The 72089-nt window shown below is 35.5% G+C and overlaps 1 pseudogene; it reads right to left on the bottom strand.

The window, feature by feature from the left end:
- Positions 1 to 38939: 38939 nt before the first annotated feature.
- Positions 38940 to 39406, bottom strand: LOC122739977 (annotated as a pseudogene).
- Between the last annotated feature and the right edge of the window lie 32683 nt (positions 39407 to 72089).

Genomic DNA, 72089 nt, shown 5'->3' with positions numbered 1-72089 from the left:
GTAAAAATTGCTAATAGAGAACAGATACCTGAGATAAAAGTACAAGAGATCACCTAGATATCCTGGATGAACTTAAGTCCATAGTCAATCAACAAGCCTCTATTAATCACCGCATATATGCTAGATAAAATAAATCCTAGGGTCTGGAAGGGATTTTTACCTGTGATTAACTACCCATTCTCAATGATCTTTTAAAGACTGGAGAATTAAAGAGCTATTGAACTATAAGAAAAGGGCAAATGTATATGTGTGTGTGTGTGTGTGTGTATATTTATATATATATATATATATATATATATATATATATGTATACACACACATCCAGATTTAGATCTAGATCTAGATCTAGATATACATGGAATAGAAACTCCACATAATAGGCTAGTGAGCTTGATGTTAGCTTCTGGGAAATATTGAGAGAAGGTACTTATGGAGAAGTTTAGTACCATCTTTAAAAGGAAAGAATGACCACAAAGTCACCAGAACTACATTATGAGTTGATGCCTTTATCAACAACAGGCTAGGACAATCTCCCTTTATTTACTTATGTTTATAAAACATCTTATATCAAACTGGTAAAGAGGGGAATGATTTTGCTATTATTTACTCAGATTTTAGCAAATCATATGATAATGTCTCTATTCTTGAACGGATGCTGAGATGGGGGATATGTTAGAATAATTAAGTGGTTCAAAATTAGTTGAATGATGATCCTTTAACAATCAATTCTTAAGACTTATATGACCATTTCAGAGGAGATCTCTACCATATTTCCCCAGACATCTATCTGTATTGAGTATTATGTTGATTAAAAAAACTTGATTAGCGACTTGGATAAAATCATAGATGAAATTCTTATTTAAATATGTAAACAACAAAGGGAGATAAGAGACAATTTAATAAGTATTCAAAGACAATTTCGAGGCCAGAACTTTGAATTGAAAAAAAAGTGAAACATAATAAGGAAGAATTAAAAGTTTTATATACATATTCAAAAGAACAAGTACTCAAATGGAAGTTGGGAGAGTGACCACATGTTTAATAGGAGTAAGTAGTAGTAAGTAGTTTAATAGGAGTAAGTAGTAGTAAGTAGTTTAATAGGAGTAAGTAGTAGTAAGTAGTTTAATAGGAGTAAGTAGTAGTAAGTAGTTTAATAGGAGTAAGTAGTAGTAAGTAGTTTAATAGGAGTAAGTAGTAGTAAGTAGTTTAATAGGAGTAAGTAGTAGTAAGTAGTTTAATAGGAGTAAGTAGTAGTAAGTAGTTTAATAGGAGTAAGTAGTAGTAAGTAGTTTAATAGGAGTAAGTAGTAGTAAGTAGTTTAATAGGAGTAAGTAGTAAGATTTGGCAGCTGCTATAAAAGCTTAAGTAATCTTAAGTGAAATTAACTAAGGTGTAGCAGCTAGAAAGAAACACTCACAATGATGGGAAGTCCAAAGTTTTCTACAGAGCTCTTTTTTGTTGGAAAACTTGAACTTGTTTAAAATATGATCTTTATATTGAGCCCAAAGTTATCTCCATGTAACTCTAACTCAAGGGTACAAATTTAGCAAAAGGTACTATCTATATTATCCCTGGCCTCCCTCTGAAGAAAGCTGATATAATCTTAGCTCATATTAATAGATACAACTTCCAAGAACAAAGAGTTGATAGTCTCCTCCATCCCCTCCCCCTGGCTCCCCAATAGGCTCTGATCAATCTCTACCTGGATTATTATCATTATTGCTAAGTTCTGCATTTTAGGAGAAAAATATTAATCATGTGGAACTAGTAAGGTAAAGGGCCTTAAGGTAATGATATATGAGACATAAAACAATTTAAGGTTGTTTTCTTCCTGGAGTAGAGGTGACTTAACAGGAAATATGAACTCTTATCTTCAAGTATTTAAAGGGTTGTCATAAGTAAAAGGGAAAAAAAATTATCTACTTGGAACTGCAAATAATGAATAAAAGTTGCAAAAAGTTAAGATTTATATTTTTAAAATGTATTTTATTTTTTATTAAATATTTCCAAATTATATGTAAACTTTTTTAACATTAATTTTAACTTTTAAGTAATACATTTTCTCTGTCTTCTATCCCTACCCCTTCCTTGAAAAGGCAAACATTTTTATATTGATTACATATGTAACATCATGAAAAACATATTTTCATTTTAATGATATTATACAAGAAAACAGAAAAAAAGAGAAAGTAGAAAAAAGTTTTCTTTGATCTGAATTCAGAGTTCATAATTTATTTCTCTGGAGGTAGATAAGAGTTTTCATCATGGGTCCTTTGGAATTGTCTTGAAACATTGTTTTGATTAAAGTAGCTAAGTCACAATTGATAATCCTTACAATATTAGCCTTTCCACCACCTGTTTTTCAGGGTTTTTTTTTGGGGGGGGCAGGGCAATGAGAGTTAAGTGACTTGCCCAGGGTCACACAGATAGTAAGTTCCAAGTGTCTGAGCCAAGATTTGAACTCAAGTCCTCCTTAATCCAGGGGCAGTGCTTTATCCAATGTGCCATATAGCTGCCCCCTACAATATTACTCTTCCAGTACACAGTATTCTTTTGCTTCTGTTCACATCATTTTATATCAGTTCATATAAGTCTTCCCAGAGTTTTCTAAAGCCATTTCTTGTAGCACAATAGTATTCCATCACAATCATATGCTAAAACTGGTTTACCCATTCCTTACTTTATGGGCATCCCCTAGATTTCCAAATGTTTTGCCACCACAAAGAGAACTGCTATGAATAATTTTTGTACAAATAGATCCTTTCTTTTTTAAGAACATCTCTTTCAGATTCAGACCTAGGAGTGATATTGGTGGCTCAAATGATACGGGAAGTTTTCTACCTTTTGGTGCATAGTTACAAATTCTTTTCCAGAATTGCTGGGCTAATCCACAACTCCACCAACTATGCATTAGCATCCCCATTTTCTCCACCCCCCAACATTTATATTTTTTATTTTCTTTCATGTTAGCCAATATGCTAGCTATGAGGCAATTTCTAAATTATTTTAATAGGCCTTTCTCTACTCAGAACTGATTTAGAGCATTTTATATGGCTATTGATAGCTTTTATTTCTTCTTCTAAAAACTGCTTGTTAATGTCCCTTGACCATTTATCAACTGGGGAATGACTTTAATTTTGTAAATGTAACACAGTTCAATATACATTTAAGAAATGAGGTCTTTATAAGAGAAAGTTGTAAAAATTGTCCCAAGTTTCCAGTTTTCTTTCCAATTGTGGATGCATTAGTTTTATCTGTGCAAAAGCCTTTAATTTCCTGTAATCAAAATTATCCATTTTACTTGCCCATTTTTTCCTCTCCAAATGTTATTTGATTTTGAAAATAATTTTCAGCACTGCTAGGATTCCTTTGTTGGTTTGTTGTTCAATTCACACCTTTTTTTTTTTTTTTTCACTTGTGGCTGTTTTGACTTTAATGGCAATAAGCTCAGAAAAGACATCAATTAAAATTCTCTAATTAATTGATTTTGGTATAACAAGAAGTGATTGAAATTTAGTTTTTTTGTTGTTTTTGTTATTGTTTTTTACAGACAAGATAGAAGATGAAATTATATTGATCTTACCTATGGACCACCATTCCTAGCGAGATATTGGGAAATAATAACCCTTTCAAATATTTTAAAAATATTTTGTTTGCATTCTCCTCATTTGACTCATTTTATCAGTACCTCTATCCTGCTGATTGGAAGATGGAGCTATGGACTTCTTTCTCTATCTCCATTTAAGGAGGGAGTCCAGGTCTGTCATTTCTTCATTTTTGTCTAGCTCCTCTCTTTCGGACTTCTCTAATATATTTCCATTTCTGTTATTCTCCTACTTACTTTCAGCCTCCTTTTGTGTATTATATTCCCTTGGGGGCAGAGACTGTTTTTAACATTTTCATCCCAAACACTTAAAACAGTGCCTGCCTGGTACTGGAATTTTTTTTTGACTGTCTCAAGAGTGTTTGATTATAAGATGCACGTTTAAAGAAATGCATTTAAAAAGATGTCATAGTAGAGAAGAAAATAGCAATTGACTTCAGTCTATTTGCCAAGAAAAGGTCAATTTTGGTCATAAAGGGTCAGACGAAAGCAAAAAAAAAAAAAAAAACCTGAGCAATAACAGAAAATTACAATGGTGTATAGAGTATCTCGGACAATGTAAAATATTTAAATTCATTGCCCTCAGTAATTTACTGTAGATCCTTTGAATTAAAAGTAATCTCCATATTGTAGACTTAGAATTGTTAACAGATTTATATATAAAACACAGGGTATTTAAAGGAATGTGCTTCTTAGGCCAATTATTAATTTAGAATATGGACCTATCTTATTGTCTTTTAACATTCCTCTTATTTTAAGGTTCAGAAAACAAAAGTGTTGTATTTTCCACCAGTCAGCTTGATGTCCACCTAATGTGGTAGGAAAATTTTAAAGGCCTGAACATTTTCTTGAGGTTTGAATAAGCTAGCCATTTTTCAGTGCATGGAATTTTAGACATGAAGGGATTTTAGATCCCACCATGTCAAGAGAAAGAAACTGATTAACTTTGATTTTTTGTCTCCTAGAGTTGAAAATTGGAAAGAATTGTCTCTTGTTAACAAAGAGGTAAGGATTTGGAGTCACAGGACTGGGGTGCAAATATTAGTTCTTTCAATTACTGCCTGTGTCCTTAGGCATTTTGCCCTCTGAGTCTTACTTATCTTCTGTGTAAAATGATCAGGTGAGACTTTCCATCTAATGTCCCTTCCAGATATAAGTTTATGATCCTAAAATATTTCACATATTCTAGGTATCTATGCATAAGATAGGTATCAAGTGAAAGAATGGCCACATTTCTGTTATTTGTAGATCCACCCCTTAGGGAATCATAAAACTACAGAATTCAGTGATAGAAGCAGCAGCAGGAGCAAAGTTTGGATCCAATTCCCACCTGAATGAGAATCCTCTCTGAAACATACCTGCAAAATGTGATTGGTTAGGTCAGAGGATAGGAACAGGCAGTTTTCTGATGAAGAAATGCAAGCTATCTATTGCCATATGAAAAGAATGCTCTAAATCACTATTGATTAGAGAATTTCAAATTAAAACAACTCTGAGGTACCACCTCACAGCTATCAGATTAGCTAATATGACAAAAAGAAAAATAATAAATGTTGGAGAAGCTGTGAAAAAATAGGAACACTAATGCATTGTTGGTGGAGCTGTGAATTGATACAACCATTCTGGAGAACAATTTGGAACTATGCCCAATGGGTTATGGGACTGTTCATACCCTTTGACCCAGTGGTACCACTGCTAGGTTTATATTCCAAAGAGATCATAGAAGAGGGAAAAGAACCCACATATACAAAAATATTAATAGCAGCTCTCTTTGTATTGGCAAAGAATTTGAAATTGAGAGAATGCCCATCAATTGGGAAATGGCTAAAAAAGTTGTGGTATATGAATGTAATGGAATACTATTATGCTGTAAGAAATGATGAGCAGAAGGAGTTCAGAGAAACCTGGATGGACTTACATAAACTGATGCTGACTGAGTGGAGCAGAAGCAGGAAAACATTGTACACAGCAACAGCAACTTTGTGTGATGATCAGCTGTGATGGACTTGGCTCTTTTTAGCAGCGCAATGATCCAAAACAATATCGAAGAACTCATGATAGAAATGTTCTCAACGTCCAGAAAAAAGAACTGTGGATTGTAAATGCAGATTGAACCATACTGTTTCTAGTTTGGGGCTGGGTTTATTTTCCTTCTTTTTTGAGGTTTTTACCTTATGCTCTGATTCTTCTTTCACAACATGACTAATGTGAAAATATGTTTAATGTGATTGTAAATATATAACCTATATCAGATTCCTTTCTGTATTGGGGAGCAAGCAGGAAAGGGAGGATGGAAGAAAAATTTGGAACTAAAAATCCTATGAAAACAAATGTTGAAAACTATCCTTATATGTAACTGGAAAATAATAAAATACTTTTATTAAAAATGATTGCATTTTTTGAAAGACTTGTAGCAAGGCAGAAGGAAATATTTCTATTTCTTCTTCTTCTTTTTTTTTTGGTAAGGCAATTGGGGTTAAGTGACTTGCCCAGGGTCATACACCCAGTAAGTGTCAAATGTCTGAGGTCGGATTTGAACTCAGGTCCTCCTGAATCCAGGGTTGGTGCTCTAACCACTGCGCAACCTAGCTGCCCCAGAAATATTTCTTAAACTAGCTTAATACACATTGTGGTATGTCTTATTGTGAGGGAATTGATTAGTCATATAATAAGCATTTATTTAGTCATTATAATACCTGACCCTGGGCTAACTATTGGGGATTATAAGAAAGATGAAAACCAAGGTTGCTGTCCTCCAGAATTTCTGTTCATATCTTAATGAGGGAAATAATATATGAAACACTATATACTTCCATTCTTTTTCACTGGATGCACCTCATGTCTGGAATGTTAGTCCTCCTTTCCTCATCTGGCTTCCTTGGTTTTATTCAGTACCAAGCTCAAATTTCACCTTCTACTGAAGGCTTCCCCCATACTCTTTCTCTTCAAGACATCCCTCTGAGATTATCTTCCCTTTACAGTGTATATATTTTACATGTACAATGTTTGCATGCAATATCCTCCATTGGAATATGCAGTCCTTTAGGACAGAGATATTGTTTTCCCTTTTTTCTTTGGGTTATCAGAGCCATACACAGTATCAAGTACACAAAAATTGCTTAATTGATACTTGTTGGCTTACTGGCAATATATGTGTAAAGTATGTCAGGCAGAAGGTACCATCAAGATGTGGAAATATGGTTATTTGGAAATTCATCATGAAAATCTGATTTAAGCTGTGTATTGAAAAATTCAGGGAAGCTAAGAGGCTGAGATAAAGAGGGAAACCTTTCAGATAAAAGAGATAACCAGTACTAAGGCACAGAGTTGGGGGACTGAGTTTTGTGTATTACAAACAATAATCCAGTGATTTAGGAGCAGCTAGGTGGTGCAGTGGATAGAGCACTGGCCCTGGATGCAGGAGGACCTGAGTTCAAATTCAGCTTCAAACACTTGACACTTAATAGCTGTGTGATCCTGGGCAAGTCACTTAACCCCAATTGCCTTGCCAAAATAAATAAATAAATAAGATAGATAGATAGATAAATGAATGAATGAATAGGTAAATAAATAAATAAATAAACAAACAAATAAGTAAATAAATAAATAAGAAAAAGAGAAAAAAGAAGTATGTTTAATGTGATTGTATATATATAACCTATATCAGATTATTTTCTGTCTTGAAGAGGCATGAGGCAAGGGAGGAAAGGGAGGGAGGGAGAAAAAAATTGGAACTAGAAATCTTACAAAAGCAAATGTTGAGGGTTCAGCTAGGTGGCATAGTGGATAAAGCACCAGCCCTGCATTCAGGAGGACCTGAGTTCAAATTTGACCTCAGACACTTGACACTTTATAGCTGTGTGACCCTGGGCAAGTTCACTTAACCCTCATTGCCACCCCCCAAAAAAGCAAATGTTTAAAACTATCTTTATAAGGTAATAGAAGAAATAAAATACTTTTATGATTTTAAAAAAGAGAGAATGAGAATGAGAAATCAAATAGGCAGGAGGTAAGCCAGAAGAAAAGAGTGTCATGAAAACTTAAAGAGAATAAAGAAAAAGAAGAGGGTAATTGACAATGCTAGGCAACTAGGTTCTGCAGTAGATACAGAACTGGGTCTGGAGTACTCATCTACAAAATTTCCTCCACTTCAGTATATGCCAAGAAAACCCCAAATGGTGTCACAAAGAGTCAGACAAACCAAAATGCTTCATCAGCAATGCCAATGGCTAACAGAGACGATGCAGATTGAAAAGATAGCCTTTAGATTTGACAATTAAGATATCATTATTAATTTAGAAGAAAACAGTTTTCCTTGAATGATAAAGCTAGAAATCAGATTGTAAAGGTGCAGGAAGAAAATGAGAGGAAAGAAACTGACAGTACCTCTTCTTCATAGCCTTCTGAAGCAATTTGGTTATAAAAGGCAGGAGAAATATGGGATGGCAGTTAGTGGGAACAGATGGATCAAAATGAGTTTTGGTTTTTTTAAATACTATTTTATTATTTTCCAATTATATGTAAGGAACATTTTAATATGAGTTTAGTAAAAAAGAGTGCCAAATTTCCCCCCCTCCCTCTCCTCTTTCTAAAATATCATATAATTTGACATCACTTATATATGTGTAGTCATGTAAAACATATTTCTATAATTAGTCATATTGTGAAAAAGTGCACCAAAATGGAAAAAAATATGAAAAAATAAGGAAAGTTAAAATATTATGCTTCAGTCTCCATTCTGACTCCATCTGTTCTTTTTCTGGACGTGGATAGCATTTTCAATCATGAGACTTTGGGATAGTCTTTTGTCACTGTATTTCTGAGAAAAGATAGTTGATTATCACATAATGTTGCTATTACTATGTACAATGCTCTCTTGGTTCTGCTCATTTCACTTTTCATCAGTTCATATAAGTTTTCCAGGTTTTTTTTAGAATATACATCTAATTAATTCTCTTTTTCCTTTTTTTTTTTGTTGGGCAATGAGGGTTAAGTGACTTGCCCAGGGTCACACAGCTAGTGAGTGTCAAGTGTCTAAGGTCAGATTTGAACTCAGGTCCTACTGAATCAAGGGTCAGTGCTCTTTCCCCCATCTAATTAATTCTTATTGCACAATAACTTTCTATTACATTCATATACCACAACTTGTTCAGCCATTCTCCAACTGATATGTCCTCAATTTCCAGTTTTTTTTGTTTTGCCAACACAGATAAGCTGCTATAAATAGTTTTGTGCATATTGGTCATGTACCTTTCTATTATCTCTTTGGGATACAGACCTAGTAAATGGGATGGAATAATTTCTGCATGCAGATGGGTGAAAGATTAGTTGCAAAAAGCATCTGGGTAGGTGCAGAGCCAAGCTGACCAAGAAAAAGCAGAGACTTGCCTGAGTTCCCCCAAATTCACCTATAAACAACTATAAATAATGCCTCAAAATGAATTCTGGAATGGAATAATCCACAAAAGTATGGGGCAAAATTAATTTCCAGCCCAATACAATTGGAAAGATATGTAGCAAAGGTCCATTGTGCTAGGGTGATAGTGGAGCATAGTTCATCACCTCCTGCACCAACATAGACCTGGCCCCTCCAAATCAGCAGCAGGCATTGGGAAGTCAGTGAATCAAAGTTTGGCAGTAGTGACTTCTAGAGGTCTCATCACATAGATGGTTAAGGGGCTGACAACATATTAGGAGCAGACTATAGGGGTCCCATTTTTGGAACTGGGTGCAGGACTCTTTTGCATTAGCCATACCCAGTTCCATGACACAGTCCTGGGTTACAGCTCCAAAGAAAGGAGGAATACTAGCGCACAAGGGCTTGCAGCTGCAGCAGATCAGGGACCCTGTTCTGGGTTCTAGAGTGGAATAGATACTTTCAGTCACTCATAGAGCAGGGCATAGGACAAAGAGGTGACAATGCCTCTCCTTAAATTATACTTTCATTGAAGAACTGAAAACTAATAGATTCCCAGAACTAGATCTGTAAAGCACAAAAAAGCAGCACAAAAATCTTGAAGTTTGGGACAGTACTCCTTCCACCTAGTGAGTAGAGCCCCAGTCTAACATGGAGTTAAAAGTTGAGAAATAGGCTGGATGGGGCAGCTAGGTGGTGCAGTGGATAGAGCACTGGCCCTGGAGTCTGGAGTACCTGAGTTCAAATCTGGCCTCAGACACTTAACACTTACTAGCTGTGTGACCGTGGGCAAGTCACTTAACACCAATTGCCTCACTAAAAAAAAAAAAAAGAAAAGAAATAGGCTGGAAAAATAAGTAAACACCAAAAAATAAGAAACTGACCATAAATTATTGTTTTGATAGGGAAGGTGAAAGTATACATTCAGAAGAACACAATAAAGTCAAGTCTGTCATTTTGAAAGCCTCAAAGGAAAACAATGAATTAGTCTTAGGCCCCAAAAAAATCCCTGGACAAATTAAAAAAAGATTGATTTTAAAAATCAAATATGAGAAATAGAGGAAGAGGTGACATTGATGCAAGAAAACCATGAAAAAAGAATCAACAACTTGGCAAAGGAGGCACCAAAAATACTGAAGAAAAAACAACTCAAAATGATATTAGGCCAAATGATAAAAGAGCCACACACATCCACTGAAGAGAATTCCTTCAAAAGGAGATTTGGTTATATCAAAAAAAAAAATATATATATATATATATATATATATATATATTCACTGAAAAAGGAACTCCTTAAATAGCCAAAGTAGCTAAATAGAAAAAAGAGCTACAAAAGCTCACCTAAGAAAATAATTCCTGAAACAAAAGAATTGCACAAGTGGAGACTAATGATTCAATGAGACATTAAGAAACAATAAAACAAAGTTATAGGAAATAAAAACAATAGAAGACAACGTCCCAAGAAATAGATCCAGGAGAGGTTAAGAATTAACCTAAAAGTCTACCTAAAAGTCATCATATATTTTTTTAAAATCCTAGACATCACCTTGCAAAATATTACCAAGCAAAACTACCTTGATATTCTAGAACCATAAAGTAAAATAAAAATGGGGAAAAAATTCCATAGAAAATCTCTTGAAAGAGATCCCCAAATGAAAACTCCCAGGCATATTATAGCCAAATTCCAGAGCTCCCAGGTCAAGGAGAAAATACTGCAAAAAACAGAAAGAAACAATTCAAATATCGTAGAGCCACAGTTAGGATAATACAAGATTTGGCAGTTTGTACCTTTAAGAACTGAAGGGCTTGTAATATAAAATTCTGCAAGGCAAATGAGCTAGGATTACAACCAAGAATCACATACTCAGGAAAACTAAGGATAATCATTGGGAAATATGGATATTCAATGAAATGGAAGACTTTTTACCTTTCCTGATGAAAAGTCTATAGTTAATTAGAAATTTTGACTTTTAAAAATGAGACACAAGAGAAGCATAAAAAGGTAAATAGGAAAGTGAAATCATAAGGGATTTAATAAAATTACATTATTTACAACATACATCAGAAGATGATACTTGTAACTCCTAAAACCTTTCTTATTATTAGTTTTGCTAGAAGGAGTATAAGTAGACAGAAGACATTGGTGTGAGTATACTATAATTGGATGGGAACTAAAAAATACATTAAGAGGTGAGAAAGAGGAATGCACTGGGAGGAAGGGAAAAGGAGAGGTAGGATTTGGTAAATTATCTCACTTAAAAGAGGAGGAGAAAAACATTTACAGTGGAGAACAAGATAGGAGAAGTGGAACACTTGAATATTACACTCATTGTAATTGGCTCAATGAGGGAATACATATGCACAGGGTTGGATATACAAATATACCTTACCCTACAAAAAAGTAGGAGGGAAAGAGCATAAGAGTTGTGGGAAGTGCTCAGAGAAGGGAGGGAGGATGTGGTATTTAGAAGCAGGGTGAAAGAAATTAAAGAATAGGAGAAATAGGAGAAAAACGTTTATAATAAATTTCTCTTTTAAAGGTCTGATTTGTCAAATATATAAAGGACAGAGTCAAATTTATTAAAATAAGAATTATTTCCCAATTGATAAATTGTCAAAGGATATGAACAGGCAGTTTTTAGGTAATGTAATCAAAGTTATCTACAATCATGTGTGTAATTTAAGATTCTAAATGTGAATTCTAATCTGTTCCCCCAGTTTTGGGGGAAACTGACTAAAATCACTGATAAAACGAGTTTAGGTTTTTAAGGGTTTATTGGAAAATAGAAAGAAAAAGATTGAGAACAGAATTCCAACAGCCTGGCATTTCTATCTTTCCTCAAATTTCCTGTGAAGTCCTCTGCCGCCGCCACCACCACCAAGTCAGGAACCCAAAAAGCGCCAGAGCTCTCCTCGCAGGTTCCCTCCCCCTCTTCCTGTCTCCTTCCAGAAAATAGGAGGCTCCTCAAGTTGATTGGCTGGTAGCCTTGATAGACAGCACCCATGAGCAAATGTCATTTCCTGATGCCAAGGAAAAGCCACAATGCCTCTGAGGCATTTCCTCATGGTGGAGCTTTCCCACAGCAAGTCTCCAGTAGGTGGCATCATTCCAATCATTACACATGTAAAATAATTTAAATCACTATTGATTAGAAAATAATTGTGAATTAAACAATTTTGTGGTACTGCCCCATACCTATCAGATTGGTTAATATGACAGAAAAGGAAAATGACAAATGTTGGTGATTTGGGAAAATTGAGACATTAATTGATTGTTGGTGGAGTCATAAACTGATTCAACCTTTCTGGAAAGCAATTTGAACTATGCCGAAAGAGACATAAAACCGTGCATACATTTTAAATTTATTTTTCTTATGTTCATTTCATTGTTTCCTTTTATAACATGAATAATATGGAAATATGTTTTGAGTGATTGCAATGTATAACCTAGGGGGGAAGATATGGAGGGAGGGAAAGAATTTGGTACTCTAACAAAAATGTTTAAAAAAAGTCATGTAACTAGGAAAAAATAAATAATAAATAGATATATCTTTTAAAAATCAGAGATATCTAATATGAAATGTTACAGAAAATGACCTCTTCAGACCAAAAAAAAAAAAAAAAGCAACTGGATCATATGAGATGGGAGAAAAAATGGGAACTCACAGTAAACTGCCTAATTTTTTTTTTTGGTAAAATGAGTGAAAATTCGACTAGTGTTAAAAAAAAACAACAACATTTATTTTATTCTATTTCTTTTGGTTTCACAAATTCAGACTCTCTATACTCCTACCCCTATCTTGGCCACACTTGCAGTATGTTTCTCAGAATCATAGTAGACCATTGATGTCCTTATTTTTCTAAGCAATTTTGAAGGACTGAATATAACTTCAAACTATAAAATAACCAGAGGCATCTTGATATAGGAAAAAATAAAAGGTCTAGACAGGGTCAGCTGATCTGATTTCAAGTTCTGTCCTGCCAGCAAATGGTTTTAAGAAATTGGGGAAGTCACTTCACCCTCAGGTCATAGTTGTTACAACTAAAATAAATTCTGTAATTGGACTAGATGATCCCTGAGGTCTCTTTAGTTTCTCATAATATTCTATGATTCTGTGATTTTCAATCTTAATCAATTATAACTATAATCCTATTTTACATTTAGATGGTGGTTTAAGGCTTAGAAAGCACTTTTCTCCCAAAGAACACTTTTTTCATTATCTTTTATTTTTCTGGGTGAGAAACATGAGAATGAGAAAGTTTGTGACATTCCAAAAGCTGTTCAGCCAGTATCTGAAAGAACTCGGCCTGGATTTCAATTAATCAAGAAGCATTTATCCAGTTTTTCTTGAGTTCAAGTCACTGTGTTAGGCACTGGAAATACAAAGTGAAAAAGAAATAGTTCCTAACATTATGGGGCTTATAATTTATAAGAGAAAAGCATATTTCCAAATATATGGAAAACTCAATAAATATACAATTTGGTATGAGATGGGGAGAGAGAGCAAAAGGATAGAAGAGAGAGAAGAAGCAAAGGAAATGAAAGAGGAGAAACAATGAGATAGGTCAATGGGGAGAGAAGACAGAGCAAATATTAACTGGGGAATTATGAAAGACTTGCTATAAAATGGAGATCCTAAGAAGGACTTTAAAGAAAGCTCAAGATTCTGTGCGAAATATGTAATGAAAACATGCATTCCAGGCATAGGCTACACAGCTTATTCCAAAGATGAAAGGAGATGGAATACTGACTATGGGGCATTCTTACCCTTTAAACTATACCACAGGCCTTGTCATCTCCACTGTATTCATACTAGCATGTATAAACCCAAATGAACATTGTCCTCAAAGAAATTGCCATGATCAAAGCTATTTTTAGAGTTTGTCTTTCTGACTAGACTTCAGATCAAATATATCAGTCCAACAAGAACAACCGGCCCATCAATTGACAACCTAAGGCTGCAAGCTGTGGATTCATGTGACCAAAATCATGGTGGACTGAACATGTCTAATCATCAGGACCTCTCAAAACACTCTAAAATGAGAATAATGCACAAGAGGTAAACTACTTATGGTTCTCTCAATAGGTTGGCACCAAAAAATCTTATCAAGTGACAACTTGAGGGAATTAATATTAGAGAAGGCTAAATCTCTAACCTCTAACTGACTCTCTTGGTACCAGTCCCAATATCAGTGTCTCTCCCCAACTCTGCCACAGCAGGGCAACATTACATACAGGCTTAAATATTGGGATCTAATCATAAATTTTCTTTCTAGTGCTGTAGACTATTCTAGGACACTTCCTTGCTGTTTCCCTTGCCTCACCATTTTGTGGCAAGAAACAGTAGAACTCAATGGTGTTCCCTGCAGGGCAGATGAACTACGTCAGTCAGTCAATAAATTTTATGAACTGCCTACTTTGTGTCCGGTTGGGGTGTATGGGGCATTCAGATAGGGCTGGATGGGTTCTTTTCTTTCTAATGGAGATTTATGACTCTGGAAGAAAGAATGAGAGTGATAACTTTGTAGAGTTCTGCATCACTTAAATCCAATTCATGTTCAAGTAAAGACATCACTATGCGATATCTTTAGTGCTCTTTGAAAACAAGGGACTGGAGCATCTACATGGCATAGTGTATAAAGCAATAGCCCTGGATTCAGGAGTACCTGAGTTCAACTCCAGCCTCAGACACTTGACAGTTACTAGTTGTGTGACCCTGGGCAAGTCACTTAACCCTCATTGCCCTGAAAAGAAAAGAAAAGAAAAGAAGGGACTAACAAAAAGCATGTACCTGGTACTATGCTAAGTATAACATGTATAGATTATATAGAAGAATAAGAAGTTTGATTTTTGTTATCTTGGGCAGTCTAAAGTAGTCATCAGCCAGACATATAAAGAAAAAAAAAGCAAACTGAAATTGATCACCGGCATGTACGTAAAGCCTTCCACTTGGCCTAAAGGAAAAGATTGACATTCAGCTTAGGACAGTTTTGCCAACTTAAAAGTTGGAATACTATCTGAGACTGGCTAAAAGTGATTCTTTAGAGTGGAGAGAAGGCTGAGACAACTTTCAGTTCTACCATTCAGGAGATCCAACATCAAAGGGAAAGGAGTCAGAGAGTGAATTTCAAGGAAATGCAAGGGAAAAAAAAAAAACTACCCTCATCAAATATATTGGGAGAAATAAGCTCAATCAAAAACCTTGAACACAGGTAGACTAATTAATAGGGAAGATATTGACAAAAGAAGGAAATATGGTTTCTAGATACCCTAAACATGCCCAATTATTTTTGAAAAAATATTTCAAGTCAGGAAAATTAATCTATACCTGATGAGGTGAGGACCCTGTGGGCTTTCAGGAAGCATTGAACCAAAGCAGGATACTCCTGAATAGCTCAAAAAAATGGGGGGGGGAATAAGAACTCTTAAGGCAGAATCTAAAATCCAATCAGCAGAAATAATAGACAAAATAGAAAAAAAAACTTGAATCGAAGGTGATTATTCTCCTCTAAGAATCAAAAAGATAACAACTCATTGAGAATAAAAATATACACAATAGGTGGAAAACCTGAAGAAGGGAGAAAGAATTAACATTTAAAATAAAAAAGTGATCTTAAAGCAAAATCTCTTTACAAGTACATTGATCTCAAAGACAAGATATGTAGAGATGACTTTGGGATTATAGGTCTTCTGGAAAAACACAGGAACACGAACACAGAGAAATCTGGACATATCAAAAAAAATCAAACATGGAAATTTCCCAGAATGTATGATTCCACAAAGCAAAGTACCAGTCAAAATAATTCATAGATTGGTTCAAGAGGGGGAGAAGGGGATGGGAGGGAGAGCAATGATGGAAGTTCCAAGGTACAAAATGGTACATAATGGTTAAATTTAACAATTACAATGACAACCAATTCTGTAAGTGTCCAGGAGAAAGACCTACATCTAAGGACTTTTTCTTAGCAAGCGCTGTTTTTTTTTTCCTTATCCCTCCATTTCCTTTCCTTTCTTCTTCCATTCCCTCTTGTTCTTCTGAGGATAATAGATTTAAGCCAATAGCATTCAACCTCCAGAGAAGGACATATTTTTAATGAATTGGTAAGAACGAATCATTTTATGGGATCAGAATTGTGGCAAGTTCAACAGATACTTTAGGACAAAAATAGTTTACTGCAATTACAAATTCCATCTATGGGAAACAATACTATGTCCACACCTATTAATCATCTGTAATTATAACCCAAATAAGTAACAAAAGCAAGGGTAGAAATGGTCAAGCCGCCTTAAGAATTCATGGGGACCTCTTTATATTTCTCTAGAGTCTTATATTTGGAGATCAAATTTTCTGTTCATTTCTGGTCTTTTTTTTTAGGAAGCCTACAGAATAAACTCAAAAATTACTTGAAACAATTAACAACTTTAGCAAAGTAGCAGAATATAAAATAAATCCACATAAATCATCAGCATTTCTATACATGACCAACAAAGTTCAGCAGCAAGAAAGAGAAAGATAAATTCCATTTAAAGTAACAGTAGATAATATAAAATACTTGGGAGTCTACTTGCCAAGACAAACCCAGGAACTCTGAACAAAATTACAAAACACTTTTTGACACAAATCAAATCAGATCTAAATAATTGGAAAGATATCAATTGCTCATGGATAGGCAAAGCTAATATAATAAAAATGACAATTCTACCTAAATTAATATACTTATTCAGTGTCATACAAATAAGACTACCTAAAATTATTTTATAGAGCTAAAAATAATAATAAAAAAATTCATCTGGAAAAACAAAAAGTCAAGAATATCCAGGGAAATAATTAAAAATGCATAGGAAGGTGGGTTAGCTGTACCAAATCTGGAGCTCTCCTATAAAGTGGCAGCCATCAAAACTATCTGGTACTGGCTAAGAAATATAGTGGAGGACAAATGGAATAGGCTAGGCACAGGAGACACAGTAGTAAATGACATTAGTAATGTACTCTTTGATAAACCCAAAGACCCCAGTTTCTGGGATAGGAATTCAGTATTGGACAAAAACTGCTGGGAAAACTAGAAGATTGTATGGCAGAAATTAGGCATCAACCAACATCTGACACCTTATAGTAAAATAAGGTCAAAATGGTTACATGATTTAGACATCAGAGATGATACCATAGGTAAATTAGGAGAAAAAGGAATAGTCTAGCTTTCAGATCTTTGGAAAGGAAAGCAGTTTGTGACCAAACAAGAGATAGAGAATAGTATTAAATGCAAAATGGATGATTTTGATTACATTAAATTTAAAAGTTTTTGGACAAACAGAAGCAATGCATCGAAAATTAGAAGGGATGCAGAAAGCTGGGAAACAATTTGCATGGCCAGTACTTCTGATTAAGGCCTCATTTCTAAAATATTTAGGGAACTAAATCAAATTTATATGAATCCAAGTCACTCACCAATTGAGAAATGGTCAAAGGATATGAACAGGCAGTTTTCTCATGAAGAACTCAAAGCTATCTATTGCAATATGAAAAAATGCTCTAAATCTCTAATGATTAGAGAGATGCAAATTAAAACAACTCTGAGGTACCACCTGACTCCTATCAGATTGGCTAATATGACAAAAACAGAACTTAATAAATGTTGGAGAAGCTATGGAAAAATTGGAACACTAATGCATTATTGGTGGAGCTGTGAACTGATCCAGCAATTCTAGAGAGCAATTTGCAACTATACCCAAAGGGCTATAAAGCTGTGCATACCCTTTGATCCAGCAACACCACTCTTTGGTCTTTTTCTCAAAGAGATCATAAAAAAGGGAAAGGACCCACATGTACAAAAATATTTATAGCTGCTCTTTTTGTCCTGGCAAGGAATTGGAAATTGAGGGGATGTCCATAAATTGGGGAATGGCTGAACAATTTGTGGTGTATGAATGTAATGGAGTTATATTGTGCTGTAAGAAACAATGAGCAAGTGGAGTTCAGATAAACCTAGAAGGACTTGCATGAACTGATGATGAGTTAGATGAGCAGAACCAGAACATTATACACAGTATCATCAACGTTATGTGTCGATAAACTGTGATAGACTAGATTCTTCTCACCAATCCAATGGAACAAGAATATTCCAAAGGACTCATGATGGAAAAGCCTCTTCAAATACAGAAAAAAAAAAGGAACTGTGGAATATGGATACTGATTAGACCATACTATTTCTTTTGTTTTGGGTGCTGTTGGTTTTCTGATTTGAGGCTTTTCCTTTGTGCTCTGATTCTTCTCATATAACATGACTAATGCAAAAATATGTTTAGTGTTATTATGTATATATAACCTATATCAGATTGCCTCCTGTCTAGGGGAGGAGGGCAGGGAGGGAAGGGAGGGAGAAAAATTTGAAATTTGAAATCTTATATAAAAAATTTTGGATACTATTTCTACATATAACTGGAAAATAATAAATTACTTTTATTTTAAAAAAAGAATTCATGGGGACAAAACTATAGCATTTAAAAAAATATGAATTATTTAATCTGGGCATTGACATTATGTCTGACTGAGAGTTTTGCTTATCAATGATCCTTTAGTTATCAGTTTCATTTGCAAATGACATTTGGCTGGTCATTAGATTCTACCTAAAACCAGCGGAGACTGATATAAGGACAGTCCATTTGTTCCATATAGAGACAACCAGAGTTTGGAAATTAATTGGGATATTCCAAGAATATTGCTTCCTTATTAAAAAATATTCTCCAAATATATATATACTGTTGATGATGCTACCTAATAAGAATCATCATCTATACAGAATAAAAAAGCATGTGTCTCAAAGTCCAGGACGTGACACAATATTTGACTTAGAGTACATACTTCATAAATGGTATTTCATTCCTTTCATTCAGTAGTGATGTGTATTCAAAAACATTCTAAAAAATTTTATGTCAGCAATATATGATCAAAAAAAGAAAAAAAAAACAGATCATGCTATTTATGTAGTGAGCAAGGCACAACAACTAGGACAACCTAACTGCCTTGTCAGCACCTATAAAGGGTTGATTGGCTAAAAGGAAGACCTCTAGTTTGCTGTGTCAATGTCCTATAGAAATATCACTCATAGTAAGGGAATGTGTTAATTATTTAATATCTGTACTTGTAAAGGGGGAATGGATCCACTGAAGTAACAATGTAGGGGGAAAGAAGCATTTTAATGAAAGGAATTCCTTATGGAAACATATAACAAAGGTTCTTGCTTTTCTTTCTTTCTTTCTTTTTTTTTTTTTTTGGTGAAGCAATTGGGGTTAAGTGACTTGTCTAGGGTCACACAGCTAGGAAGTGTCAAGTGTCTGAGGGTGGATTTGAATGCAGGTTCTCCTGATTCCAGGGCCGGTGCTCTATCCACTGTGCCACATAGCTGCCCCTTTGCTTTTCTTTTTAAAATGCTTTTTCACAGGGACATTTTTGGCCTGCCTGTGAAAGTCTTTTTATTAATGCAGAACTGATTTCAATAAAAGATTTTATGTTCCGGATTGGACCCCTCATGTTTGTTTTTTAGCAGGTTCTAACCACTAGCATCTCAGTTAATGTCTGCATAATTTAAAATACATAATTTATTTGACACAATTAACTGAAAATTACTGTCTGCTTCACATGGAAAGCCATTTTTGTTTGTTTTTTTCAGAATGACAGCATCTCTGTCTGGTGTAAAGTACACATTTTAGATAGCAGTATTTGTTTTAAAATATTGCAATCAGTGTAAAATTGGTCATTATTTCTGGGAAATGGCCCATTCAATATTAAATGCAAATTTAATCTATTTATGTTTACTGGTTCTGTTTTTGAAAGAGTATTAATGAGCTATCACTAACGGTCAATAGCAACTGTTTATAATAACATTAATAGCTTGAATGGTTGTTACTACAATAAAGAACAATTACCTCTGGGTAAATTGTTTCCTTGAACTACCTGGAAACATCAGTGCTGGGAGGATGAAATATGTTGTTGACAAAAAGAAACTTAAGAATCTCCAAATGCTGTAATCATGTTTCTTTTTCCTCCCATAAACCTGAATATTTAAGGCATCTCACCTACTTTTGTATTTCCTTGAGGATTTGAAAGGGCCTTATTGTATCCCAGAGCTAGAACTAGGCACAAGGATATTTTCCCTAGGGGAGATGATTTACATCGACCCATGTAATCAGCAAAGAAAGAAATAAACTGGCATCATTACCTGACACAATTTTTCAAAATCATTTACTAAAAATAAAATAACCAGTATTGTGTTCATTCCCTGCCTTCTCTTTATCATAATTTCTTAAGATTTCTGCTATGAATTTTATTTTAATTGTATTACTTCATAGCATACTGGATTCAGATTTGACAATAATGCTTATAAGTAATTTTCATAACAAATCCTTAGAGGATTCCCATAGTTTTTGCTATCAATTCCAATAAGTGAAAGCATAGCTTGAAGTCTACCATCTCTAAACCAAAATCCAATTGTCATAAATTCTGATTGAAAACACATACTATATGAAGGGAAGGACAGAACCACTACCCATTAAGCTTTTGAAGACAAGATGGTGGTGGTCCTGGCTTGGTGAATATTTGTCTCTTATGTCATGGAAGAAATAGGTGGTGGTGTGTGTGTGTGGGGGGGGCTTGGGTATTCCTTTGTAAAGAAATTACACTCTTACAGTCCAATTAAAATTAAAATGGCATTTTTATTTGGCACTAGAGAAAGTAAGCAAGAAGGAAGTTAAAGAGCCTTAAGGGGAGGATGTGGATTAGTGATATCATCCAACCCAAACGGAAGAAAAACCAGAATTTTAGAGAGGATAGATTGGGTGACCACCTGATGATGGAAAGGTTTTGGGGAGGTGGGGTGTGGAAAGATTCCTAAGAGTCAGGAGGATTTTTTTTTTTGGAATGATAGTCTTGACCTTTGGAGTTATCTCTGTCTCCTAGCTCAGGTAATAGCTATGCCTAACTGATTTTCCTGCTATATAATTTTATCTCCCCTTACTTCATAAGTGTGTCCTGATATCTATTGGACTACTATAAACTTTAAAAGTCTCTGGATTCCTTGACCTGTCCTAAGCCTCAAGACACTGATTACTTGAACTTTATAGATCCAGGAATACCATTAGAAAATGATAAAATAATTAAATAATCGTGAGAGATTCATTTCATGAATGCCCTCCAAGATCTTGTATATATATAAAGAAATTTCCTTCCTGAGGACTTGAAACACATCATCTACTTTAAATCATTTATACACACAGTATCCTAGAGAGATGGTGATGACTACTTCCTGGGTGCAGCAAGCTAATAGAAACAAGGGGCATTTCTAATGGGTTCAGAAGAAAAATAAGGAAGATAATTAAATGAATATAAAGTGGTATAGAAAGAAAGCTTAGGGGGCAGCTATGTGGCACAGTGGATAAAGCACCAGCCCTGGATTCAGGATGACCTGAGTTTAAATCTGGCCTCAGACACTTGACATTTACTAGTTGTGTGACCATGGGCAAGTCACTTAACCCTCATTGCCCAGCCAAAAAAGAAAAGAAAAGGAAAAAAAGACAGCTTAGAAAGTTTGAATAATTGAGCCTTAAAAATGGAAGAAAAGAACTAATAACAAAGTAGAAAGAGAAGTATGCTATTTGGTTGTCCCTCATTCATTTTATTATATTTTCTCTGAATATAGGAATTTGGAGAAGGGGCAAGGGAAAGGACTGATTCCTATCCCTTCTTCTTTCTTTAAATTCTGATGCCTATTCAGAGTTCCTGGATTTGATCTTTTTTTTTTTTTTTTGGGGGGGGGGAGGAATCAGTATAGTGGGGGAAAGCGTCAAAAGTTAGACATAAAAAGCACTACTAGTCTCTATCTGCGAATCCATGAATCCTCCTCAAGCTCAGAGAAATTCAGTCCAAGAAGGGCAGGAATAACTCAATGAGCAAACTATATACCTTTTGAAATATTGGTGTAATCAGGGTTAAATTCAACACTATTCCATATCATTATTTTTTCTATTTTCAACCATTTAATTGTCTTGATCTCTCTTTTCTTTTTCCATTCTTAGTACACCACATCTCTTTCAGGTTTATGAGCACAGAAAGGAGCCATTTCTCTCTCCCCACAGTTATCACTAAGAATTGATTGGAATGAAACCTATAACTGGAATATGATTCTGGATGGATATTTCTTACTGAAAGAAACAGCAAAAAGGAAGTTGTATTCACATTGTATATTGGCAAAGTGTACTCAGGAAGGAGAAGCTAGGTGTTGCAGTGGATAGAAAACTGAGTCTGACTTCAGTCAGGAAGATTTGAGTTCAAATCTGACATCAGACACTCCATGGCCCTAGAGAAGTAACTTAACACCGTTTGCCTCAGTTTCCCTATCTGTATTATGAGCTAGATAAGGAAATGGTGAACTACAATAGCATCTTTGCAAAGAAAACTGCAAAGGGCATCATAAAATGTTGGACATGGCTGAAGAAATTGAACAGCGACTCATAAGGAAATCCAGTAAGCAGAGAGTGGAAGCATCATGCAGAGCATCCCAGTAAAGGTCACTAGAGGTAGAAATCTTTAACATTTTCGTCTACTTTGAATCATTTATTTTCACAACATCTAAAGATCAAATTAGTTTCTTTGTGTTATGATATCTAGTTCATCTACTTCGTTGTCTAAACATTGGTGACTCACATACCTATTGGAGATTCTGGGTTATATTTTTGGATTCTATTGTAGGATATTATAATCTGTTAATGTCTGAGTGTTTCAAATTCTATTTTTATCCCCTCTTTATCACTATTATATATAGTAGCTCCTACCTAAAAGGGTAGTTATAGGGACTATGTGAAATAATATATGGAAAGTGTTTTGTGAATTTTAAAGTACTATACAATTTCTCCAATTATCCTTATTGTTGTTATCTGATTTTAGAACATGTTTTCTGTCCCCATCATATTTATTCTAAAGCTTATTTTTTAATGACAGTTATGCTTTCACTTCCAAAGCTCTGGTGAGAATAAAGCCAATAACATTTAAAGTATCTATTCTACATCTGGATAGATCAATTCGAATTTATTTTCCTTCCATTTTGCCACTGGCAATATTGAAACATCATAGGAGTGATTTTTTTTGTCTGTTTGTTTGTTTTTTAATTCATCCAAGGTATGATTCCCTCATGGAAGGCTTGTGATAGACATTTAAATGAGAAACTCTAAAATTACATTTTTTTCTAATTAGAAACAGTAACAGCAATTGTATTTAATTGGACCACTAAAATTTTAAGTACATTTAAAATTTACTAAAAAAATAAATGATGAAATGAGTCACACAACTATAATCTGTCATTTCAATTAAATCAACATTATAAAGACATCAAACAAATCACCGAGTATTTATAAGACATTTTTGTCATGGTTATGTTCCAATTAATTATTTTTCAAAAAAGAAAAGGGAAGCAATTAAAAGTTCATATACATTTTGAAATCTACAAATATCATTAGTTTATAACATGGGAATATTTAAATTATTCATACATGATTACTTCCTCAACAGATGATGACTACTCTAAATTTCCTGGCAGAAAGGCCAGAGCAATAAGATATTCATCATCAGGGCAAGACTGAGACTTAGCACACTGCAAAATTGGGAACCCTGATTCAATTATGAACTAGCTACTCATTTTCTCCAGAAAGAATGAGGATGCGGGGGCCCATTCATTCTTTTTAAAGTTAGGAAATTAAAACACATTCATTTTAGTTCTCAGCCTCCATTAAACTAACTTTCTCAATAAGTTAAACCAACCATGGCTCCTATGATATTGGACTTCATAGAATAAACCTGCATTCTTTTATTTGAACGTTTCTACAAAGCAGTATTTTCCTTATGTGGGAATTTATACTATTTTACATACTTAGGTCCCTAGAATTATTTATCATGCCGATACTCATTTTTTTAACAAGAAAAAGTAAAATAAAAAATGAGATAATATTTTTGAAAACACTTAATACAGTACCTGGCACATAGTAGATACTACATAAATGCTTATTTCCTTCCTCTTCCCCTAGAAGGGTTAAGGTGAAGTTCATTTTATTGAGTGTTTTATATTTAAATAGCCTGGGCTCTCCAACTTGATAGGATGACCTTGAAAATGGAGCTTGAAGTCACATTTTTATCCCCATCGTTCTAATGGATTTCTTTAACTTTGGTGTTGCAATATGGAAATATGTTGCATTAGTTTATGTCCATTTTGGAAATAGTTCTAGAACATTTGTTTTTCTTTTAAGAATATTAATATACACTGAAATATAACATTTTCTCAAATAAGACAAGCATTCTAGGCCCACTGAAAGCAAAAATTCCTCCAAAGATTTAAAACTTTTGAACCATAGTTCCCTCATTTGTCAAATAGAATGGACAAGATCTGTTCTGTTTATGTACAAGGTTGTGCTGAAGTTTAAATGGGACCACATATGTGAAAGCATCTGGAAAATAAAATGATGAACAATGGTAACAATGCATTGCCATATTTGCTTGAAAACAAGATAGAAATCAAGCAAAGACCATCAGTGCTACTTAGCAGCTGGGGAGGTTAATGATTCATCTATAGTGTAAGATAGATTTTGTGAAATTGAAAAAACAGTGAGGGAACTACAGTGAGAAAGTGGTTAAGGATTGCTATGAAAAAATATTATGGATAAGATAATACAATAACTGTGTGAAATATTTTTGATGACTAGTCTAATTTTGGGGGCTGAAGCTGACTGGAGGACTAATCTGGGGACTGTTGACTATTTGGCTATCTGACTACGTTAATTTAATGTTGGGCCGTTTGTAAAGTTCCACCACACTGCTCCCAAACTGATAGACTAAAGATTAAGAAGCCTCTTAACCAAATAATCAAAGCAGAGTTTATTTATGAGACACTATTTAAAATTAGGAATACAGGGAAATAAAGTGTACAACCTGACTCCTTTCCTGTGGTCTCTTTCCACTGCATCTCTTGCGTCTCTTTTGTCTCTCTTTCGCACCTGCTGCTCTTTGAACTTCTTGAATACAATAAGGGCCTTAGCTGCCTCCGGCCTCAGGGCACGTTACACTTTCCCTGGTTTGTATTAGGGCCTGTAACCTTCTGTCTGTCTGCTCTGTCAGTTTGCCCTTTGGCCTCTCTTTTGCCTACCCCTAGTCCTTCTCATCTTCTCCTGAGTCCTTGTAGCCCCGTCTCTAGTCTCCAATCTTTGCGGTCTCCTCAACCGCCTCTTGACCTCTTCTTGTCCGTCGGAACCCCTGAGTCTTGTCTATCTAGTCTGTCCTCAGCCCGTCCTCTAGTCTGTCCTTTATCTAGTCTGTCCTCAGCCCGTCCTCTAGTCTGTCCTTTATCTAGTCCGTCTCTCCTAGTCAGCTTCCCTTGCTCTAGTCAGCCTTCCTCCCCTTAATCTTGTCTCTCTATCTAGTTTGTCTCCCTCTAGTCTCCTTCCTCCTTCTTCTATCTAACTCTCAGGTCTATATATACCTTTTCTTCTCTCCACTCAAATCTCAGGGCTTCCTTCGCCCCCACAGACCAAGCTAATCCACCAGCCAGCACTGCAGCTGGTGGGGGGCGGGGTGTGCTCTCAAGCCTTATGCCTCAGCACAGGCCATCCAGGATCCTTCAGATAGCTCCGCTCAGGTCGGAGCTGGGGGCTTTTTTTTTTCCCCCCACCTGTCTGACCTGGTGTCTTGTATAGCCCACGGGGCTTTTTCACTCAGCTGAAGCTGAGGAGGAGGGGGAGAGACCCTGAGGGCCTAAGGCTTTCTAATCTCAGCCTAAAGGTAGGGTCCCCAAATCAAAATAAATTTCCACAACTGGAATAGGGAAGATTGAGAAAAATATTTTAATGATATCTCAATTTTTTTTTCCTGTCAATATTCTATCTTCTCAGAAGCAGTCCATATGAGTTAATCATTAAGATTTAGAGACCTTCATGACAAAATAAAATATAGTAGTAGTTGTTGTAGTAGTAGTAGTAGTAATAGTAGTAGTAGTAGTAGTAGTAGTAGTAGTAGTAGTAGTAGTAGTAGTAGTAGTAGTAGTAGTAGTAGTAGGTCTCCACCAGTTGCAGACAACCATGGATCAGCACCTTGAAAAGCCACAGGTTACAGTGTGGCTGTGCAGTCTGATAAGGGAGCCACAGCTCCGGAGTGACTTATAAACGGTAACTGCCACATCCCGTGTTGTATCTCCCCCTTGAGGAGGAGCTGGAGTGTCCTCTCCAGGGTGCTGGCCTGGGCGGATCAATATGGAAAACACGCTGTTGCCCATGCAGCAGGTTTTCCCTCTGCGACATTGGTAGGTGCAAAGGAGAGGCAGAGCCAATACAGTTTCGCAACAGTGCCTCCACAGGAGTTGCCAGAGGGATGTGATGTTCAACATCCAACTGCCTAAGGGACTCTGATACCTGATTTTTCCTCAGGGTTAACTCCAGAAGCCTTTCGCATATATGGGTATAGCTGCAAGGCAGGGGAGGTTTATAATCAGGATTTCCTTCCCCTAGGTGGGTTGCCTGCCAAGGCTAAGGAGCCCCATCTGCCAAAGTGACTGGTTTTAAGGCACCAGTGACTCGCCTTTGCCCCTTCTCCTGTTAGTGGAAACAGTTCTGCCAGGAGAAGGCCAGGAATTGGGCTTCGGTTGTCAGAGGCTATTTGAGACGAACGCTATTGGAACATTTTATAGAGAGTGAGAGCTTATCCCCACTCCCACCCTGGCATGACATGGGTAGTTTCTGCTTCCAATTTGTTTGAAATTCTTGTCCCATTTCAGAGAATGACATCTTAGTATATAATGATATACTACAAAATAATTACCAGGGTTAACAAAGATACAATACCAGAATACACCCTTATGCTGGGCCAAAAAAAAAAAAAAAAGGTTCAGAGTTTCTTCAAAAAACCACAAACAAAAAGTAAACAACAACAAAAAAAAATTGTGTCCTGGTAATTGTCATAATTTGAAATTCATTGAAAATGATCAGGCCATATTTAAGCTTAGATTTGGCAAAATGAACTATCAATGGTATGCTTAATATTCAATTTGATAAAGGTTTCATGAAGAAGAATTAAATAATGCTTCAAAATTCTTATTAACTTGATGCTAAATCATGCAAAACAAATACTTTCAACGAAAGGACAACATATTTTATGTTACATTTTTTCTTAATATATCAGAAGTTGGTCCTTTGTATAATTAGTTTACAGACAACCACAGTATATGGATGGTACTGTGGTAGTTGATAGGGATACAAAGAACAAGGAAAACAGTCCCTGACTTCAAGATGTTTACATATGAATAGGAGGAAAAAAACAACAACATGTAGGTACATTCCCTTCCTTAATGATTTTTTTCTTAAAATTCTTTGGGACAGGGGCAGCTAGGTGGCGCAGTGGATAGAGCACAGGCCTTGGAGTCAGGAGTACCTGAGTTCAAATCCGGCCTCAGACACTTAACACTTACTAGCTGTGTGACCCTGGGCAAGTCTCTTAACCCCAATTGCCTCACTAAAAAAAAAAAAAAAAAAAAAAAATTCCATGGGAGTACGTTGGATCTCCTTGTCCCATTATTCAAAATTTGCCTCCAGTGTAAAGAGATATAGTGATATCTCTTATCTCATGTTTCAGCCTATGCTGAAATGAAATACTTTCCTCCTGTGATATGATGTCTTCTACTTTTTCCAGTACATATTGGTATATCTTCCTTTTGAAAGAGAGTTGCTCTTGACTGCTGATGTCTGGGCTTTTCTTCTAGTTAGATGCCTGTGATTATATCCAAAAAAACCATATTTGACTTTGGTGCTAAATCTTGATCATAAATAGCACAGAATTTAGAATTATTTTAGACATTAGGAAGCATTTAATTGAAAATTTTTTTAAGTGCAGCATCTGAAGCCCAAAGATAAGCTTACACAACTATTTAGTGATAATACTAGAACTTGAACCCATTTACAAAAAAAAAGTGATCAGTATTATTTCTACTGAACAAAAAAAAAATACCTAGAAATGTCAATGTCTACATAGGCTCACTTAAAATAAGTAGGTATTTTAAATGAAAAGAAATAGTGCAATCTACCATCATTTTGGGGAGGAAGATAACTGACCTGTGTTCAAGTCTCAGTTCACTCTGACATCTTATCTGAAGGAATTTAGACAAGTTGCTTAGCCCCTTAGTGCTTGAGATATCTCTGTAAGAATATGATTTGGAGAGAAGTCATTTACCTATTTTGATAGATGGAATTGTTTTAACCTAGAGTTTGCTATACCAATGAAATCATTAGGTCTTATACTTAACCTTAAAATTAAACATAGTAACATATTATGTAAATGAGGTTGAACATGATATGCAATTATCTTCCCATCCTAAAATGATGGTGGATAACAAATATTCTAACATTCTAGTGCTTTTACAGAAACACACCCACACACACCAAAGTAGCTAAGGTGGGAAATTAAAATCATCTAGGTGGCACAATGAACAGAGTCCTGGAGTCAGGAAGATTCACTTTCCTGAGTTCAAAAATGACCTTGGACACTGAATAGTGGTGTGACCCTGCTTGCTTCAGTTTCCTTAAATGACAAACCACTTCAATACCTTTGCCAAGAAAACCACAAGTGGAGCTACAAAGACTTGGACATGACTGAAAATGACTCGATAACAAAATGGTATGAAAAATGTGTCATTGGATTAATATATGCTTTTCAACATTAGAGTGAACTGGGTGTTAATAATAGAATAGCATAATCTATGAAGCAGAAAGGAAGCTTTATTTATTTATTTATTTTTTTAGTGAGGCAACTGGGGTTAAGTGACTTGCCCAGGGTCACACAGCTAGTAAGTGTTAAGTATCTGAGGCCAGACATAAACTCAGGTTCTCCTGACTCCAGGGATAGTGCTCTATCCATTGTGCCACCTAGCTACTCCAGAAGCATGTTTTAATGATGTAAAAAAAAAAAAAAACTGCACTCAATATCTATTACTTTAGCTCTTTGACTTCATAAGTCACCACAACTTGTTGAATTTCTCTCTATTTGTCAGAGAGAAATGTTCCTACTCACAATATCTACTATATATATTGTGAGGTTCCTATGAGATGATATTTGTGAAATGCTTTACAAACATACAAGGAACTCTAATGTAAGCTATTTCTATTCCATTAGGAAACTTCAGGCAGTCTGCCTATTATTTATTTATTTTACTGTTGATGTATAAAGTTATGCTGAGAAATGTCACTGTGTTTCTGACTGATGAAACATAATATATCAGATGATTAGACAGTCAGAGATGGAAGGGACTTTTTGGATTATTTTTCAGAGGAGGAAACAGCCTCATAGAAGTTAAAGGATTTATCCAGTGTCACCCATGTAGTAAATGGAGAATCACAGCTTTACAGAGTTCAAAGGGTCTTCAGTGGGTTTCTATAGAAACTCATGTCTGAATTAATGTTTCCTATAATGTACCAGACAAGCTGTCTTTCAGCCTGTGATTAAAGATCCCTAGGTAGACATCTTCCCTACTGGCTTTGGGACAGCTCTACTTTTTAAAATGTATTGATCTATTTTGTTTCTTTACAACAATGTGTTTTCCAATAGTTCCTCCTTGTCCTCTCAGAAGCAAACTATCTCTTATCATGCATAACAAAGAAACAAAAGAAAAGATAAATATATCAATCCAGTCTGAAAATGAATGCTGTGTTCCAAGTCTGTTTTACTCCATGTCAAGAAAGTAGGGGGGCATAGCGTGCTGACATTTCTCTCCTTCTGTTCCAAGCTTGATTATTGTAACATAGTATTTAGTTTAAATTTTGTATTGTTGTAGTTCTTTCCATTCCTATCCAGTAATCAATCAACAAGTAGTTAATTAAATACCTACTACCCGGCAGGAACTAGTAAATGCTGCTGAAACCATCCCTCCTGAAAAGGAGCTTACACTGTTGTGATCATTGTGAATATTCTTTTCCGGATTCTTCTCACTTCACTTGGTAACAGTTCACTGATGTCTCTCCATGACTTTGTAGTCTTTCTTTTTTTAGAGATCAACTTTTGAAAACTTTATTTTTTAAATCGTAAAAATATATTATTATTTTCCAGTTATGTAAGGATAGTTTTCAACATTTGTTTTTATAAGATTTTGAGTTCTACATTTTTCTCCCTCTCTCCCTCTCCTCACTCCCCAAGACAGAAAGCAATGTGATCCTGATTATGTATGTACAATAACATTAAACATAATTCTGCATTAGTCATGTTGTGAAAGAAGAATCAGAACAAAAGGGAAAACCTCAAAACAACAACAACAACCACAAAAAGTAGAAACATTATGGTTCAATCATTATTCAGATTCCACAGTCCTTTGTTCTGTGTGTGGAGAGCATTTTCTAACCTGAGCATGACTTTGTATTCTTCCTCTTCTTTATGACATAGTATTTATATCCCATTGCATTCTTGGATCACAATTTGTTTAGCCATCCCCTTATCCATGAACATTAACTTAGTTTCCAGTTTTTATTAGTAAAAAATGTTGCTAAAATATATTGGTTTCTTTTTATTTGGGGCTTCCCTAAGGTGAATGTCTAACAATAGGATCTCTGGGTCAAAGGTTTGAACATAATAGTCTCTTTCTTAGCTTAATTCCAAATTATTTTCCAGAAACTTTCGATGAAGCCAAAGCTCCCTTAACAATACTTTAGTATACTTGTGTTTCCATAAAGCTTCCACTATTAAAAATTCCTATTTTTTTCATCTTTGTTAATTTGCTGAAACTAAAGTGAAACATCAAATCTCCTTTGATTTGCATTTATCTTCTTGTTGCTGGTTTGAAACACTATTTCATACAGTTGTTATTAGCTTATAATTCTTTTGAAAATTGTTTATTCATTTCCTTGGACAGGCAAATAATACCTTCTACAAAAAAATCTTTCCAAATCCTTGTTAATACTAGTACCTTCTATCTGTTGATTATCTTCAAATCATTATGTATTTATCTTTTTTTTTTTCCTACATGGTTAGAAACTACAGGCAAATAACAAAACAGCCTTTTATCTTAAGGAGACTTAATTCCCTGCCCCTTGACTCCCTCCTTCCTCACAGAGCCTTGGGATTATAATTTATTCTGTCTCAGTGGCCTCATGCTTTTTTTAAGTGATGAGAATGGGAAAAGAATGAGGGTTGGGGAAAAGACTTGAACCTGAGAAGCGGTACTCACTGAGTTATAAAACTGAAATTGATCAAGAATCCTTAAAAAAAAATCATTTTAGACAGTTTTGCTTGCCTTGCCTTTTAATAAAGATGGACTATTTTAAATTCAAATCAAATAAATGTTCCAAGTATGAGAACACTGCCCCAACAAAGTGGCTTCATCTTATCAACCAGAATCAAACCCTGGCTCATAAAATTCAATAAGTACCTTGTCCATCATTTCAGCAAAATATGTTTTCTTATCATCAGATAAAAAAGAACCAGCCTTGGAGTGGAAATGAGTAGAATTGAATTTTTATCCGAGCTAGTTGTTGATGGCTTGAGGCATGCAACTTGACTTGTTTAAACCTCAGTTTCCTCATCTGTAAAACAGAGATATCCTTTTTCAGAGATCATACTACTTGGCCAGAAAACCCCAAAGTGATAAAGTATGTGTATCACAGGAAACTGTTTTTAAAGGACTTTGAATGTGCAGGGTCTTATGAAAAGGTTATATATATATATATGTGTGTGTGTGTGTGTGTGTGTGTATGTATGTATGTATATATATATGTATATATATATGTGTGTATGTATGTATATATAGTTATATATATGTATATGTATATATATATGTGTGTGTGTATGTATGTATATATATAGTTATATATATATGTATATGTATATATATATATATATATATATATCAGAGAAGTATTCCATAATGAATAAAGACATGGTCTGCAACCTAAAAAGGCCTTAGTTCAAATCCCAATTCCAATATATATTGGCTATAAGACTTTTGAAAAGTCACTTTAATACTCATAATTTGGGCAATTCTTTAAAACCATAAATTTCTGTAGAGGTTTCATTCAGAATGAACAGGGAGAGTTTCCTTACCTGGAAGTAACCAAGACTGATTTATACCAGTGAAATCACAGAATCATATCCTATACTAGTACCTACATATATTGGATATGAGGGGCCCAAAGGTCTTCTCTTGATCTCTTGATAGGAAATACAGAGAGAGAGAGAGAGAGAGAGAGAGAGAGAGAGAGAGAGAGAGAGAGAGAGAGAGAGAGAGAGAGAGAGAGAGAGAGAGAAATAGTTCATCCCCCAAAGTTAGAATAGGTGGAAATTTCATAGTTCCATTTAGTTTTGGACTTAAGAGAACCATAGTTATTGGGGCAGCTAGGTGGCGCAATGGATAGAGTACTGGCCCTGGATTCAGGAGTACCAGAGTTCAAATCCGGCCTCAGACACTTAACACTTACTAGCTGTGTGACCCTGGGCAAGTCACTTCACCCCAATTGCCCCGCAAAAAAAAAAGAAAAAGAAGAACAATAATTATTTCTGCAAAGTTTCATTGAATCCTAGAGAAGATAAATTGGAAGCTCCTTCTGTAGAGGGATGATTTATTTTTTGCCTTTGTATCCCAATTATCTAGCATGATGCCTGATATAGAGGAGTTACTAAATAAATACTTAATACTTAAACCAAAGAAGATGATATTTTAAACAATGGGTATGTTGTCTTCCAAATCACTACTCCTTCCTCACCAAGAAAAGCTACATTGAATAATTGAAATCTCATGAAAACTTACCTTATTTTTTTTCTCCTTAATATTTTGGTAATTATTACACTGACTTCATTTCTCTCCAAGTTTGACTTCCCAATAAAGCTCAGCTTCCCTAGAATTTGCTTCAGAGAATTCAAATTTGCTTTTTTATCTTTTTTTTCTTTTGCTGCTTATTCAAACAAAAAGGGAAAAAAAGTTGTAAACAAATGAACCATTTCATTTTAGACTTGTGAATCCCCCCAAAAGTCTTCATTTCCTCTGAGTCATCTTTAGATCTCTTCATCTCTTTCATGTCTTCTTTCTAAAATTTTTTTAGCATATTCCTCATTTGTTCAGATATTTTACTAAAACTATATGTGTTCAATGATTCTATTTGTAGTGGCAATATTGCCTATATATTTTTCAATTCACTCTTGTTAAATAATAGACAATTCCAACAATAATTTACATTACTACAGCCCATTAAAGTTGTAAAGAAATTTTCATCTGCTGTCCCTCAAACTCTGAGAATTAGGTTGCTTTAGATCTGTACCTATGATTTCTACAGTCTAGGGAACTTCCATGAAAGAAAATATCTCCACCAAACAGGCCATTTATCTATAAAGTACAGTTTTATACCGTTTTCTGAAACACTAAATGGTTAGGTGACTTGTCCTATCAATATACAGTAGTAGAATGATACTAACATATATAGTCACTAGTATGTTATCTGGGAGACGAGTACAGGTCTTTATGCCACCAACACTGGTCTTTTATCTACAGCATGGATTTGTCAAATGTACAAATATGTGTGTGTGAATTTATCACATCTGTGACTTCATTGACACAATGAGTTTCTTTGAGAAACTCTAGTGCTACAACTCACAGTCAAAGAGAGTTGCCTGTGGAGATCAGAGTTTAATTTTCTTACTTAGATCACATAAGAACAAATATTAATGCCCCCATTTAAATATATTGGAACTGATGCTGAGATAATTTGAAACTTTTCTAAAGTCAATAACTTTATTATCAAAGCTCAGAGTTGGCAAAAGGATTCCTGACTGCAACATTGTTTTCATTATACCAACTTATATCTCAGAAGTATTATTGCTAATGTATTAATTTTCATATATTTGATAAACAGGGTTTTTCACTTTAGTCTTTTACATTCATTTTTTTCCTATAACATAGCTAGTTCCTCAGGGGGAGGAATGACATTTTTCTGAATGTTATCTTTCTCTAACTATTTTTTACACTGATCTGCATGGCTTGGCATTATATATATAATTTTTAAAGTATTTTTATTATTTTCCAGCTACATGTAGAGATAGTTTTCAACATTTATTTTTATAAGATTTCTAGTTTTACATTTTTCTCCCTTCCTTTCCTCCCTCCCCCCTTCCCCAAGACAGCAAGTAATCTGATAGAGGTTGTATATGTACAATAACATTAAAGATATTTCTTCATTAATCATGTTAAGAGAGAAGAATCAGAGCAAAACAGAAAAAAAAAACTTTAAAAAGAAAAAAAAGACCAAAAACAAAAGAAATAGTATGGTTCAATCAGCATCCATATTGCACAGTTCTTTTTTTTTCTGGATTTGGAGAGACTTTTCCATCATGAGTCCTTTGGAATTATCATCTACTGTTGTGTTGTTGAGATGAATCAAGTCTATCACAGTTGATCAACACACATAATATTGATGATACTGTGTACAATGTTCTCCTGGTTCTGCTCACTTCACTCAGCATCAGTATATGTAAGTCATTCCAGGTTTCTCTGAAATCTGTCTGCTCATCATTTCTTACAATACAATAGAATTCCATTACATCCATATACCACAACTTGTTCAGCCATTCCCCAATTGATGGGCAACCCTTCAATTTCCAATTCCTTGTCACCACAAAAAGAGCAGCTATAAATGTTTTTGTACATGTGAATACTTTTCCCTGTTTTATGATCTCTTTGGGAAAAGACCCAATAGTGGTATTGCTAGGTCAAAGGGTATGCACAACTTTATAGTCCTTTGGGTATGATTCCAAATTGCTCTCTAGAATGGTTGGATCAGTTCACAGCTCCACCAACAATTCATTAGTGTTCCAATTTTTCCAGAACTTCTCCAACATTTACAATTTTCCTTTTTTGTCATATTAGCCAATCTCATAGGTATCAGGTGGTACCTCATATTTGTTTTAATTTGCATTTCACTGATCAATAGTGATTTAGAACATTTTTTCATATTTCAATAGATAGCTTTGATTTCTTCATCAGAAAACTGCCTGTCATATCCTTTGACCATTTCTCAATTGGGGAATGACTTGCATTCTTATAAATTTGATTTAGTTCCTGATATATCTTAGAAATGAGGTCTTTATCAAAAGTACTGGCTATAAAAATTGTTTCCCAGCTTTCTGCCTCCCTTTTAATTTTGGATGCATTGCTTCTGTTTGTACAAAAGCTTTTTAATTTAATATAATCAAAATCATCTGTTTTGCATTTCATAATATTTTATATCTCTTGTTTGGTCATAAACTGTTCTCCTTTCCAAAATCTGAAAGGGAAACTATTCCTTCCTCTCCTGATTTACCTATGGTATCACCTTTTATGTCTAAATCATGTACCCATTTTTACCTTAGTTTAGTATAAGGTGTCAGATGTTGGTCTATACCTAATTTCTGCCATATTATCTTCAAATTTCACCAGCAGTTTTTGTCAAATATTGAGTTCTTATCCCAGAAGCTGGAGTCTTTGGGTTTATCAAACAGTACATTACTAAAGTCATTTATTCCAGTGTCTCCTGCGCCTAGTCTATTCCATTCATCCTCCACTCTATTTTTTAGCCATTACCAAGATGACTGTAGCTTTATATTAGAGCTCCAGATTTGGTACAGCTAACCCACCTTCCTGTGCATTTTTTTAAATTAGTTACATTGATATCTGTGACCTTTTGTTTTTCCAGATGAATTTGGTTGTTATTTTTCTAGCCCTATAAAATAATTTTTGGTAGTCTGATTGGTATGGCACTGAAAATGTAAATTAATTTAGGTAGAATAATCATTTTTAATATATTAGCTTGGCCTTTCCATGAGCAATTGATTTTTTCCAATTATTTAGATCTGATTTGATTTGTGTGAATAGTGTTTTGTAATTATGTTCATAGAGTTCCTGGGTTTGTCTTGGCAAGTAGACTCCCCAGTATTTTATATTATCTACCATTTTTTTAATGAATTTTTTCTTTCTCTTTCTTTTTGCTGCACTTTGTTGGTCAAGTACAGAAATGCTGATGATTTATGTGGATTTATTTTATATCCTACTACTTTGCTAAAGTTAATTGTTTCAAGTAATTTTTGAGTTGATTCTCTAGGATTCTCTAGGTATACCATCATATCATCTGCAAAGAGTGATAGTTTTGTTTCTTCCTTGCCTATTCTAATTCCTTTAATTCCTTTTTCTTCTCTGATTGCTAACACTAATATTTGTAGTACAATATTAAATAATAGAGGTGATAATAGTCATCCCTGTTTCAGCACTGATCTTACTGGGAAGTTCTCCAACTTATCTCCATTACATATAATGCTTGCTGATGGTTTTAGGTAGATACTGCTTGTTATTTTAAGGAAAGCTCCCCCTATTCCTAAGCTCTCAAGTGTTTTTATTAGGAATAGGGGCTGTATTTTGACAAAAGCTTTCTCTGCATCTATTGAGATAATCATGTGGTTTTGTTTAGATTTCTTATTGATGTGGTTGATTATATTAATAGTTTTCCTAATGTTGAACCAGCCCTGCATTTCTGGTATAAATCTCACCGGGTCATAATGTATTATTCTCGTGATCACTTGCTGTAATCTGCTTGGTAATATCTTATTTAAGATTTTTGTATCAATATTCATTAGGGAAATTGCTCTGTAATGTTCTTTCTCTGTTTTGGCTCTGCCTGGTTTAGGTATCAACACCATATTTGTATCATAAAAGGAATTTGGTAGAACTCCTAATTCACCAATTTTTCCAAATAATTTGTATAGTATTGAATTAATTTTTCTTTAAATGTTTGGTAGAATTCACTTGTAAACCCATCTGGTCCTGGAGACTTTTCCTTAGGGAGTTCATTAATGGCTTGCTCCATTTCTTTTTCTAATATGGGCTTATTTAAGGATTTTATTTTCTCTTCGGTTCACCTTGGCATTTTGTATTTTTGTAAATATTTTTCCATTTCACTTAGACTGTTAAATTTATTGGCATACAGTTGGGCAAAATAATTCCTTAATTTCCACTTTATTGGTGGTAAAATCACCCATTTCATTTTTGATACTTGTAATTTGGTTTTCTTCTTCCTTTATTTAAAATCAAATTAACCAATGGTTTATCTATTTTATTGTTTTTTTTCTTCATAAAACCAGCTCATAGTTTTATTGACTACTTTTATAGTTTTCTTGCTTTCAATTTTATTAATTTCTCTGTTAATTTTCAGGATTTCTAATTTAGCATTTAATTGGGGATTTTAATTTGTTCTTTTTTAGCTTTTTAATTTGCATGCCCAATTCATTGATCTTCTCTTTCTCTTTTTATTTTTTTTTTGTTGTTGTGGGGCAATGAGGGTTAAGTGACTTGTCCAGGGTCACACAGCTAGTAAGTGTCAAGTGTCTGAAGCTAGATTTGAACTGAGGTCCTCCTGAATCCAGGGTCTGTGCTTTTCCACTGCACCGCCTAGCTTCCCCTCTTTCTTTTTTTATTGATGTAATCAGTTAGAGATATAAAATTTCCCCTAAGCACTACTTTGGCTGCATCCCATAGTTTTGGTATGTTGTCTCATTATTGTAATTCTCTTGGATGAAGTTTTTGATTCTTTCTATGATTTATTGTTTGACCCACTCATTCTTTAGAATCAGAGTGTTTAGTTTCCAATAAATTTCCAGTCTACCTTTGACTTCTTTTTTATTTATTTTATGGCTAAATTTATCTAATTCTGAGAGTGGAAGATTCAGATCCCCACTAGTATAGTTTTGCTGTCTATTTCCTCTTTTAACTCAATTAACTTCTCCTCTAAGAATGTGGATGCTATACCACTTGGTGCATTCATGTTTAGTATTGATATTACTTAATTATCTATAGCACCTTTTAGCAAGATGTAGTTTCCTTCCCTATCTCTTTTAATTAGATCTATTTTTGCCTTTGCTTTGTCTGAGATGCCCCCTGCGTTTTTTCACTTTACCTTCCAGAAGCTCCTTTACCTTCCAGAATATCATATTCCAAGCCTTGCGATCCTTTAATGTTGACGATGAAGCTGCCATGTCCTGAGGAATCCTGACTGTGGCTCCATGATATTTAAATTGCTTCTTTCTGGCTACTTGAATATTTTATGCTTCACCTTGTGATAAAATAATGGAATTTGGCAGATGTCCAGGGTTCTCACCTGAATGATCTAATACTGTTTGGGAAACCAGTTAGGTATGATTGGATATGCTCCACACCTGGCCTGCCCTGAGTGACATATGCTGCTGATGTCATCAAGGGAACCACTCTCTACATCCAACATGAAGGACCTCCCTTTTGTGGCAGGGAAAGTAAAAGTAGAAAAAGGAATGCTTGCTGTGGAGAACTCATCTTTTCCTGTTGGTAAGCTTTGGGGAGCAGAATGCTAAGAGGCTGAATAGCCATTTCCTATTGAAAATGCAGACCCCAGGTGGTTAGTTAGTAAAAACAAGTCCAGCTCTTTGAATTAGCTGACCTAGAAGGAAGTTTGGGGATTCTGTCACTCTTTTGCTAGAGCCAGGGAGCTTATCCATTTTTTTCCTTATTCTCTTGCCTTTGACTTTATTAATTTCACCTTTGCTGTGTATTTTATTCCCACTAATAAAACCTGTTTTGTTTGTGGAAAAGAGCCTGTAAATCTCTTTTCTTATCGGCCTGGGAGAATTAACTAAAATAGGCAGTTTGGAGGGGAAGAAACTTTGGACCTAGAGGTTCCCTCTTTATTTATTTATTTATTTTTTACACTGGGAATTTTCTTTATTGTACAGTCGTAGTAGGTGCTCTTTATTAAATAGTAGTAGTATGAGGGACAATTCGGGTAAAATGAGTTGCTGATGAACGAAAGGTCACGTGGCTATTAAGTGTCAAGTGTCTGGGGAAACATTTGAACTGAGTCCTCCTGGACACTGTTTAGATGATTCCAATTTTGTTGGCAACATCCAAAGCATCATAGTCTGGAGCCAGTCAGACATAGGCCTTCTTCTTTCCATCAGGCCTGATCAGTGTGTTGACCTTGGCCACATCGATGTCATAAAGCTTCTTTACAGCTTGCTTAATCTGATGCTTGTTGGCCTCGACATTGACAATGAAGACAAGGGTGTTTTTGTCCTCTATCTTCTTCATAGCAGACTCAGTGGTCAAAAGAAACTTAATGATGGCATAGTGGTCAAGCTTGTTTCTCCTTGGGGCACTTTTCTGAGGGTACTTGGGCTGCTTCGAAGCCTTAGAGTCTTGGGTCACCAGAAGGTGGGGGATGTCCTGATCTTCTTTTTGTGGCTGTGCACACCCTTCAATATTGCCTTCTTGGCCTTCAAAGCCTTGGACTTGGCTTCCATCTTGGGGGGAACAACTGCTTCCTTCTTCGCCTTCTGTGCCATCTTAAGGAAAAGGCCCTCATTATTTTTGAACATCATTATTTTTGAATGGCATGCCACCCAATTAACTCTCCCCATATTAAATTTGGCCCCTACAGCGTGATAATTCTAGAATTTGGCTGCAATAGTCCTTGGAGTTTTCCTTTTGGGGTCTCTTTCAGGAGGTGATCAGTGGATTCTTTCAATGACAATTTATCATCTGATTCTATAATATCAGGGCAGTTCTCCTTGATAATTTCCTGGAATATGGTGTCTAGGCTCTTTTTCTGATCATGACTTTCAGGCAGTCCAATAATTCTCAAATTATCTTTCCTGGATCTCTTTTCTAGGTCAGTTGTCTTTCCAATGAGGTATTTCACATTTTTTTCCTTTTTTTTCATTCTTTTGATTCTGCTTGACTGATAACTGGTGTCTCATCGAGTCATTATCTTCCAACTGTCCAATTTTAATATTTTTTTTTATTTTTAGTGAGGCAATTGGGGTTAAGTGACTTGCCCGGGGTCACACAGCTAGTAAGTGTTAATTGTCTGAGGCCGGATCTGAACTCAGGTACTCCTGACTCCAGGGCTGGTGCTCTATCCACTGCGCCACCTAGCTGCCCCCAATTTTAATTTTTAATGCATTGTTTTCTTGAGGGAGATCATACACCCTTTTTCCACTTGGCCAAATTAATTTTTTAAGGAATTGTTTTCTTCAATCAATCTTTGTGCTTCCTTTTCCAAGGTGTTGATTCTTTTTTTTTTCCATAATTTTCTTGTGTTGCCTTCATTTCTCTCACCATTTTTTCTTCTACCTCTCTCAATTGATTTTGAAAATCCCTTTTGAGCTCTATCCCTATTTTTTCTTCTACCTCTTTCAATTGATTTTTAAAATCCTTTTTGAGCTCTTCCAAGAAGGCTTTTTGTTCTTGAGACCAATTCATCTTCCCTCTTGAGGCTTCACATGTAGGCAATTTGAGAGTATTGTCCTCATCTGAGTTTGTGTTTGCCTCATCCCTGTCTATACAGAAGCTCTCAATGCTGAGAGCTCTTTTTTTTGTTTCTTACTCATACTGTAGCTTATTTTTTTTTTAAGCTGAGGTCTGCTCTGGGGATAGCAGGGTCCCTGTTTCAAGCTTCTTGTGCTGGGGTATAGGGGTTGTGTCAATGGCTTTCTACACTGAGGCCTCTATGGCTTGTGGATTTCTCACTGCTCTGGGCTTGCTCCCAGCACTCCAGGATGGCCAAGCCTGGTTTCACCTGTCCTGTGGGTGGCCCTCTCTCTGGCAGGCTGCCCTCTCAGCTGGTGCTGGTGGGTTTCACCACTGCCCTGCTGTGCCACCAGTTTGTTGAGCCAGTATCCAGGGGCCTCAGTTGTTCACCTGTGGCCCGCAGTTTCCTGCTGACTGACCCAGGCACTCTCCACACTGTGCTCCTCTGCATTGTGCTGTGACTCCCTTTTGTCTGAGTGAGACCAACCTTTCCTGAAGTCTTCTAAATTATCTCTGGTTGGATGTCTGTGTCTCTCTGTCTCTTTACAGGTTCTGTAGTTTCAGAATCTGTCCAGTGGCTTGATTTAATGTACTTTTTGAGGGAAGCTAAGGAGAGCTTAGTCAACTCACTGGCTTCTCTCTGCCAACTTTGGCATTTATTATATTTTTTAAACTCATATTGATTTTCTGCTACTTCTCCTAACTGTTCATTCCACTCCTAGGATTCATTAGTATAGCTGTACTTCCCTCCTCCTCATCAAATTATACCCTTAGGTATTTTCCTCTTTTTAAAAAATAGTCATAGAAATAACCACTTATTTTCTGACTCTTTCCATACTGTAAACTTAATTAAAAAATTGCAATAAATATGAATAGAGTGGATGAAACACATTAACATATAGGTCATGTTCAAAGAAATAGTACCGGTTCTCTTTGTCATGTGAATCATTTCTCTCTCTCAATGTATGCAGCATGATTTATTATCAAGCTTTTGGAATTATGGTTGGTAATTGTGTTGATCAGAATTCTAAAGATTTTTTAAGTTGTTTATCTTTACAGAATTTTGTTATTGGACAAATTGTCCTCCAGGCTCTGTTCACTTTACTCTGCATCAGTTCATACAGTGTCCTAATGCTGATCATCCTGTCAAGCAATAGGGTTGCAAGGACACTATTGTCAAGAGGTGCTGATTAAAAGACAAAATCTTCCATCCTTTGGAAGTTTACAAAATTATCTCTCTTATAGGAATTGACTAAACCTGTTCCACAACTAGTCTGGCACCTTAACAGGGAAAAGGAAAGAATGTTCTCTGTCAGAACACAAAAAGAGCTTTAAAATATGTTGGCATTTTTGTTTTTGTTGTTGTCAGAATGCATGTATGTATATGCTTGTGTGTACTTATGTGTTTATCCTTTTAGAGATTTACTCTTGCATTTTAAAGTTAATCAACTGCTGGGAAGAGAAAGTGAACAGATAGTCTGAAGAAGTTATTGAAGTAATAGTAAAAAATAAACTAAGGGAAAAAAAGATTGGTACCAGTGATATATCTGGTCCTGTATGTGACTTGCCTTGACCATAGGACTGTTAATATCCCAAGAAATCTGCATCCAGCCTCTTCAGCATTCCCTCACCTTCAGTTTACTTGTTTCCCCTTACAGGTTCATATACCAGACAGCTAAGTCGTAGTCTCCAAATTCCATCTGTGTTTCATAGAATCTTAAATGTCCCTTTCATAGGGATTGTTTCAATCAGTCTGGCCAGTTTCTGAAAGGGAATATGTCTACCCTGAAGCATCTGTTCCTATGTGATAATATGAGAAGACTACATTGGTCACAATGACATGTATCAGTGCTTTTCTGTGCAGTTTATTATTCTTCTGTTGCCTCACAGAGAAACAAAGAACCTCAGAGTTGGATGAGATTTCACAAGCCCTCTCATCCAATAGGTAATTCTAAAAGACTCCATTATGTAACATACATGAAAAGTGGCCATGCAACTTCTAGTTCAATGAAGTAACTTATTAACTAAAGGAGACCATTCCATTTTGAGATAGCTATAATTAAGAAATGCCATCCTACCTCATCCTTACAGATCAAATATACATTTTCCTCTTTGCAACTTATATTTGTTGTTCCCAGTTCTGCTACCTTGGGCTAAACAGTTCCATAATAGTTTTATTTGTGTTTTTTTAAATTTTCACTTTTTTAGATATTTTTATTTTCCACACTGAAGTATTCTGTAAACATTATAAAAATTGGAAACAGGTTACTGTTTCTTTTTGTTAGTTTGTTTGTTTTTGAGATGTGGGGCTAAGTGACTTACCTAAGGTCACACAAGTAAGTGTCTAGGGACAAATTTTAGTTCAGTCCTTCTGACTCCAGGGTCAGTGTTCTACTCACTGCACCACATGACTGCTCCTGATTGCTATATTTATTATAAGCAATCCTACTTCCACTCCAACAATGTCTATAATTGGCCTTGTAAGTTCTCCTCAGAATATCCATAGCTGCTGTAACCCCAGTCTGCCAACCATGGGAACAGTGAATAAAAATGAGATCATGCAAGTGTGTTCAGCCTTTTGGAGAAATTCAAATAATAGTGGATTTGAAGTTTTGCTTTTGCTTCAATTTTATTGTATGTTGAACCAGGGGTATAATGAGAAGGATGTTGCAGAACTGAAAAGAAGGTAAATACCTTGAGTACTATTTCCTCTTTTACTTTCTTCCCTTTTTTCCCTTCTTTCCTTCCTTCTTTCCTTTGTCCCATATTCTCCTCTTCTTTTTCTCTCCCTCTTTCCCTTTCCCCTTTTCTTCCTTCCTTCCTTCCTACCTTCTTTCCTTTCTTCCTTGTTTTTCTTGTTGTTCTTATTGTACTACTCTTCCTCCTCTTCCTTTTCTTTTTTAATTCTATTAATACTTTTATTCTTATAGTAGTATTATCTCCCAATACACTTTCCTTACAATTGAAGCTTCCTTTATAATAAAATAAAAGCAACCAGCATAGCTATCATGGCTAATGATATATGCAATGCTTAGTACCAAAGGATCTCTCTATCTATCCAACAAGAAGAGAAAGCGTGTTTCATTATCTGGCCTCTATGACTAAAAGGGGCCATTAGGATTCATCAGAATGCCATCTAGTATATGAATAATATAAATGAAATAATTCATATTATTGTAATTATTGGATAATTTAGTATTCTGGTTATTTTTGCTTCACTCTATATTGGTACCAAGCATCATACTATGTTTCTGCAAAATCCATATTTTCATTTTTTCAAATAATACAATAGGATTCTATTAGATTAATATAACATTGTCTTTAGCCATTTCTAAGTCACTGAGGAGACCGCTTCCCCTTTTTAGCCTTAAAAATGTTGGCTGTGAACTTTTTGGCATATTTCTGTCTTTGGCCTTCTTGATGTATGTGTTAAATAGTAGGATTGTTGCATGAAGAAGTATAGCACATATAGTGATTTTTTCTTCCATAATTACAAATCATTTTCTATCCCAGATGGGCCAATTCACAGCTCAATCAAGTTTGTTAGTGTGTTTGTCTTCCATAAACTATACAATATTGACTATTTCAGTTTTTCTGTCATTATTTGGTATATCGATACCATGGGAAATTTGTTTTTATTTTCATTGAAAAGGACATTAAAAAAATAGGAAGTCTATCTGTTCTTTGACACTCATTTGCTCAATTAAGTGGTGCCAAGAGAATTATTTAAGGTTAAAATATTTACTATAGTATGTTTAACCTTTCTGAGAAATTCCTAGAGTGCTGTTCTATATATAAAAAAATGAAAACCTACTTTATAGCCATTGCTATGACACATTACAATACAAAGTCAAATTTTACTATTGAATTTACTAATTAAAGCCAACTTAAACAGAGTGTTTTGGATTTTGCAATGGGTTTTGAATACATTATGTCATTTGAGCCTAAACTAATTTTTGTGAAAGGTAGAGAGCATTTTCATTCTCATTTTACAGATGAGTAAACTAAGGTTCAGTAAGATTAAGTAACTTACCCAGCTTTGTGGAGATATTAAGTCTCTGAAGGAGGATTTGAACACAACTCTTTCTGATGCCAAGGTCAGTGTTTTTTCTAATATGCTATGTTTTCTCCAAAGTTGTTAGAATACTTAGGAAAACACAGAGTATTATCTTTTGATCCACATTTCCCCTACAGATACTACAAAGGATGTAGGCATTTTGCAGACTCTTTTTTCCTAATAGAATTGTGCTATTTGATACTGAATTTGGTTCCCATGATTTTGTGGCAGAAATTTTAGAAAGAATTTTTATTTTCATTTCAAAATTGAAATGTCTCTTTGTGTTGCTCTCTCTTTGTGTCTCTCTCTGTCTCTGTCTCTCTCTGTTTCTCTCTGTCTCTCTGTTTATCTCTCCTGTGTTGTTTAGCTCTCTCCAACTATATTGCTAACTCTGTATTCATTCTTTCTGTATCTTTCCTTCTCTCTTCCTCCCTCTCTCCTTACCTTTCTCTGTATCTCTACTTTTTAGTGTTTGTTTTTTGTGGCTTCTTTGTGTCTGCAAAAACTAACTCTGGGATATTTGTCCTTTTTAGATTGTATGATAGACACTATATAAGAATTATTATATTTTCCTGGGAGAGCAAAGAAACATGCAAGCCTGTTCAATTTAAAATTCACTTTAAAATACAGAAAAAATGAGATGACTGGTGATATGAAGCCCCAAGACATCCAATTGACTTCATTTATTGGGCTCAACTGGGTTTCTTTTTACATCCTCTGTCCTCAGGTTGCTGCTCCATTTGATGGCTAGGAAGTCAGAAGAGAAATGTGTGGAACATGAAACATTTTTGATGAAGAGGCATTAACCTGCTTCATGCTGTCCACCCCCTATGCTCAGACCTCTAAAGCTACTTCCAGAACAAAGAGAGGCAGCTACCTTTTACAACATTACTCCATATTCCAGAGGTTTAAATTTTGCCTACTTGTGGGACTCTGTTGAGGAAACCAAGAAGTCAACTCTATCAAAGTCATGTAGATACAATTCAAATTGAAATTTAATAGTAATAATACTATTAAATTAATAAAAAACACAATTAGCATTTATATAGTGGTTACTATGTCTCAGGCATTGTGCCAAGTACTTTGTAAATATTATTTCATTTTATCCACATTTGAAAGTCCTGATTTTACAGTTGAGGAAACTGAGGTAAACAACAGTTAAATAACTTGTGTAGGGTCACATAGCTCATAAGTGTTTGGGGCCAGAAATGAATTCTTTCTGACCCCAAGCCAGGTGTCTCTATAGAGTACACCCATACTTGCCCAATTTAGAGCTATATGACTGGCACCACGCTAAGAGCTTTTTTATATAAACAAGATTAACTTCTTGCTCTCAAAGGAATTATATTAATTTGGTATGAAACAACACACAAGTTAATATGAATAAAGTATATTAAAGGAATATAAAAAGCATTTCAAAAAGTGAGAATGCTGATAACTGTCAGAACAAGGAAGGATCTATGGATCATGCACTGTTTGAATTGTGATTTGAAGGCAACTCTCTGGTCTTCTAACAGGTATAGATGAGGTGAGAGCACCTTTCAGACATGGTTGAACCACATGTTCAAAAAATGGAGGAAGAAGATAGAATACCATATGTGAAGGAAAGCTCATAGACCAGTTTGGGATCGAGAATGTATGAAGGGGAGTAATATGATGATAGGAAATAAATATAGTAGAGCAAAGACTTTTCTAGAATCAATTCAAATCCTGCTTCTACAAACAGTTAGTCATTCCTGATTTCCTTAGTTGTTAGAACTCCTTTTTCCATAATCATTTGGATTTACTTTGTATATATTTTATGTTTATATTTCCATATACAAGTTTTCCTTCCTCTCCTTGATGAAAGCTGTTTTCCTTCATTGTATACTCAACATTGAATATTTCTTAGGTGTAAGCCATGTTTTGGGAGTGTTTAAATGCCAGGCTGAGGGATATGTCACAGTAAGAATTCCTTTCATGTCTATGTTGGACTACCTGGCCATTTATGTCCCTTTTAATTCTCAAATCCTGTAATTCTTTAAATGGCACTGGGATGGTAAATAATTGGATGAAATATCAACTTGGCAATTATGTGTTGGATAGATTGGGGAGCAGAGAAGCTGGAGAGAGGAATCATATTCCATGCTGACTTCATTAGTCTGAGTGATAGCATGAAATAAGGTCAAAGTTTTATTAATGGAGAAAAGGAGAGGAATAACTGAGTTGTTGTTTAGATAGAATAGAGAAGACTTGACAACCAATTGGTTATGAAGATTCAGGAGAAGGGAGAATCAAGATTGACTCCAGGGGTATGAATCTGGGTCACTAGAAGAATGGTGATGCCAGTCACACATAAAGATATTTAAAAGTGTGTGTATGTGTGTGTGTGTGTGTGTGTGTGTGTAGGTGTTCAGAGAAATAAGAATGAATTCTACATTGGACAGGGTTGGTATTTGGACAAAAAACAGAATTTGACACAAAGTCTTTGCTTTTTCCAGTTTTTCTTTTTTACTTCTTTCTTGACTCTACTTTTTATGTTCTGAATTTTTCTACCACGATCCTTAATAGGTTCGTACTTTATGGATGTCCCTGTCACTGTAACCCCATTCCCCATTGTTCACCAATGAGTTTCTGCCTAAAACTGCCATTTGAGGAAGTACCCATATGAGTCATGGCTCCCATCTCTTCCTGTCTTTACTTCATACTTTCAACCTTACTCTGAATATATATATATACACACAAGCACACACACACACACACACACACACACTTTCAACTCCTTGTAATATGACACCTTTCTCCATTAAAATGAACCTCCTTGAGAGTAAAAATTTCCTTTTGTTCTTCTTGTATTTGTATTCTCAGTGTTAGGCACCATGAATAAATGATCTATCTATCTATCCACCTATATATCTATCTCTCTATCTATCCATCAATCTATCTATCTATCTATCTATCTATCTATCTATCTATCTATCTATCTATCTATCTATCTATCATCCATCTATCTATCTATCTATCTATCTATCTATCTATCTATCTATCTATCTATCTATCTATCTATCTATCCATCTATCCATCCATCTATTTATCTATCTATCCATCTATCTATTTATCCATCCATCCATCCATCTATTTATCTATCTATCCATCCATCTATCGATCATCTATCCATCCATCTATCTATCTATCTTTCTATCTATCTATCTATCTATCTATCTATCTATCCATCTAATCTACTTTTCTCCTTATTTACTCCATACCATGATGGAGCAATGTCACCTATCCCATTCTCATATGTAATTATACAATCTCCTGCCAGAAATCTAAGCAAAAGTTGTTTCTTAATTTTGTTATTTTTCTATAGTCCCTTAAAAAAGAAATATAAAGAAAGAAAATAGTGATGCTTCATGCCTAAGGGTGATAACATAAGCAGACAATAGAGCTATGATGCTGTGTGTCTCCTATCTAAGGCATAATTTCCATTGCCATATATAGTCATTTTACTGACATGAATGCATAAGAAGCCAGCAACTGTAGCTAATTTGCTTTACTAATAGTGAGTCTGTTCATTAAATATAAAAGTTAAAGGGAAAAGAGCCTATACGTGAGCATTGGACATATTGGTAATATTTTCTTTGCTTTTATTTTTTATTATGATGAAGAAAGAAAGAGGGGCCTTTGCCAAGAAATATTCCCCATTTCTTGAAGCTTCTTGTAACATCTAATATATACTTATTTTGCCATACATCCTAGAGGCACTTAGGCTTTACAGTAAGGTTTACTTGATATATGCAGTGCCCCTTTCTACTTTACCTATAACCATAAAATATTCATCATCTTTCTTGGAGCATAGATTAGTTCACTTTCTAAAGTACTACTTTGTCCTTTTGCTACCTCATATTTTAAAAACCAAGTTGGAATTTTGTGATCATTTTGAATTTCTAAATACATGCATTTTTCCTTTTATTTGTCCCAAGAAGGATCAATGCCTTGCATTTAATTTTCCTCATACATTTTAAAGGAAAAGAAATCACCTTACCACCTCAATTAAAAGTATTTTTTTCATGGAAGTTAGAAAATGGTAGACCCCAGGGTATGGTTCAGAGAATTTAGGTATTTCAACATGATTAGGATACATGGAAGCTTGATCTCAGAGCTTGAATAGGAATTGTGTCACTTTCTGTACCCCAAGCCTGTGCTCATTTTTCCTTTTAGATCTACAAAAACCAAGTGCAGAATGTCTGCACCAAAATAGTCTTTTTTTTTTCTTTAGTGAAGGAATGTGTTTACTGGTGATTATGCAGCACTACTGTTGTGGGGTGGTGGTGAGAAGAAGACCCTGCTGCTTCAAAGTCCCATATATACCTGGGAGCTCAAGGGTTAAGATCCCTGATACATCTGATCATTAAAATGAGTTTAGTGCTAGGGAGAAGTAGAGGAATTGTAGTGTTGTCTACTAAGGGTATTAGGTTAGGATTTGGAGAGCTGGAGTTTTATTACAGAGACATTACTACCAAGCTTGACAAAGGCTGGTGTTTAGAGGTGTATATAATGTTGGTATCCTGACCATGGATCTGGTAAACTCTTTTGTAACTACAATTATTGGTATTTCTACAAGTTGTTATAGAGATATATAACTTACAGAAATCTTTGAGGTCATCTTTAAGGAATCTTTGAAGTCTTCTTTACATCTCATTTTACATGTACACATTATTTAAACAGAGGGAAACTGTGCAAATAGCTAACATCACCATTTTCAAACTGTTTTAACTTTTCAGTCTTTGCTTTGTACCCCCACCCCTTTCTGGCCTCTATAAAATTGTCATCTTTTTCTTTTTTTTTTTTTAAGTTGAGTTCTGCATCAGGGTCCCTGTTTCAAGCTCCTTGTGCTGGGATATAGGAGCTGTGTCACTGGCTTTCCACACTGAGGCCTCTACAGCTTGTGGATTTCTTACCTCCCTGGGCTTGCTGGCTGCATGCTGGGATTGGTAGGCCTGGTCACGCCTGTCCTATGGGTGGCCGTCCAGCTGGCAACCTGTCCTCCCAGCTGGTGCAGGTGGGTTTTGCCATTATCCTGCTGAGCCACTAGCTTGTTGACCCAGGATCCAGGGGCCTCAGTTGTTTGGCTGTGGCCCACAGGTTCTGGCTGACTTGCCACGACCCACTCTGTATTGCATAGCAGTGGTGTGCTGTGACTCCCTTTTGCCCCAGTGAGACCAACCTTTCCTGAAGCCTTCTAAATTATCTCTGGTTGGAAGACTGTGTCTCTCTGTCTCTTTGCAGGTTTTGTAGTTTCAGAATCCATCTAGAGGGGAGCCAAGATGGCAGAGAGAAGCTAGGAATGTTCCTGAGCTTTCCCATATTTCCCTCAAAAATGACATTAAACCAAGCCTCTAAACAGATTCTGGAACTACAGAAGCTACAAAAAGAGAGAAAAAATCCTGCCATGTGAGAAAATTTAGAAGACTTCAGAAAAGGTCTGTCTCACCTGGGGTAAAAGGGGAGGGTGGCTCACCTCAGTAAAGCTCGGCTGAGTGTGGATTACTACCACTTGTCTCAGCTGGCAGATCACCTCAGCAAAGCTCCACTCTGTGGCAGCTCAACACTTTTGTAACTCGACACAGCTGAGAGTGGGGCAGCTAAGAGCAATAAGAAGCTTGCAACCGTGAACCCTGTGCCCCAGGAGTAGCCTTCAACTTGATAAGTTTAAAAATAGCCTACAACATGAGCAAGAAACAAAAAAGGAACCTTACCATTGACAACTTCTATGGGGAAAGGGAAGACCAAAATTCAAACACAGATGAGTTAGTCAAAACGCCCACAAGTGAAGACTCAAGAGGGAAGATGATCTTGTCTCAAGACTAAAAAACCATCTTCGAAGACCTCAAAAAGGCTTTTAAAAATCAAATAAGAGAGGTAGAAGAAAAAAATAAAAAATAAATAAGAGAAATGAGAGTTACACTGCAAAAAGTATCACAAAAAATGACTGAGGAGGGGCAGCTAGGTAGTGTAGTGGATAAAGCACCAGTCCTGGATTCAGGAGTACCTGAGTTCAAATCTGGCCTCAGACACTTGACACTTACTCGCTGTGTGACCCTGGGCAAGTCACTTAACCCCCATAGCCCAGCAAAAAAAAAATGACTGAGGAAAACAATTCCTTAAAAAATACAATTGGCCAAATGAGAGAAAAAAAATTAGCCAAACAGAAAAAGAAGTGCAAAAGCTTACTGTGGAAAATAAGGCCTTAAAAATTAAAATTGAGCAAATGGAAGTGGATAACTCCATGAGACAATAAGAATCTGACGAGCAGAATCAAAAGACTGAAAAAATAGAAGAAAATGTGAAATACATCATTGGAAAAACAACTGACCTGAAAAATAGGTCGAGGAGAGGTAATCTGAGAATTATTGGACTACCTGAAAGCCATGATCAAGAAAAGAGTCTAGACAGCATATTCCAGTAAATTATTATGGAGAACTGCCCTGAAATTGTAGAATCAGATGATAAAATCATCATTGAAAGAATCCATTGAATACCTCCTGAAAGAGACCCCAAAAGGAACACTTCAAGGAATATATTAGCCAAACTCCAGATTTATCAGGTGAAGGAGAAAATACTCCAAGAAGCCAGAAAGAAATGATTTAAATACCATGGAGCCACAGTCAGGATTGCACGGGACCTGGCAGCTTCAACATTAAAGGATCACAGGGCTTGGAGTATGATATACAGGAAGGCAAAGGAGCTTGGATTACAACCCAGGATCAATTACCCAGCAAAACTGTACATTTTCTTTCAGAGGAAAAGATGGACATCAATGAACTCAGAGGTTTCCAAGGCTCCCTGAGAAAAAGCCCAGAAATGAACAGAAAATCTGATCTCCAAATACAAGACTTTAGAGAAATATAAGAGGTAAATAAGGGGGAGAAAAGGGTTGTTCAATGATGTTAAACTGCTTAAGTCCATAGGAGGGAGGATAATACTTTTAACTCTTGGAATCTGTATTTCTGTAAAAGTATTGTTATTATAAATGTGATGATATAAAGAAACTTAAAGGACAAAATCAAAGAAGACTAGGGGGAGGAGAGGAAGGGAGAGGTTGAATGGGGTTAATTATATCAAAGGAAGAGGCACAAAAAGAACCCATTACAACAGAGGAAAAGAAGGGAGGGGTGGGCATTGTTGCAACTTTACTCTCATCAGACGTGGTTCAGGGAGAGAATAAAATACACTCATATTTGTATAAAGAAACAGCTTGCTCTTTAAAGAATCCATCTAGAGGCTTGATTTAACGTTCTTTTAGAGGGAACAGAAGGACAGCTCAAGTGATTTGCTGGCTACTCTTCACCATCTTGGTTCTGCCCCCATCTTTTTCTTTGGAGGAGTTGATGTTATACTTGTCCTCCCAGCCATACCTCTATGGCTGTCTTGATTAAGGAATATGCCATGAACCTGTACCTTCCTGGGAGTTGTAGTCTAGGCTTCTTCTCCCAGCCATGCCTCTGTGTGCCAAATAATAATAAAAAAAATTTACTTAAATTTTATTAGATAGAGTGGGTGAGTAATTCTTTGAAAGAGGAATGTTTTTAAGAACCCATCTAATGGTAACACTCAGTCACTGTCAGTCACCTAGAATTTAAATTTCTACTTTGTTCCAAGTGCTGTTCTAAGCACTGGGGAAACAAATAAAAGGCAACACAAAACAAAATAAAAAGTAGTGTCTATCTTCAAGAAGATCATAATTTATTGTTGGAGACGAGTTAAAAATTGCTATGTACAAATAAGGTATAGACAGGAAAAAATGGTGATAGTATTGGAGAGAGGGCACTAAAATAAAGAAGGAATGGGAAAGGCCTCTGAAGAATGTGGGATTTTAGTGAGACTTGAAAGAATGCAGGGAAGTGAGGAAGGAGATAGTTCAAGGAAGAGGGTACAGCCACTGAAAATGCATTAAGTTGGGAGATGAAATACCTTGTTTGATGAATAGCAAGGAAGACAGTGTCTGGAGTAGAGAAAATATGGGAGGGAGTAAGGTATAATAAGACTGGAAATACAGGAAAAGAAAGTAAATGTCTTTAAAAAGCCAAATGAGAATTTTATATTTGATCCACGAGGTAATAGGGAGTCATTCCAATCGTTACAGTATATATGTATATATACACATTTATATATATATACACACACACACACATATATATATATATATATGCACATATGTTAATAAAATGCAATAGATAAGATTACATATTATTTATATAATGTATTATTTTGAATAATATATTTTCATATTACATGTAATGTGATTGTATAATATATAATATATGATATGCATACTATTGCTTACATACAAATGTAATAATTATACAATATATCTAATTTTCAATCTAATCTAATCATATTTAAGATAATAATGTATCTTACATTTTGTCTACCCAAATAATTTGTAAGCTCCTTAAGAACAGGTGTTGTTTCTCTCCCCTTTTTATATCCTGACACATAGTAAACACTTAAATGTTTATTGATTAATTGGTATATAATGTTCAGGGTTTAAACTCACATCATGCTAAGTAATAGGACAAACACAGTATGATTATGCCTACCTTTAGTAGTGGAGAAATTAACAACAACAACAAAAAAAGAGTTTACAAATATTTAAACAAGTGATTCTTTCTCAATCACCAAATAGAAAAAAAAATTCCAAATTTCTGCCAGAAATTCAGTTATATTCACTTAGAGGCTTAAAGTCTTCAAATTCACTCTCAGTAGTAGGGAAACAAATCCCTGATGCATTGAGAGGACATTCATTTTCTGTAGACAGATTATTTCGTAGGCTATTTGGCCATAGACATAACTCCATTTAGAGTTCTATAATTTTTCTATTGATTTACCAAAGGAAAGGAGAATAGTGAAAAGGGAAAAATCTGGTCCAGATTCACTGACTTTTCAGTCTTCTAAATAAAATCCCCTTCCTCCAAGTGTGTAGATAAGGGTTCAGCACAGATCACATACAATGCTTATTTACTAATACTAGCCTCCTTTCTCTGAACTCCCTTAGATTTTATATTTTTTTCTACTCACCAATCAGTCATTTATCAAGTGTTTATTAAGAACCTATTTTATTCCTGGCACTACTGTAGGTGGTAAGGATAGTAATACAAAGAAAGAAACAATTCCTATTCTCAAGGAATTAACATTATTTTGGAGAAAAAAAATGCACATATTTCTATATGTTTAAAACAGCTGGTGGCACAGTGATTAGAAAAATGTACCTAGAATCAGGAGTACCTGTGTTCACATATAATCTCAGATGAATACTAATTTTGTGACCCTAAACACATCAGTTCATATGTTTGCCTCAGATTCCTCAACTGTAAAAAGGGGACCATAATAGCAGACCCTACCTTGCAGGGTTTTGTGAATTTCAAATGAAACATTATATGTAAAACAGTTTGTAAAATTTAAGCATTACAGACATCCTAGCAATTATCATTAGCTATACCAAAGACCATTAGGTGGGAAAAGACTAGTCATTAGGGGAATAAGAAACAGAAGTTAATTGTTTCTACATTGTTTTATGTCAACTATTTTTCCCAGTTCAATTATTTTACAAGATCCTGGATCTTGAAGGGCAGGGTCTACATTTTTCTAAATTTATTTATTTATTTATCTATTCATTTACCCATTTGCTTCACCTATTTATTTATGTATCTATCTAGCCATTTACTTATTCATTTAGTTATTTAGTTATTTGTTTATTCATTCATTTGTTTATTTATTTTTCTTTTTGTTTACTTCATCATTCATTCATTTCCTTGTTTGATTACTGGTTCATTCATTCATTTGTTTATTCATTTATTCACCCTTCAATTCATTTATTCACCCATTGATTAATTAATCAATTAATTATGTAATTGGTACTAATACTGGGGTAATAAGCAAAATTTTCCTTTTAAAAAGGGGTGGTGGGCAGCTAGGTGGTACAGTGGATAGAGCACTGGCCCTGGAGTCAGGAGTACCTGAGTTCAAATCTGGCCTCAGACACTTAACACTTACTAGCAGTGTGACCCTGGGCAAAATTTAACCCCAATTGCCTCACAAAAAAAAAAAAATTTAAAAGGGGTGGTGCCAGTGTACCCGCTTTGCAGCCATCATAAATCCTGAGAAAATTATGTCATGTAATGGATAGAGCATTGCACTCAGAATTAGGAATACTATAAATTTTAAGTCTAATCATTTTTCAGACATTTATTAGATTTTTAACACTGGGCAAGTCCATTAGCTTCTTTCTACCTCAATTTCTTCACCTTTAAAATGTGGATAATAAAGACACTTATGCAACAGAGTCAAATGAGATTATATGTAAATGTCTTTGTAAAAATTAAAGACATATATGTTTTTTTCCATAGAATCATTTTGTTATTTCCAGTTACACGTAGAGATAATTTGAAACTGTTTTTATAAGATTTCTAGTTTCAATTACTTCTCCCTCCCTCCCCTCCCTTACCCGTCCCCAACACAGCTAGCAATACTATATATGTTACATATCTACAATCACATTAAACATATGTCTGCATTAGTCATGCTGTGCAAGAAGAATTAGAGCAAAAAGAAAAAACCTCAAAAACGAAAAATAAAAAAATAGAGATAATATGTTTCAATCTGCATCTAGATTCCATAGATTTTTTGTTTTTGTTTTTGTTTTTCTGGATTTGGAGATCATTCTCCATCATGAGTCCTTTGGAACTATCTTGGACCATTATATTGCTGAGAAGAATCAGGTCCATCACAGTTGATCAAGACACAATATTGTTGATACTGTGTACAATGTTCTCCTGGTTCTGCTCACTTCACTCAGCATCAGTTCATCTAAGACTTTCCAGGTTTCTCTGAAATCTGCCTGCTTCTCATTTCTTACAACACAGTACTATTCCATTACATTCATATACCACAACTTGTTCAGCCATTCCCCGATTGATGGACATCCCCATAATTTCCAATTCCTTGCCACCACAAAAAGAGCAGCTATAAATATTTTTGTACACGTGGGTTCTTTCCCCCTTTTTATGATCTCTTTGGGGAAAAGACCTAGTAGTGGTATTGCTGGGTCAAAGGGTATGCACATCTTTAGAGCCCTTTGGGCATAGTTCCAAATTGCTCTTCAAAATGGTTGCATCAGTTCACAGCTCCACCAACAATGCATTAGTGTTCCAATTTTTTCCACAATTTCTCCAACATTTATTATTTGCCTTTTTTGTCATATTATCCAATCCTATATGTGTCACCTAAAGACATATTTTGATGTGAGCCAGAAGACCTTTTGGGGGCATCAGTACATTATAATAAAAAAAAAAAACTTTTAAAAATCTAAGGAATCCCTCTGAATTCTACAACACTTAGGAAGCACACCAAATGGAAGGATCCATTCAAAATTTGTGTTTAGTAATGAAGCATTTTGGATAAACTAGGTGTTTTTCTTTGCTATCTGTTCTACCTTGAAGACACTAGAATATTGGAGGAATACTTTTATGCATGCACTTTGAAGGGATTTCTTAATTAACTCTGGCTAAAACACTAGTATCATTGTACCTCTCTACCTAGCATGGTTTATGCTGCTGTGGAAGTTAATGGATTTCATTTATATTTCATCTAATCTGGAAGAGAAGGGTGTTTTTCATTGGGAGATATTTTCTTATGCTTCTTTTTCCACCCACTGTTTTCAGTCTAAACAGAGAGGCTTGGTGACCTAAACTAATAAGAACTTATACTTGTATGCCTTCCTTAGAGCACTATTATAGTATCTTTTTGTCCTGTGGAGTTGATTATGAAAAATGACAGACAATGTCCTGTAGGAGAAAGGGCATGAGATGTGGAGACTTAGTATCACAGATTTGGGGCTGGAAGGTATCTCAGAGGCCATGAAATCCAACCCCTGAATTCACACATGAATATATTGTGTTCTGCAGAACTGAAGTGACTCAAAGTCATTGGTTTTAGGATTACCTATCTATATAAAACCCTTAATTTTATAGATGAAGAAATCAATGCCCAAAAATATTGAGTTACTTGACCAAAGGTGAAACATTATAAGTGTCAGAGCAGAACATGAACTTCTTCATTTCATATTGAATGCCCTCTCCACTCCAATTTCATGCCCATCATTAGAAACCTGTTGATAGGACCTGATATTGAAGGTGATAGAAATTGATAGTTAAGGATGTTGGGGTAGGGATTATTTTTATTATAACCTTTAGATTAATGAACTTTGTTGTCCTTCCCAACTTTGAGATGGAGGGATTTTATGAAATAGAACTGACTACTTGCAAGGAGAAATACTAGAGTCATAGATTAAGGGTTAGAAGGAGACTTTAGGATCATCATGCCTAATCTCTTTGTCCTCTAAGTTTTACGGGTGAAGAAAGAGAGTTGGAGAGACTTGGCTCAGGTCACAAGATCAGGAAAAAGTTAAACCAACATTTGTCACTAAGTTTCTGGACACCATATCCATTACTCTTTCCTCTATATAAGATAGAAAGAAAAGCCCTTGGTTTCCTGACTCTAAAAGCTTTCACTGAATCCTGGTTCAATTAACGGATTGAAATGAAACAATTTCTCTGAATTTCCATCCCTGGAAAGACCAAGTAAATCCTTTCCTTGCTCACTCTTGTTGCCAGGTCATAGTATGCTTTTGATGCCATGTGAGATTCTAATTTTACCTATCATACTATTTTAGGCCTTATTTGTCTCTAGTATGTTAGCATTAACAAGGGAGAAAATAAATCAAACCATCAGTACTATGCAGAAAGATTCCCCCCTCCAACTTTTATTGCTAAAATGTTCAAAAACATACCTGTCAGAAAATAATTATGATTTTTTGAGTTTAATACACTTAAAAGGAACATAGTTCATAGTTTTGACTTGTAATTTCAGTTAAGCTAATTATAAAATATCATCTCAAAAGCAACTTAAAGGACAGATGCTAGAGACTGGCTATAATTCTGTCTTTAGGGAACTTCCTGCAATAACACTTTCTGATGAACTCTGCTACATTGGGAATAATGACATAGAGAATATCCCTTTTAGGGATATCAAATAGACTTGGGTCTTGGCACCAAGCCCTTGGAGACTGATGGATGCATTTTAGCAAATAAAATTATTAGGTAAAATGTGTTTTTAGTAATAACATTATCTTAAAAAATAAAGATTCATTTAATAGAAATGTGCAAAACACATTAAAGACTGTGGCAAGTGAGTGGCTAATCTTTCACCTTCCTAGTCTTCTTTCAAAAGATAATTAATATTTTTAGTCAATGGGATCTTGTTTGATTCATGGAGAGTATTATGATTATGATAAAAATTATAATTAGTTTTTTAATTAATGTGGAATTGAAAATACTGGAAAGGTGACACTCAGTGTTTCATTCCCCACCCCCCAAGTTGCTGAGCTAATTGAACCAGAAATTTTATTTTCAAAAGTCAATGCAACATTATAATTTCTGATCCTAACTTTGGAAAATGATTATCTAAAGAGCTTTTATATATATCTCAAGGGAATCTGAATGCCAATAAGACTTGGTTTTTGAATTGGGAAAATTACAAGCTCTAGTTATTGAGGACAAACAAAAATTTTAACTAAGGCAGATTCTTTTAGTGGCATTAAACCAATTGGGGGGCAAGGAAATGGTTTTGTTTCCATGCTCAATTTCTTTAATATAATATTTTTCCTATTCATGAGAAGTATACACTGACCCTTAGATGGAGTATTGATGGGTTGCAGGAATTTGTGATTAATATTAACACAAGCATCTTTAATTTCTTTCTAAATGGAGGTGTAAATTCACCCAAGAGGAAATAAATAAAGCAAAAATTTGTATTATTTCTCAATCCCTATTGCCCATAAGTTCTGTCTCATTTGTTTGTGGGGATTCTGTACAGTACCTTAATTTTCCATGCTGCATAAGAAAATAACAATATCTTACCATGCAAGAAAGAAGGTGTATGTGTGAGAAAATTATTAGTAACAGGGGGTTTGGGGGGTAGGTAGGTGGCACAGAGGATAAAGCACTGGCCCTGGTTTCAGGAGGACCTGAGTTCAAATTCAGCCTCAGGCACTTTTCACTTACTAGCTGTGTGACCCTGGGCAAGTCATTCAACCCCCATTGCCCAGCAAAGTAACAACAACAACAACAACAACAACAACAACAACAATAATAATAATCATAGGGGTTGGGAATTTCAGGGCTTCCCCCTTCCATCCACTGAGAGAGCCTGGCCTGACTTTTCTTAATGTCAGGCCAGAATCAGGATGTTACCTCACTCAAAACCACACCTACCTGAAAGCCTTGTTCCTGCCAGAGGATATGTTCTCCAAACTCTGACCTTAAGCACGTTCTACTTATGGACTGCCCTCAAATCCAGTGAACCAAGAGATTTGGGTGATGCTTGACAATAAGATTTGAACAATGTGTATGAGTGGGCTCTGCTCCTGCCCTCAGCAAGCTTGCACAGACACTTGCTCTTTTGGTGCTAGAACTGGGTGAGAATTCAGACATAGCCATCTAGTGTTGTTTCCCATTTTCTCTCTTCTCTGGGCTCTTGTATCTTTCAGAGCCATACTTTACTAATATTTAATACACTTTAATAAATGCTTATTGCCCCAAAAGTGGTTCAGTAGCTTCTAATTTCTAAGTAACAAATATATGATACATCACAGATAATTTTCCCTACACTTGTGACAATAATAGGGTGACCACATATAGTTTTACTCACCACAAAAATGAGCTCTTGGATCACTGCCTTGCTGAGGTGAAGTTGCTTGCAAAGCTCAATGAAAATATAAGCTATGCTATGCATTGTTAGCAAAGGTGTACAGGGCATAGCAGAGAGTTCTGACATGAGGTAACTACTAGAAAATGGGATGAAAATCTACTCTAGTGCCTTTAACAAGAAAACCCCATGGGAAGTGTAAAAATCATATGAGATATGCCACTGGAAGATGAGCTCTTCAGGTTGGAAGGGTATCCATCACACTACTAAGGAAGAGTGGAGGGCAAATACAAGTAGCTCCAGTACTATTGAAGTGGCTGAATCAAAGCTGAAAAGAAGCACAGTAATGGAGTGTTTGGTAATGAAAGTAAAGTTTGATATTGTAAAGTCCAATATTACATAGGGACCTAGAATTTAATATTTCTGGACCAAAATAATGTGGATATGGTCAAACAGAGGATATAAACATTCAAAACCAGAATTTTGGGTGTCAGTGAACTTAAATGGATGGGAATGAGTGAATTTACTTCAAGTGATCACTATATATATTTGTGTGGGCTAGATAATATCTTAGAAGTAATTTAGTAACCCACATAGAACATAAAAAGGTGAGAAAACCAATACTAGTGTGTATAAGAAAAAATGTGCATGTATACATATGTGTATGTGTGTGGATATATATATATATATATATATATATATATATATATATATATATATATATATATATATATATATAAAATGATATCTGTACAAACCATTCAGCATCACAGTAATACATGGACATTACCAGAGTGAATAACTATGAACAGAGGTTCACAAATACTGTACAGGAGGCATAAAAAACCATCCCCCAAAAAAGAAAAGCAAGAAAGCAAAATAGATGTGTGATGAAACTTTACAAATACTTGAGGAAACAAGGAAAACAAAAGGGAAAAAAAGAAAAAGAAAAATATGCCTAACTGAATGTTGCATTACAGAGAATACAAAAGAGAGATAAGAACCTTCTCTTAAGTGAGCAATGCAAAAAAAAATAGATGAAAGCAATAAAATGGTAAAGACAATAGGAATTTTCAAGAAAATTAGAAATATCTAAGTAATGTTTCATGCAAAAAATGTGCATAATAGGCAAAAATTGTGGGAAATCAATAGTAATGGAAGAGATTAAGAAGAGGTGACAGAAATATACAAAAACAATTATGCCAGAAAAATGTCAACACCACCCATAACAAAGATGGTATGGTTACTGATCTAAAAGCAGACATAGTAGAGAATGCAATCAAGAAGTTCTTAACAAACATTACTAACAATAAGGTTAGTGGAAGTGAAAGAATTCCATCTAAGTTATTTATTTGTTTGTTTATTAATTAATTAACTTTAAAAATTAACTTTTTATTTATAATTTTCCCAAACTTGAATGTAAATAAAAACAAGTTTTTTTTTCACATTGATTTTTTAAACTTCGAGTTCCAAATTTTCTTTCTCCCTCCCTCATCAATCTCCCCTAAGAAATCAAGCAATTAACTAAAAGTCATATATGTGCCATCATGCAAAACATCTTCACATTACTCAGGTTGTGAAAGAAAATTGACAAAATAACTTTAGAAAGAGGAACTAACAAATAAAATTATACTTCAATCTGTATTCAGATATCATCAGTTCTTTCTCTGTTGATGGTTTACATTTTTCATATATCCTGATAGCATTTTCCTGATCATTTCTTTCACAGTTAACACTGCGTTACCTTCCATCCTATTCCCTCCCCTTGATGTTTATTCTCTTTTCTATCTTCTTTCACCCTATCCCTCCTTGAAAATGTTTTGCTTTTCACTACCCCTCTCCCAATCAGCCCTCTATTCCTTTGCCTCTCCCCCCACTTATCCTCTTTCCTTCCCATTTTCCCTCAGGGCAAAATATATTACTATACCCACTTGAGTGTGTATGTTATTCTCTCTTTGAGCCAATTCTGATAAGAGTAAGGCTCACTCACTCCCCCGCTCCTTCCCCATTTTCCCCTCTAATCCATATGCTTTTTCTTATTTCTTCTATGTGAGCTGCATTACCACCTTCCACATTTCCATTTCCCCTTTTCCAGTGCATTCCTCTTACCCCTTAACTTTATTTTGAAGATGTCATCATTGGTCAGCTAAGAGACCCAGTAGAAAAAGAACCAGCCATGGACTCAGGAGGCTCCAACCACAAATCTGGCCCCAGATATAAGCCACACCACCCAGGCTGCCCTACAAAAAATAAGGATAACTAAAAAGTAAATGCTTTACAGATATCATCCCTTCATATTCAATTCAGACTGTGCCCTATGTCCAAGTATATTCCTTTCAGCTGCCCTAATAATGACAAAATGCTTTTGGGTTAGAAGTTTTATCTTCCAATGTAGGAATTTAAAGAGATTAATCTTTTAATATCCCTCATGATTCCTTTTTCCTGTTAAACCCTTTACATTTCTCTAGGGTTTTGTATTTGAAAGTCAAATTTTCTATTCAGTTCATGTCTTTTCATCAGAAATGCCTAAAAGTCCTCTTTTTTATTGAAGTCCCATTTTTTACCCTGAAATATTTTAAACAGTTTTGCCAGATAGGTGATTTTTTGCCATAGTCCCATTTGCTTTGCCTTCTAGAATATCATATTCAATACTCTCTGGAACTTTAGTGTAGATGCTGCTAGATCTTGTGTTATCCTTACTTTAGCTCCACAGTATTTGAATTCCTTTTTTCTAGCTGCTTGCAATATTTTCTCCTTGACCTTGGATCTCTGGAATTTTGCTATAACATTCCTGTAAGTTTTCCTTTTGGGATCTCTTTCAAGAGGTGATTGGTGGATTCTTTCAATGTCTATTTTACCTTCTGCTTCTAGAATATCAGAGAAAATTTCCCTGATGATATCTAAGCTCTTCTTTTGATCATGGTTTTCAGGTGATCCAAAGATTTTCAAATAATCTCTCCTGAGACTATTTTCAAAGTCAGTTATTTTTCCAAGGAGATATTTCTTATTGCCCTCTATTTTTTATTCATTTGGATTTGGTTTATTATGTCTTAATTTCTCATTGAGTCATTAGTTTCTATTTGCTCTATCCTAATTCTTAAGCATTGATTTTCTTCAGAGTTTATGTACCTCCTTTTACATTTGGCCAATTTGGCTTTTCAAGCTGTTGACTTTTTTTTTATGACCCTCCTGCATCACTCTCATTTCTCTTTCTACTTTTTTCCTCTAGCTCTCTAACTTTTCCCTCTACTTCTCTTCAAAATCCTTTTTTGCGTGCTTCCATGTCCTGAGAACAATTATTTTTCTTGGAAGCTTTGGATGTAGGAGCTTTGACTTTTTATGATCTTCTTCTGAGGGTTTATTTTGATCTACATTGCCATGAAAGAAGCTTTCTATGGACTGCTGATTTATCCTGCTCATCTTGACCACCTATTTCTTGGCTTTTACCTTGTTTATAACATGTAGCACTGCTTCCAGGATGCACTGACCTAAGCTACAGGGGGTACCAGAGGGTACAATTAGGCTTCTTCTCAGCCTGCCTGGCCTGTAAGTAACCACGGTCTGCTTTCTCTTTAACCTGGAAGCCAAAGTCTGATTTAAATCTGATTCTCTATGGTTGGAACCTTGGTATACCTGTGCCCTTCCTCCACTCATCTGCTGCCTTAAATTAGAAGCTTTAGCACTAGTCCTTGGGCATTAAGCATTTATTTAAGCATCCCAGGTATTAATAAAAAGAGAACATGTGGAGTTTAGAAAGTTAAGAAAAGGCCTACCTACCCTAGATTTCCAGTGTGGTCTGGTTCTTCCTCAAGTCCTCCACTATGAGCCTGCTTCAGCCATGAACTGTCAGAGCAAAGTGAAATCTTTTTATAGGTCCTGAGGAGAGGCAATCCTTACACACTGCTTCAAGCTGATTGGCTAGTGTCATCCAAATCCATTTGTTCACTGGACTTGAAGATGGTCTCTTGTTGAGTTCAAAGTCCTTATCTTCTGAGAACAATATCTTCTTAAGGACTAGCCAGGTGTGGTTACAATCTAATTAACTTTAAGTAGGCTAATCATCAAAGTCAGTCACTCTAGTTTAATTCAGTCAGTTTAGATTAATCTCCAGGTGGGGCCTTTGAGTATCTGCAAAATCCCATTATTTTCTCAAAGTGGAGAGATTTTTTGGGAGTGTGGGAGAATCCCAGGCTTTCCTCCTCCATCTTGGCTCTGTCCTCCAGTTAAATTATTTATAATCCTAGAAAGATGATTCTGTTAAAGTGTTGCACCCAATATGCCAGCAAATTTAGAAAATTTTTCAGAGGCCATTGGATTGGAAAAAAATCAGATGGTGTCTCAATATGCAAGAAGGGCAATGATGAAGAAATTTCAGATTACTAAACAATTCTGTTCATTTTACATTCCAGATTAAGATTAGAGAAGCTAGACTTCACAAAAATGTAAAATGAGGGAATTAGAGACATTCAAATTGCTAACAATTGCTTGATTTTGGAGAAAGGAAAGGAGCTGGTGGTGCAGTGGATAAAGCACCAGCCCTGAATTCAGGAGGACCGGAGTTCAAATCTGGCCTCAGACACTTGACACTTACTAGCTGTATGACCCTGGGCTGTGTGACCCTGGACAAGTCACTTAAGCCTCATTGGCCCACACACAAGAAAAATGAGTTCCATGAAAACACAGATACCCACACACACTCTTGTTCTGCTTCAATGACTACCTTTTGATGATGAATTATAATAAAATGTGACAAGTTCTCAAAAACATGTAAGCACCAGGTAATCTTACTTTTCCCTTGGGGAACCTGTAGAAAGGATAAAAAGCAATACTTAGAATTGAACTTGGAACACATTATTTGTTTAAGATTGGAAAAGAAGTAAGTAAAAGCAGTAAATTGTTGCCTTATTTATTTAACTTATATGCAGAATACATCATGTGAAATGCCAGACTGGATTAATCAAAAGCCAAGTGAAAGATCTTTAGTCTCAGATTAGCAAATTATATCAATATGATGGCAGAAAATGAAGTATTAAGAAGCCTCTTGACATGGGTGAAAAATGAATGTGTAAAATCTGATTTGAAGATAAGATAAAAACACCCAAAAAATAAAAATAAAACAAACAACAATAACAACAACAATACCAAAAAAACTAAAATCTTGGAAAGTTGTTCCATCACTTCCTGGAAAATAGAGGGAGTAGAAATGAAAGCAGTGTTAGATTTTATATTATTGTACTCAAAGATTACTGCTGATGGTCAATGCAGCCATGAAATTAAAAGATGCTGGTTCCATAGAAGAAATGCTATGGCAAATCTGGACAGCAAAATAAAATCCAAAAACTTCACTTTGTTATCAAAGGACCATATAGTCAAACATATGTTGTTGTTTTTTTTCCTGGTAACAATGTATGACTATGAAAGCTAGACTATAAGGAAAGCTAATTTCCTCAGAATTGATGCTTTTGAATTTTGATGCTGGAGAAAACTTTTGAGAGTACTTTGAATAGCAGGGAAGTCAAATAAGTCAATACTTAGAGAAATTAGTTCAGGCTATTTACTGAAAGGTCAAATACTGTAACTTAAATGTTGGCCACATAATGAGGAGACATAACTCATTGATCAAGACAATGCTGTTGAGAAAAATTGAAAGCAAAAGGCAAAAGGGATCACAAAAAAATAAGATGGATAGAGAGTCTCATAGAAGTAATGAAAATGAGCTTGGATAGACTAGGAAAAAATGGAGGATTGAAGAGTTTGGCATGCTTTGGTCCATGAGTAATGAAAAGTCAGGCATCAATTAATGGTTCAATCAACAACAGCATGGCTTCAGAGGGAATACATGTATATTGTCTAATATATAGTCTAGCTAACTTCAGAGAAAATTTTCCCCCCAAATCAGTTTTCATTGTTTTATCATTCAATGATAGAAACTCATGAAAACCATCTAATAAATTATAGGGGGATTGTCATATATGTTGGCAGATTAAGTACCCTAATACAAGAAATCATGAAACCATGAAAGATTCAAAAATTCAAATATTATAATTATTTTATGAAGAAAATAATTTTTAGATTTTTTCGTTTTATTGTTGATTTTGATAGATTTTTTTGTCTTTACATATTTCACATAAAGGGGCCAGCTAGGTGGCACAGTAGATAAAGCACTGGCCCTGGATTCAGCATGACCTGAGTTCAAATCTGGCCTCAGATGCTTGATACTTACTAGCTAGCTGTGTGACCCAGGGAAAGTCACTTAACCCTCATCATACCACAAAACAAAATATATTTCACATAAAGAAATAACTATTTTTGTGGAAATAATACTAGTTTTGTAATTTTAAATAACATAGCTAATATAATACAACAAAACAATAACAAAAATAGAATCCTGGATGTCCCTCCCAGATATGTAACTGACTAGCTATATTGTCTAAGACATGCCTCAAACTCTCTGGATTTTAGTTTTATTAAGCACAAAATTGCAATATTTATATCTGTATTATTCTTTTTATTCCTTCTTATTATTAGACAACCAGCTAGTGTAGTGGAGAGAGGACTATATGTAGCATCAGGAAAACTTGAATTCAAACACTCTCATATATTTATTAGCTGTGTGACCCTTGACAAATCAATAAAACTCTGCTGACCTCAGTTTTCACATTTGAAAAATGAGGATAATAATAGCATCTTCCTCCAAGGGTTGCTGGGCTGAAAAATTGAGATACTGTTTGTAAAAGTGCCTTATAAATTTTAAAGTACAACAAGTGCTATCATTATCATTAACTATGATGGGGATAATGATAAGCAACTAGCATTCATGTAGCACTTTAATATTTACAAAGTCCTTTGATGCATTCCCTCAAAATGTTCCAATGATCCAATGAGATAATACTCATTGCATTTTCTGTAAATTGTAAACCAAGAGGGACAGAGTCAAGATGGCAGAACATCAGGAAGAAGTATAACTGAACTCTCTTAAGAAAACTCCTTCACAGTGTATAATTTAAAATTCTAAATGTGGGTTCTAATCTGACCCCCCCCCCAGTTTTGGGGGAAAACTGAGTAAAATCACAGATAAATGATTTTAGGCTTTTTAAGGGTTTATTAAAAGATATAAGATAGAAATGAGAAAGTTTGAGAACAGATTTATTATAGCATGGAATTCCTCCTTCTTAATCCTTCTTAAACCTCCCATTTGTCATCCTACCACCAAACCAATGTCTCGAACCAAAAGAGGAAGAAGTCCCCTGCCAGCATCAACCTCCTCCTCCATGTTCTCCTCCCAGAAATGGGAAGTTCTTCAAGCTGATTGGCTAGCATCATTCAAATTATTGGTTCACTGGACTCAAAGGTGGTCTCAAGTAAAGTTCAAAGTTTTTAGCTTCTGAGAACATTACCCACTTAAGGGCCAGCCCAATGTGCTTACAATCTAGTTAAATGGAAGTAGGCTAATCAGCAGTCAGTCACTCTCACTGCTAAATCCCCTTATCGACCACATTCCATCCTCTTGACACAATAAGGACCTCTAAAACCCACCAACCAAAAACAATATATTAAAACTCAGGAAAAATGTCACTGTATATCATATTTTGAAGCCAGGTCAGCCTAGGGAGACAGACAAAGGCATCAATGGACAGTGAACATGAGGTCCAGGTTACATCATTCCAGAGCAATCCAGGACATAGGAGTTGAAAGAGTGCTAAAATTTTGCACCAGTGCAGGAAAAGGTCAGAAATAAATCGAGGGGGAAACATGACTTTGTGCAAGTGCTAAATTACAGTTCTGTAGATCCATCTTCAGCTCTGAAGAGTAAATCCTCAGAGTACTGAGAAGAATTCGTATATATAGACAGCCTTCCAGCATAAGAGGTCATTCAACCAAGGCTAGCAACTGAACTAGGAACATGTTCAGAAACAAACAATGCCTATGTGACTATGACCCAGCTTTAGCAGATTCCCAGTTTCAAAATCCATCCCAGTATGAAACATAAAAGGAGATATAAAGGTAAGGATTCCCAAAGTAAAACTGATCCTGTAGTCCTCTCACTGACCCTACTGAGCTTTCTAGATGGCTACAGTGGTTAAGTAGAATAAGAGCCAACAGGGTTTTTGTTTTTATTTATTTAGAATCATCCCCAAGTTAAATGTAAAAACAAATTTTCACATTAATTTTCAAAACTTTGTGTTCCAAATTCTCTTCCTCCCTCCCTTCTCTCCCCCTGTGCCCCCAGTTAAGAACTCAAGCAATTCAAGGGGTAGAGCCAAGATGGTGGAAGAAAGACATTAAATGCAGAGAGTTCCTTACATAATTACCCCCCAAACATACATAAAATAACCCCTGGAGCAGCAAAACCCACAAAAAAGACAGGCTGAGATTATTCTCCTGTCAAAGACAGCTTAGAGGGGGCTGCAATGGGCTACAAGAAGAGTTCAAGACTGCAATCTAACCAACACAGTACCCAGGCAGGCAGCACCAGAGAAACTTACCCCCAAGCCTCCAAATCAGATGTAGCACTAGTGTTTTCTAGAACTAAGCTTATGGTTGGGGGAGAGGGCTGAACAATTGGTGGAGGTGGAGGTTGTGGTGGAAAATACAGGGGTATCTGCAGTACCTAAGAAGTAATTCAGCTATCTAATCCCACCCCAATGAGGAACCAAGAAAAATATCTAGAGTTCCAGGATGCACAGGTAGGGGTGGGGCGCAGGCTCATTGGAGTTAAGAACCACAGCACACAGGGCAGAGCCAAGATGGCGGAGAGGAAGCAGCAAGCTGCCTGAACTCTCCTTCTGTTCCCACAAAAAGAACATTAAATCAAGCCTCTGGACAGATTCTGAAACTACAGAACCTGCAAAGAGACAGAGAGACACAGTCTTCCAACCAGAGATAATTTAGAAGATTTCAGGAAAAGGTCAGTCTGACTCGGGCAAAAGGGAGGCCCAGTGCCTGCGCTGAGGGGGTCAGGGAAAGTCAGCAGGAGCTGTGGGCCACAGCCGAACAACTGAGGCCCCTGTAACCTGGCTCAAAAATCTGGTGGAGAAGAAGGACAGTGGAATAACCTACCTGCACCGGCCATGAGAGCGGGCTGTAGGGCCAGGAACAGGACAGGTGGGATCAGGCGCCTGGCTGAGTGCACCCAGACAGGAAGTGAAGAGGGTCAAACTGCAAACACTATAAAGGTCTCAGAGTAAAAAGCCAGTCACACAGCACCTATACCCCTGCACAAGAAGCCCAAAACAGGGACCTTGGTGCCCCCAGAGCAGACCTCAACTTAAAAAATAAATAAACAAACTGCAATAATGACTAAGAAGCAAAAAAGAGCCCTCTCCATTGAGAGCTTCTGTATCAATAGGGAAGAAGCCAACACAAACTCAGATGAGGACAATAGCCTCAAATTGCCTACATGTGAAGCCTCACGAGGGAAGGTGAATTGGTCTCAAGAACAAAAAGCCTTCCTGGAAGAGCTCAAAAAGGATTTTAAAAATCAATTGAGAGAGGTAGAAGAAAAAATGGGGAGAGAAATGAAAGCAAACAAGAAAACTATGAAAAAAGAATCAGCAGCTTGGAAAAGGAAGCACATAATTTCACTGAAGAAAACAATGTCTTAACAAAATCATCTGACCAAATGGAAAAAAAGCTGCATAATCTCATTGAATAAAACAATGCCTTAAAAAAGTCATCTGGCCAAATGGAAAAAAAGGAGCCTAAGCTCATTGAAGAAAACACTGCCTTAAAAAAATTCACTTGACCAAATGGAAAAAAAGGTGCATAATCTCACTGAAGAAAACAATGCCTTAAAAATTAAAAAAGGGCCAGTTAGAAGATAAGGAATCCATGAGACACCAGGAATCAGTCAAGCAGAATCAAAAGAATGAAAAAATAGAAGAAAATGTGAAATACCTCATTGGAAAGGCAACTGATATGGAAAACAGATCGAGGAGAGACAGTTTGGGAATCATTGGAATGCCTGAAAGCCATGACCAGAAAAAGAATCTAGACACCATATTCCAGGAAATTGTTAAGGAGAACTGCCCTGATATCATAGAATCAGAAGATAAAATCATCATTGAAAGAATCCACTGATCACCTCCTGAAAGAGACCCCAAAATGAAAACTCCAAAGAATATTGTAGCCAAATTCCAGAATTATCAGGTGAAGGAGAAAATACTCGAAGCAGCCAGAAAGAAGCAATTTAAATATCATGGAGCCACAGTCAGGATTGCTCAGGACCTGGCAGCTTCAACATTAAAGGACTGCAAGGCTTGGAATATGATATTCCAGAAGGCAAAGGAGCTTGGATTGCAGCCAAGAATCTATTACCCAGCAAAACTGAGCATTCTCTTTCAGGGGAACAGATGGACACTTAATGGCATTGGGGACTTTCAATCTTTCCTGGTGAAAAGACCAGCACTGAATAGAAAATTTGATCTTAACATATAAGACTCAAGAGAAGTTTAAAAAGGTAAACAGGGGAAAAAAGTTACCCAATTAGGTTAAACTGTTTATATCACTACACGAGAAGATAATACTCATAACTGTAAATGTATTTGGGCAGAAAGAAGAAGTTTACACAGAGGATATAAATATAAATTGTCTTTGATGTGATGATACAAAAAAAATTAAGGGGTTTAAAAGGGAGTCTATGGGGAGGAGAAGAAAGGTGAGGTGTAATGGGATGAATTATATCATATGAAGAGGTGAAAAAAACACACCTATTACAATAGAGGGAAAGAAATTAGGGATGAACATTGTTTCAACCCTAATCTCATTAGATTTGATTCAAAGAGGGAATAACATATACGTTCATTGGGATAAAGAAACTTAGCTCTTTCTTTAGGGAAGCAAAAGGGGAAGTGAAAGGGGAGGACTGATAGAAGGGAGGACAAAAGCAAGGGAGAAAAAGGTAAAGAAAAGAGAGGGGGGTGAGAAAAAGGGAGGGCAGATTGGGGGAGGCAGGGGTAAGAAATAAAACATCAGTGAGGAGGAATAGGGTGAAAGAAGGGGGGGAAAGTACAAAGGGGGTAATAGAATGGAGGGGAATAGACAGTCATTAATAACTGTGAATGTGAATAGGATGAACTCTGCTATAAAACAGAAGCGAATTGCAGAGTGGATTAAAAACCAGAATCCTACAATATACTGTTTACAAGAAACACATTTGAAGCAGAGAGATACACACAGAGTAAAGGTAAAAGGTTGGAGCAGAATATATTATGCTTCAGCTAACGTATATAAAAAAAAAAAAAAAGCACTGGTAGCAATCCTTATCTCAGACAAAGTGCAGGCAAAAATAGATCTCATTAAGATAGATAAGGAAGGAAATTACATCTTGCTAAAAGGTACTATAGATAATGAAGTAATATCAATATTTAACATGTATGCGCCAAGTGGTATAGCATCCAAATTCTCAGAGGAGAAGTTAAATGAGTTACAAGAGGAATTAGACAGTAATACTATACTACTGGGAAATCTGAATCTCCCCCTCTCATAATTAGATAAATCTAGGCAAAAACAAATAAGAAAGAAGTGAAAGAGGTGAATAGATTACTAGAAAAGATAGACATGGTAGATGTCTGGAGAAAATTGAATGGTCATAGAAAGGAATATACCTTTTTCTCAGCAGTACATGGAACATTTTCAAAAATTGACCATGCATTAGGGCACAAAAATATCATAGTCAAGTGTAGAAAGGAAGAAATAGTAAATGCATCCTTCTCAGATCATGATGCAATAAAAATTACATGTAAGAAAGAGCCAGGGAAAAGTAGAATGAAAATCAATTGGAAACTAAATAATTTCATTCTAAAGAATGAATGGGCCAAACAACAAATCATAGAAACAATAAATAACTATAACCAAGAGAATGACAATAATGAGACAACATACCAAAATCTATGGGATGCAGCCAAAGCAGTGCTTAGGGGAAAATTGATAGCTCTAAATGCTTACATGAAAAAAAAAAAAGAGAGAAAGAGGAGATTAATGAATGGGGCATGCAACTTAAAAAGCTAGAAAAAGAACAAATTAATAATCCCCAATTAGATACTAAACTAGAGATCCTGAAAAATAAAGGAGAAATTAATAAGATTGAAAACAAAAAAAAAACAAACTATAGAATTAATCAATAAAACTAAGAGCTGGTTTTATGAAAAAACCAATAAAATAGATAAAGTATTGGTTAATTTGAATTTTTAAAAAAAGAAGAAAACCAAATTACCAGTATCAAAAATGAAAAGGGTGATGTTACCACCAATGACATGGAAATTAAATCAATAATTAGGAATTATTTTGCCCAACTGTATGCCAATAAATTTGACAATCTAAAAGAAATGGATGAATATTTACAAAAATACAAACTGCCCAGGTTAACTGAAGAGGAAATAAAATCCTTAAATAAACCCATATTAGAAAAAGAAATTGAACAACCCATAAATGAACTCCCTAAGAAAAAATCCCCAGTGCCAGATGGGTTTATGAGTGAATTTTACCAAACATATAAAAAACTATTGATTCCAATATTATACAAATTATTTTGAAAAATAGGTGAAGAAGGAGTTCTAACAAATTCATTTTATGACATAAATATATAGTGGTGATACCAAAACCCGGAAAAGCAAAAACAGAGAAAGAAAATTATAGACCAATTTCCCTAATGAATATTGATGCTAAAATCTTAAATAAGATATTAGCAGGGTGATTACAGCAAATGATCACCAGGATAATACACTATGACCAGGTGGGATTTATACCAGGCACGCAGGGCTGGTTCAACTTTAGGAAAACTATTAAGTTAATCAACCTCATCAATAAGAACACCAACCAAAATCATATGATTATCGCAATAAATGCAGAGAAAGCTTTTGATAAAATACAACACCCATTTCTAATAACAGCACTAGAGAGTTTAGGAACAGGTA

Source organism: Dromiciops gliroides, chromosome 2 (genome assembly GCF_019393635.1).
Source record: "Dromiciops gliroides isolate mDroGli1 chromosome 2, mDroGli1.pri, whole genome shotgun sequence".
NCBI classification, from domain to species: domain Eukaryota; kingdom Metazoa; phylum Chordata; class Mammalia; order Microbiotheria; family Microbiotheriidae; genus Dromiciops; species Dromiciops gliroides.
The sequence above is the reverse complement of the archived record's forward strand: the minus strand, read 5'-3'. Positions and strand labels throughout refer to the sequence as shown.